At 39.6% G+C, this 60,948-nt stretch overlaps 1 protein-coding gene and 1 non-coding gene across 2 annotated transcripts; both read left to right on the forward strand.

Annotated features, from left to right (window-relative positions):
* The first annotated feature begins 651 nt into the window (after positions 1-651).
* On the forward strand, positions 652-37,287 carry SMC3 (structural maintenance of chromosomes 3). The gene is made up of 29 exons (XM_054435152.1): positions 652-1,191; positions 2,297-2,372; positions 7,034-7,072; positions 8,687-8,754; positions 10,758-10,829; positions 11,174-11,253; positions 11,973-12,051; positions 14,229-14,346; positions 15,250-15,425; positions 15,891-15,971; positions 16,700-16,864; positions 17,160-17,281; positions 17,499-17,712; positions 22,290-22,393; positions 22,577-22,676; positions 23,095-23,255; positions 23,681-23,822; positions 25,771-25,921; positions 29,060-29,212; positions 30,803-30,954; positions 32,333-32,491; positions 33,109-33,216; positions 33,692-33,800; positions 34,325-34,572; positions 34,654-34,866; positions 35,164-35,355; positions 35,514-35,691; positions 35,875-35,981; positions 36,886-37,287. The coding sequence occupies exons 1-29, from the start codon at positions 1,177-1,179 to the stop codon at positions 36,955-36,957; spliced, it is 3,654 nt and encodes a 1,217-aa protein (XP_054291127.1). The 5' UTR covers positions 652-1,176; the 3' UTR covers positions 36,958-37,287.
* On the forward strand, positions 9,698-9,799 carry LOC129007029 (small nucleolar RNA U13). The gene has a single exon (XR_008492208.1). It is a non-coding gene; the product is annotated as a small nucleolar RNA U13 (small nucleolar RNA).
* Positions 37,288-60,948: the final 23,661 nt, after the last annotated feature.

Below are 60,948 nucleotides of genomic sequence, written 5' to 3' on the forward strand. Positions count from 1 at the left end.
CCACTCAACCTGGCCTATTTATTTTTTTAAACCAAGGGCTGGATAGGATTTGATCCGGGCTCCAGATAAAGGACTCCTAGGGAGATACCCTGGTTAGCAGAGGCAGTTAGGAGGCTACTAAAAATAATTCAATGTAGAAATAATTAGGGCCAGAATTGCCTCCAGCAGCGGGCTGGGATGGGGGGCGCTGGGGATGATTTGGGTAGTTATTTTGTTCTCTTCCCAGCAAGTAATTTCAGAGCAGCCCAGAGATTCATTTTCTAAACAAATGATGTTTTTCTCCCAAGACTGACAGGGATCAGATAGACCTAGGGTTGCCACTAGCACCTAATATCTTTCAGGCTGTTTTTTGTTGTTGTTGTTTTTAAAGTGGATTAAAAGCTTTCAGCCTTAAATCTTTGTTGCAATTGTACAGATCTGCCTAGATTTATAGCAGATGGCAGAGCAGAAACAGTTCCCGAAGTAATTAATTATCACATTATTAAAACAAATTTTCGAGCATTGACAAATCCCTTCGGGGTTGTCCTGCGAGCGGGCAATTCGGAACCAGCTTGGGGCGTGCTAAGATTGTAAACGTTCCTAGGGAGAGCGATAACAAAGGGGCAGCAGGGACTCTGCACACAGAATTCCAAGAATCATCAGCATTCTATGTGTTCGAAGGCTAGCACAGTGCGCGCAAGGTCCGCTTTTTTAAACAGCGCGGAATCACGTGGCCGACGGCCCGCGGCGCTACTGGCCCTCGGAGTCTCTCACTTGGCTTTGGCGCGGAACCTTTGCCCCCCTTGTGGACGCGACCATTGGCCCCGAGCTCGGAGGTGGTACGGACCAACCTTACGGTCATAGATTCTCCGAGTGAAGCTTTTGACTAAGTCTCAGGAAAGCGTTAGCTACAGAATTCTAGATTCAAATGAAATCCACCAAACAACGCTGTGGAGGACCGGTTTTGCCTAAAAGAAAGAGCAGACCTGAACTTGACTCCTCCTACACTCTGTGAAGGCTGCAAGGTGGTTCCGTCCGAGGCGCGGACTCCGCCCCCACGAGCGCCGCCATTTTGTTTGGCTGGAAGGGAGCGAGCGGCGCTTTGGGGGAGGGGTCGCGTAGGCGCCTCACTTGACCCTGCAGCCGCGCAGTTGCTGCTCCGGGGCAGGTCTCCTTCCAGGCCAAGGGCCCGGAATCATGTACATAAAGCAGGTAAGGCCTTCGTGTCCCTCCACCCCGTCATGGGCCGGTAAGGACCGCTCCTTGAGGCGGGAGTGTTGCGGCGCCACCCGCAGCCTCTCCCCTCTCTCCACAGGCTGGACCAGGGCTGGGCGGGGACTGTGGGGGAGGAGGGAGACCCGGGCCCCGCGAGTGCCCCGGCTGCGGGGTCGCGGAGAATTGGGGCCCTCCTTTGCAGCCCGGGCCTCCCCGCTGGCGCTCGTCTCGGAAAGGCAGGATCTCCGAGAGGTGTGGAAGGGCCGGCGGGCGGGCCGCTGGGAGGGACTGGGCCTTCCTGGGCGGCCCCAGAGCTGGCGGAGGCACCGCGCCGGGGCGGCCGCGGGCGGGAAGGGCTGTGTGGTCCTGCAGGGGTGGCCTCGCACGGGCCATGTGCCTGGGATGTGTGGAAAGGTGGTCTCCCCGGCCCGGGGGCGGCCCTGGGGGCACTGGCTGGGGTGTCGTCACCTGTCACTGCGGGGGGCCGTTCCTCTCCCCGATTAACCCGCGAAGTGAGCGGGACCCTCCTGCTTGCAGGATGCGGAGCGCCCCCTCCCTCGGTTGTTTACTTCTGTCAAAATGGTCTTCCCGCGCGGGACTCCACCACAAAGATGAGCCCAGGCACACCGCCTTGGAGACGGTTTTCTATTGGGTCTGTCGGGCTCTGAGCACTCCTTCTTTGGAACGTGGGCTTTTTCAGGGTGGCCGGCGTGAGTGACTGAAAGCAGCACTCGGTGGTCTTGGAGTCAGGAGAGCTGGGGCCCGTCGGCCTGCTTTATAGACTTGCTATTGTACTGCAGCGTTTAGTGTTCAGTTAAGCTCACACAGTGTTCTTGATTTTGAAAGGTCCTTAACAGGTTGACAGCATAACTCCTAAAAAAAAATAAAACCCAGCAGCATTGCCTTGGCAAAGATTACCGATAAAAGGACTTTTTTTTTTTTTTTTAGCAGATTTTTAATCACTTACTAAAATGAATTTTTCTTATATGAAATTGCGAGTTTTCTATATTGCATTAACTGAAAAACAAGAAAGAAATGCAAGAGAAAAATGTTAATCTTTTTTTGGGGGGGTGGGTTCTCAAAAATGTTTTTTATTTACTAGGTTATTATCCAGGGTTTTCGAAGTTACAGAGATCAAACAATTGTAGATCCCTTCAGTTCAAAACATAATGTGATTGGTAAGTGTTTTTGGTTTACTCGGTCATATTTATAGTCTATACAGATAACGTAAATTCTGTCCATTTGTATATTGGCTTAAGGAGACAGGAATTGTCCTTGAATATTAAGTTATATTTTTCTGCGTGAAATAACTTTTCTGTCTTATTGCACTGATGAATTGCTTATTTTTATAAACTTAAAATGTTTGGATAAGACACTCATAAGTTATACATTTTTTATCTGGGTCGCCTTGTATGTGTGTGTAAGAGTGTTTTAAAGCATTTCCGCTCTTCTGTTCTTGTTATATATCCTAGTTAAAATGCTGACTGTTGCCTTATTTCAGAGACAGACAATTTTTATTCACAAAGTAGATCCCAGGATTCCCCCCCACCCCCGGCACTCAATGTCTCTAAGGACAGACCATGTAGCTAGATTGGAAGAGCATAAACTTTGGAGCATAACAGAATGGGGTTCAAATCCCAGTTGTAGGGGGGTGGGGGCCTGGGGGAGGGATAGCATTAGGAGAAATACCTAATGTAAATGTCGAGTTGATGGATGCAGCAAATCAACATGGCACATGTATACCTATGTAACAGACCTGCATGTTGTGCACATGTACCTTAGTATAATAATAATAAAAAAAAAAACAGTTGTGGCACACGTTCTTCTTCACTTTCTGAGAAGCTTCAGTTTTCTCACTTGTAAAGTGGAGATGATACCTGTCTCATAGGGCTGTTGAGAAGATTAAATGAGAAACCTTATGTAAGTGTGAGGATAAAGAGCTAATGGTGATTGCCATTGACAATATGTAGTCATAGATTTTGCTCAGATTGTAGTGTGCATTTTGCTGATACAGCTAACAAAAATGTTTTCTGACATTCTGCTGAGTATTTTACAGGATAGCTGAAAGGAGTGCTTCTGGACACCAGAAAAACAGACTGCTGTTGACACAGTTTTGCTGTACAGAGTCCAAACTAAGTGGTATATTAGTTTGCTAAGGCAGCCATAACAAAATACCATAGACTGGTGGCTTAAACAAGATTTTTTTTTCTCATAGTCTGGAGGTCAGACATCCATGATCAGGATACCTGCATGGTTAGGTTCTGGTGAGGCTCTCTTCCTGGCTTATAGACAGCTGCTGTCTTGCTGTGTGCTCACATGACCCCAACCTCATGTCCTCATTTAACCATAATCATCTTCCAGTGGTCCCCGTGTCCAAATACTATCACATTCGGGATTAAGGTGTCAGTTGTTTCAGGGGGACACAATTCAGTCTGTGGCGCGTGGGTGAGATTCATATTACTTATGTTTGCAGAAGACCTTTAGAGAATCATACTTCATTTTGTATAAAATGATAAAATTGAAGGCAGGTTTTTTTGCCCTCGATTTATCAATAGCAGCCTTGTAGTTGGGAATAAAGAAGGCATACTTTTTTTTCCCCACTTGTGCTCTATCTACTGAAGTCATTTAATTGAACTGACATGCCATAGGGTGGCTTAATTGTACTGGGGTTTTGCTTACATATAAGTACTTTCTGATTTTTTTCATCAATCAAAATCTTTAGAAATGTAGAAAAATAAGAATTATTAGATTTCTGTTTTCTTTTAACTTGCACCTTAAAATATCTTAATATTTCATTTGTATGATTTTATAAATGATCTGTAAAGTAACTTATTAGTTAGAATGATTACATTTTGTCTATAAGGTCCATCAAATACCATTGTTTTAGCTGTTATCAGTTAGCTGTTTTACTTCTGTGATTGCAGCATTAGATTCGTTAATAGTCATTGTTACAAAGGAAAACGGTTTTGTTTAACTAAAACAAATGAACCCAAGATAACAGTACTGATTAAACATGTTTTAAAACCAGATACGTTAATAATGTAAGAAAGATCAAAAGTAATTATGTACTGAGATTTGCCTTAAAAATATCTGGTGAAAGCATACCACTTTGATTGATGAATGATGTTGACTATTAAAAAATATCTCTTGTACTGATGTTGGGTATATGCATCAAACATATACCTTTTTGGGGATTTTTTCCCCCTAACCTTTTAACAAAAGAAATACATGTTATAGAACATTATGGAAAAGCTAAAAGGAAGAAAATTAAGATAAACTATAATCCTTTTACCTAGAGATAACCATGCTTTGTTTTTTACTGCGCACCAAGATTCTTCAGAGATAACCATTCTTAATAATAACAGTCTATACTTGTGATTAGTCCTGGTTTCCTAGAAAACAGCACAGACAGGATTAGCTGCTAAGGCTTTAATGGGAGGTGCAGTTTGAGGGCAAGAATGAAGAGAAAAGCTGGTCGCAGATTTCTAAAGAAGACACAGGTGGTTTGCAATCATGTTGAATAACTCACAGACCTTGTGGACCCACCATGCCTTAGAAAGGTCACATGATAGAAGAATGGATTTGGATTCTGACAAGGATTTGTTTGCTGGCACCTGTCTTTCATTGGTCAAAGTTTTCTACATCTGGCATTGATGCCTCCGAGCTTTTGGATTGTGGTGCTCTGGGAACTAACACCCGGAAGTAGTCAGGGAGTTATAGCCTCCTTTCCATGTTCACAGTTCAGGAGTACCTGAATGTACTCCCAGGGTAGCTTGAATCTACCAGAGGTATTAGGAGACTGAGCTTTTCCATTGATTGGCAGCCAAGGCCTGGGTTGAGAAAGGTGAATCTGGGGCCACATATAAACTATGTTTACCTCAGTACGTTTTTAGTCTTTGTATACATCTTTTTAATATGTATTTAAATAAAAATGGGTTCATTTTTAAATAAAAAGTTCATCATATAACTTACTGGTAATCTGTTATTCTCCTTCAAGATAAATCTTGAAATGTCTTTATTAAATATTCAGCATCCTTTAAAATTGCTATATAGTGTTCCACTCTATAGGTAGGAGTAATTCTTAAAAGGAAATTCTTAAAATTTCAGTTATTTATAGATGTATTGTGGTTTGAAATATTTATTCATTTAATGATAAATTGTCATCTTAAACTTTTACTTAGAAATAGTTTCAAATTTACAGAAAAATTGCCCCAATAAGAACTGTTCAGAGACTACTCATAAACCCTTTACCTAGATTCACCTGTTATTAACATTTTCCCCACTTGCTGTATCATTTCCACTCTTCACACACTTTTTTCCTTAAAGTTATTTACACCATGGTCCTCTGACTTTAATGTGTACTTTCTAAGAGGAGGGATGTTCTCTTTCGTAATCACAGTACAATTTACAACTTAAGTAAATTTAATACATAGTAATCTGTCCATTTTCCAGTTATGTTGACTGACCCAGAAATGTTCTTGATAGCATTTTTCCCCTTCCAGTACAGGATCTAATTTAGGAGCAGGTATTGCATAGTTGTCATGCTTCTTTAGTCTCCTTTAACCTAGATCATTTCCACAGCCTTCCTTTGTCTTTTATAACATTGTTATTTTTGAGAATTAAGACATAAGTGATGTTGTGTCCCTCTCAGGATATCACATCTGGAGGCACATGAGGTCTGTCTGACTCTTATTGATGATACTACTTTTAATCACCCAGTCAAGGTCTAATGTTTCCACTGTGTAGGTATTATTTTTTCCCTTGCAGCTAATAAGTAATATAGGCAGATGCTTTTGGACCATGTAAATCTTGTGCTCCTTTTCAAACTTTGTGCCTGCATTTACCATCTGTTGATGACCCTTGCCTTTATTCTGACGGTCACAAAAGGATTTTTCATTTCCAGCACTCCTTTCACATTTACAACTTGGCATTTGGTAATTCTCCTCCTTCCTTACCTACTTATTTATCTTTTTATTATTGGTATGGATGCATGGATTATTCCCGCCACCAATAATTTATAATTTATTTGGCCATTTTGATGCTCAGATTACCCCTAGTTTTAGCTACTGAAAGCCCCCTTCAAGCTGGCTCCTGTGTCTGTCATATGTGTTTTTTTTAAAAAGTACATCCTTTCTGGCATGACATGAATGATCTTTTTGAGACTTACTTTGCATTAAAGGTGGTAACTTTGTGGTTAATTTGCTCAGGATATTTCTGGCTCAAGATTGAGAAGACTGACATAGTTATTTATGAGTCTTAACACTGAAAATTTCAGTAAACAAATACACTTAAAATCAAAAGGATTTGATACCCTTTTATGTATTGAATTGCTTATATTTGAATTTTGTTAGTCAAAAAGTACCTTAAAATTATACTTTTGTGGTTCTATGAGACTACACATGATAATATAGGGTTGATTGTAAACATGAGAACACTTTAAGGATTTAAAATGATTGTTTTAGAACGTTAGCAATATATGAATCTTTAAATTGTTAAACATATTATATATAGTTAAAATAGAATTATATATCCATTGTAATATTATAAGAGTCAGGTAGTATATTTAGCTATTCCTATTCATTTTAAACTATTGGGTAAGAGCAAATGGATCAACTGTGAAATATCTTTAAAGAGAAAACTATTAGAAATCTGTACAAAAATTGAATTCATTTGGTGATTATAGTTTTTATTGGTTTCTTTTGTTCACTGTTGCTTAATTTCAGATGTTAAGATGTATTAGTAACTTGGATTTTAAAAATATTGAGTATTTTTAAAAAGATAAAGTTTTAATTTTATTGGTTTTTATGTAAAATAACTTGTACTTTTTGAAATTTTCCAGTGGGCAGAAATGGATCTGGAAAAAGTAACTTTTTTTATGGTAGGTGTTGCTTTTTGAATTGTAAATATATTAAGACCTGGGTATCTTAGGGTAGATTATTAAAATCATTAATTTTCTGAGGTTATGTATGCATGAAACCCAAGAAATACTTTATATGGGATTGCAGCTTAGTGTAGAGGGTTTAGAGTATACAGATCTGAATTCTGCTTTATACCCAGTGGCTGATTAGCTTTGTGAGACTGGGCAAAACACGTAGCCTCTCAAATTTTTCTTTTCACTTTAAAAATTTTTCTTTTCACTTTTGTAAAAGGTTTTTCACACACAAAAAAAAACCTTAGATGGTTTGTAAGAATGGAATGCAATAGTATGTATGAAAATGCTTCTTAAACTTGAATGTAATATATAAATGTTATAAATGCATATTTTAAATGTATGTAAATGCAGTAGAATAGTTGATAGTATTGTTTTGGAAAATGGTTCATCTTTCTTATTTCACCTTTTTCAAAACGTTTTCTAAACCAATCATCTTTGTAAAGGATGAAGAGGTATGAAAAACTTGAAACTGAACAGACTGTTGTCAGTTTGAAGATAGTAAATAGAGCTTCGAAAATTCTCTCTAAAGATAAATTGCATTTAAGTATAAATAGCAATGCCTCTGTTAGCAAATCCTTTGAGGAGAAAAACATTTTAACAAAATTAGACAGTTAAGGAGTAGGTTGAAAAATGTGAACTTTTTAGTTGGGTAATGCTTGAGGGAAAGGGGCATTTAGTGGATTGGCTTAATAAGAGCAAAGGTTCTATCTCTTCTGTGCACACGAATCTGAAAGGCACTCTCTAGCCTGTATATCCTATTGTGGTTGTAATTTGGCAATGATGAGAGAGTGGCCTGAAGTGGAAGTATTTCAGAATCTCCAGGGATGAGGGCAGTGTGAAGTCTTCTCACCCCGACCTGTGTCCACAGCACACACATTAATGCTTGTGCACATACTTGCCGATGCAGGCACCCCCACCACCTCCACATACACACAGTGCCAGAGGTCTCTTGGGTGGACTGGGACAAGAACAGCTGAGTAAAGAGTTCACTTCCTAGGCAGGGTGGTCCAGTTAGGTACTCTATCGAAGTAGGAATGGCCCCTTCTTACAGAGCTCAGTATAGTATAAGAAGTGTAGTAGAAGTTGGGCATCTCAAACATTTCCCTGTATTTCCTTAGTTTTATTTCTTTTGGTAAAGTATCTGCTTAAGCATATTCTCAAAATACATCCTATTTTGTTAAAAAGGATTTTAACTCATAGCATTTATGTCTAGTGGGGAAAAAAGCAAATACAGTGTTAACCTAATGCAGTCAGTGTACACTTTGAGCCAGAGGTATACCTTAGTTTTGCTTGTCTGTTTTCATGTATCTCGGTGGTTTCTCTTTATTTTCTTTAAATGTTTCAATGAAAAACTTCTGAGTATTTTTCTTATATCATTTCCTACCTGATTATTCTGATGTGCAGGCACATTTTCTGCATTTCCTTTTGTCCATATGAAACAGATAATTTATTTGCGTTGTCTATTACCGGACACACTATGTTATATTGAGGTGTGGGAAGTTATAAATAAGGTATAAACACTTTTTTAGGGTATACTAATAGTTGTTTTTGTATTTCCAGCAATTCAGTTTGTTCTCAGTGATGAGTTTAGTCATCTTCGTCCAGAACAGCGGTTGGCTTTATTGCATGTGAGTGAGACTGCTTTAAGACATTATTGATATTACATGTATTTTAAAAATAAATTTTCCATGCTGGTTAAAAAAGCATTTGTTCAAGTTTCAGATTCTTAGTGAACAAGACACAGTCTGTCTCATAAGTGTGTTACTCTGCTGTGAAATTTAGCCTAACATGTTAATGCCAGATAAAAGCCCAATTTTTATACAGTGGTTTAGGAGAAAATTACAGGATTTGCCTATAGATGGATATGTCCTCCATATAAATGTCTTAAAGGAGACATGATATATCTCATAAGTGTTTCATTCTGCCGTGAAATTTAGCCTAACATGTTAATGCCAGATAAAGGCCTAATTTTTATACGATGGTTAGGAAAAAATTATAGGATTTGCCTATAGGTGGGTATGTCCTCCATATAAATTTCTTTAAGGATGTGATCTGCAAAGGCTTAAGAAGCAGGTTTGCTGAGGAGAAAGAAGAGTTTGAGATTGCAGATTAGGAACTAGAACCAAAAATTAATTGGGAACATAGAGAAACAACCATTGCAAACTAAACAACATACAAGTTGTTTGTTGTTTTAGCCATATTTGCACTTAGATAGTAAACATCATTTTCCAGTATGAAAAACAGTAGAGATGTTCTGCAACTTACAGTGGGGTTATGTCCTGATAAACCTATCATAAACGGAAAATACCATAAGTCAAAAATGGACATTAGCCTACAGTTGAGCAAAATGATCTAACACAAAGTCTGTTTTATAATAAAGTGTTGAATCTCTCATATAATTTATTGAATACTATGCTGAAAGTAAAAAACAGTGATTTTATGGGTACTGAAATTATGGTTTCTACTGAATGTAGATTGCTATCACGTCGTTCAGCCGTTTGTTGAACCATTGTAAGTCGGGGACTGCCTGTATATTTACAGTAATGTGAGTTAGGATATTTTATTAAATGGGTCCTTTTGTAATGCATAAGCACGATGATTGGGTTTTCGTGTTCATGTGAGTCATGCCTCCCTCAAACCTTGTTAGGACATTGGCACATTACCAATGTGATGTGGAAAAAAATATGAGTAATGGACTAAAGTAATTTTAGGATAGAAAATCATGAAAGACTCCAATAAAATGGTATAATTAATCCTGCTTTGAATATTGTTTATTAAAGACTAGAAAATGAAATTCCTCAATATGTCTTAACAGTGTTTCTCACACATAGGAAATTGTTTTGTTTAGCTCTTGTCTTTCTTTTTCCCTTGTTTAGTTTGAATTTGTATCTCAGTAATCAGAATTGATTTCCTATAGAAAAATTCTTTTTAGGTTTTTCAGATTGGCATTAAAATAATTAATACCTCTTTGGTACAGTTCTTCATTGTATTTACTACATGTTTCTATAATCTGGAAGGTATCTGGACTTGGTACCATAGTTTTTGTGTCATAGATTGGTTTAAATGTGACACATGTTAAATGTGTATATTTCTATAATAGATTTAAAACTGTAGAATGTCTCAAATTTTTTTAAAAAACAGACTTTTGGTAATTATCCCATGATTTATTAGGATTTCTTTGCAGCATTAAAATGAGACGGTGAGAGAAAAGCCTCATGGTGTATTAGATATTAGCAAATAGAATTAAATGGCCCCAGTCTTGCAGCTAATAAAGTGGTCCGTAGAATCATATTTAAGGATATCTAACTTTGACATGTCTTGCATAGTTCTTATTTTTTATTTAGAATCAAAAGCTATTTGGTTGAGAAGTTTTGTTGTCCTAATCTAACGTCTCTGCTGTTTTGGCAAGAGGGATATATACTGTAACTCTGGGGATATCCCCAAAGTATGTATCCCTCTTGCCAAAAGAGCAGAGACGTTAGATTAGTGTGTGTGTGTGTGTATATATGAATCTAGTAGAAATTTTTCTCCATTGAATCAGACTTGTTATTATGTCCTAGACTTTAAGAATCCTTTAAAGGATATGAGTATACTACTTAAATGGCAAATTTCTCACTTCTTTCATTTTTAGGAAGGTACTGGTCCTCGTGTTATTTCTGCTTTCGTGGAGATTATTTTTGATAATTCAGACAACCGGTTACCAGTAAGTAACTTTTTTTTTTAAAGTAATGTTGAGAATTTAATTGGTTTAGCTGATTTTCTTCATACTTTGAAACTTTTTAAGCTTTTATAATTTGTTATAATAATTACAGTTTATATACTGATTTTATCTTAAAATGACAATGAATACTCTTAACAAATGGGAATGTACAAACTGTTGTGAAAAGTGTCTTGGTAAAGAGTATTAAGTATTTGTAGTATTATTTTTAGTGAGATAATTGAAATTTTAAAATAAATAGTTATGGGCAAGGACTTTAAAATGACCTTATTTAAAAAGTTTTCTCCTTTACTGTTGAATTAACTTTGGGCTTTTACATTTTCTCTTAGATCGATAAAGAGGAAGTTTCACTTCGAAGAGTTATTGGTGCCAAAAAGGATCAGTATTTCTTAGATAAGAAGATGGTCACGTAAGCATTTTTCTTTTTTTTTAAAAAAAAAATTGAATATGTACTTAAATAGAGATGGTGTGTTGCTGTGTTGGCCAGGTTGGTCTCGAACTCTTGGCCTCAAATGATCCACCTCGGCTTCCTAAAGTGCTGGGATTACAGACATGAGCCACCACGCCCAGCCAGCATTTTTCTTTTTCTCAATACGGCATCTTGGTCTGTCGCCCAGGCTGGAGTGCAGTGGCGCAATCTCGGCTCACTGCAGCCTCCACCTCCCGGGTTCAAGCTATTCTGCTGCCTCAGCCTTCTGAGTAGCTGGGATTGCAGGCAGGCGCCACCACACCTGGCTACTTTTTGTATTCTTAGTAGAGACGGGGTTTCACCATGTTGGCAGGCTGGTCTCAAACTCTTGACCTTTGATCTGCCTGCCTTGGCCTCCCAAAGTGCTGGGATTATAGGCGTGAGCCACTGCGCCCAGCCTGCATTTTTCTTTATGATTTCCTTACAAAAGAGTAAAAGTATTCTTTTACTTGCTTCATATATGAGGAATATTTGCTTCATCTTCAACAAGTCAACATATAGAGGATAAACATAAGAATCAGAAAGTTCTGAGGATGATACAGATGGTTTAATTACTGATCTTTCCTCCCTAATGCTATCAACCCAGGGGCTACTCTACTCATTGCTTAATGGTGCTTTAAAATTATTTATCGGAAAGTAATTTCATTGTTTGTCAACAGGAAAAATGATGTGATGAACCTCCTTGAAAGCGCTGGTTTTTCTCGAAGCAATCCTTATTATATTGTTAAACAAGGAAAGGTAAAACAATTGTATGTCCTTTTTAAATAGAATTTGTTTTCTGGGTAATTCTTGAGTGATGAATTTGGTTTACTGATTTGAGTGGTTAAGCTGAAGCAAAAATGGCCATATTCTTTTACATGGCCATAAAGTACCAGATAGGTCCATTGCATGTTGAGATGGAAGTATTTCAGCATATTAAGTGGATCTTGTTTTCCTAGTGATTGGTATTACTTACTGAGGTGAAAGTATGGGAAGACATTATTGGCTTATGAATATTGCAATAATTAAGAATATTGTAGGAATTCTATAAAAATCACATTTGAAAAACTTTCTAAAATTAATATTTTGTTACCTAATTATTTATCACAATTAAAATACTGAAAAGCTAACATTACCAGAAATCTGCCCTTTTTCTACATGTTATTTTCCCTAATAGGGATTATGTTTTTTACATTTTTTCAGCAGGCAAACTAAACTTTTTTAGCTGATTGTTCTGCTCTCTTCTCATATACTTTCACTTTTTTTTTGGACTAGCGAAAATTCTCAAAGAATATTCACTTATTTTATACTGTAGGCTTTTTTTTCTAGTTATGTATTGGAAAGTTAGCATTTAGAAGAAGTGATTAGGAAGAATATGGAGTTTCAGTTTTAGAAAATGTATTACTGGAAGAACAAGTTTTTTTTCCGATTTAACTATTTGTGGGAGATAAATTTTTTTAAATGGAGGCTGATTTGAAAGAGCACTTTTCTGAGATCCCTCTGCTCTCAATCTAGGCCCTTTTACTTCATTTCAGTTTCTGCCCATATGCCATCCTTGATTGCCTCATCTAAAAGCATTGCCTTCCCTCCAACCCTATGTGCTTTATTTCCTTAATCTGTTTTATTTTCTTCATAACACTTACACTGTTATGATAATACTTATTTTCTGTCTTTTTCCATTAGAATGTAAGCTCCATGAGGGCGGGACCTTTTCTGCTTTGTTTGCTCTTTTCCAGTGCCCAGCAGTGGCACATATGTTATAGCCATTTGATAAATAATTTTTAAGTGAGTAAATTGCGTGAACCAATATGTATAATTGGAGTGCTCAATAATGAGGATCTGAAGGATGATTCTTTGATGTAGATACTTTTGATAGACCATATTTTCTTAGAGATAATTTCAATTTTTTAATGCAGTGATATCATTTTTGACATTTAGGGATACTTGTTATATATTAAGTTGCATGGCACTTAAGTTGTACAATTCTTTCTATATTTAAAGCATACCATTTTTGTCATATTGTTAGCCTTCTGTATCTGTAGGTTCCACATCTGCAAATTCAGCCAACCATGGATCAAAAATATTTAAAATAAAATTTTAAAACAGGACAATAAGAAATAATACAAATTTAAAAATACAGTAAAACTATTTATATAGCATTTACATTGTATTATTATAATTTATCTAGATATTAAAGTATATGCATAGGTTATATGCAAATACTATGCCATTTTATATAAGGGACTTGAGCATCCTTGGATTTTGGTACCTGCAGGGGGTCCTAGAACCAATTCCCCATGGAAACTGAGGGAGAATTGTACTTTTAATATATTATTGTAGCTTTAAAAAAAGTGTAGTCAGTGATGGTTTCCCCTTATAAAAATACTTTGTTTTTTGAGGAATGGAGCTCATCCTTTATACCTTATCATATTGACTAAGAAAAAGATGGTGGTGTGAGATACTCCTTGTTAGCCCTATTCATAAAGGAGAGTTATGAACATAACAGTTGTATTTGGATTTTATTTGGTAAATTTCATTTAAGTAAAGGAGACATAGATATGTAGGCATGTGTACTATACAAATGACATTAGCCAAATCATAATCTATTTAAAACTTGGCATGTCCCAAATCCAAAAGTCTGAAATACAAAATGCTCTACAATCTGAAATCTTTTGAGTGTGGACATGACATTCAAAGGAAATGCTTGTTGGAACATTTTGGATTTCAAATTTTTGATTTGGGTTGCTCACCTGGTAAGTATAAATGCAAGTATTCCAAAACTTGAAAAAATCTAAAATGTGTAACACTTCTGGTTTCTAACCATTTTGCATAAGGGATACCCAACCTTCATGTGTATTAAAAACCTTTCAACGTGGAGTTCTTCTTCTTAAACGGAGGCTACAGCTATGTAATGATTATTTTTCTAAAATTTTTAGATCAACCAGATGGCAACAGCACCAGATTCTCAGAGATTAAAGCTATTAAGAGAAGTAGCTGGTACTAGAGTGTATGATGAACGAAAGGAAGAAAGCATCTCCTTAATGAAAGAAACAGGTAAAATAAATGTGATTCTGCCTTATTTTTTTGTTGCAAATTACTGTTTTTGTGACAGAGTAGCTCCATGATAGGAATATAGTCGGTGTTTAGTATACCACAGCAGTAGATAATGCTGTTATTAATAAAAATTAAGAATCCATAACACCAATGATGTTAGTAGCTTTTAAAAATATTGTGGAAATGCACACTGACTTTTTTTTTTTTTTTTCCTGAGATGGAGTCTTGCTCTGTCACCCAGGCTGCAGTGCAGTGGCATGATCTCCGCTTATTGCAACCTCTGCCTCCTGGGTTCAAGTGATTCTCCTGCCTCAGTCTCCCTGAGTAGCTGGGATTGCAGGTGCCCACCAGCACACTCAGTTAATTTTTGTAGTTTTAGTAGAGACGGGGTTTCACCGTGTTGTCCAGGCTGATCTTGAACTCCTGACTTCAGATGATCCGCCTGCCTTGGCCTCTCAAAGTGCTGGGATTACTCATATGAGCCACTGCTCTCGGCCGGCACACTGACTTTTTAAAAGGAAGCTTAAACTGAGGCCCTTACTACATGTTATAAAAGAACCAGTGTCACCATGTGTAAATTTGTTCTCTGGTGGTTTTCATAATAAAGGATCTTAACCCATTTATGCCTAGCATTCCATTATTGGAATCCTAAGCTTGTGGGTGTTACTTATATCCTACTGCTCAAGGTCATCGCCAAGGTCTGATTTTTCACAGAAAAAAATTTGCAACCTCTGGCATAAATGGGTTAATTGCTATTTTAGTATTTTAAATTTGGTTACCACGTTACATCAAAGAAATAATGCTACAGTTCTTAAAAATAATTTAATTCAAGGTATATTTAGGAAGTGATATTACATAAAAATTTTATTCAGTTCTTCTACCTCTCTCCCCATTTCTTTTAAGAGGGCAAACGGGAAAAAATCAATGAGTTGTTAAAATACATTGAAGAGAGATTACATACATTAGAGGAAGAAAAGGAAGAACTAGCTCAGTATCAGAAGTGGGATAAAATGAGACGAGCCCTGGAATATACCATTTACAATCAGGAACTTAACGAGACTCGTGCCAAACTTGATGAGGTAAAATATTTACCTTTGACACTTAAAATCAGATTAATTTTGTTTTTATGAATTTGTTAAACTCAGGCCGTAATTACACTTTTCAGTGATTTTAAATGGAAGTTAAAAAACCTCTCAATGAATTTATTAGTCAGCAAGTTTTTTTAGTTTAAGGAAATTAGCCATGTGGTCCTTGCTATATAGTATTATCTGAAATATAATCAGGTGGTGGTATTAGGCAGACAAGATGAGAGGAAAGCCATTTTGAAGGCTTTTTGTAGTTGTAGTATATCCTAAACTACACATTTTATACAAAAATTTAGTGCTTCAGTTTTCTAGTTTAAAATCATTTTCACAATTTTTGTAAAAATTTTGAGCGGTTACTTTTGGTTTATTTTAATAGATATAAAAATTTTTATTAGATGTTATGAAATATTTAGTAAATACAAAATGAGTTAGATATGATAACTTGTTTTTTTTTCTTAGCTTTCTGCTAAGCGAGAGACTAGTGGAGAAAAATCCAGACAATTAAGAGATGCTCAGCAGGATGCAAGAGATAAAATGGAGGTAAGATTATAAACAAGGTTCGTGTTAACTTACTTTTTTCTTTTGAGACAGGGTCTTGTTCTGTCATCCAGGCTGGAGTACAGTGGTGCCATCATGGCTCATTGTAGCCTTGACTTCCTGGGCTCAGGCAATCCTTTTGCCTCAGCTTCCTGAATAGCTGGGAGCACAGGTGTATACCACCACACCTGTCTAGTTTTTAAATTTATTGTAGAGACAAGGTCTTACCATGTTGCCCAGGCTGGTCACAAACTCCTGGGCTCAAGTGGTCCTTCTGCCTGAAGTCTTCTTTTTTTAAAGACAGGGTCTCACTCCATTGCACAGGCTGGAGTGCAGTGGTGAGATCACAGCTCACTGCAGCCTTGATCTCTCAAGCTCAAGTGATCCTCCCTCTTCAGCCTTCTATTTTTTTTATTTTTCGAAGAGATGGAATCTCAGTATGTTGCCCAGGCTGGTTTTGAACTCCTGGGTTCAAGGAATCCTCCCACCTGGGCCTCCCAAAGTGCTGAGTTTACAGGCATGAGCAACCATGTCCAGCCATTGTATGTTTTTGACCATAGTAAACCCTTTTCTACCAGAATTATGGAATGATTACACAAGGGAGAGTTAGAGGAATTGAATATTGAAAAGACAGAGTAGTACTAAACATTAAGTGAAAGAGAATTAATGGTGCCACAGTTCTGCTATTGTACTTCTAATTGCCTTATTTTCTGTTTAATACTTTTGAGTAGGATATCGAACGCCAAGTTAGAGAATTGAAAACAAAAATTTCAGCTATGAAAGAAGAAAAAGAACAGCTTAGTGCTGAAAGACAAGAGCAAATTAAGCAGAGGACTAAGTTGGAGCTTAAAGCCAAGGATTTACAAGATGAACTAGCAGGCAATAGTGAACAAAGGGTAAGTTAAAATGCTAAAAATGAAAGACATATGAATGTTCAGGTGAGTATCAACTGTAGAAGACAGTCCTTTCTGTGACTAGTATGTGTTGGAATTTTTTTTTAAGCTTTTTTTACGTTAACATAATTTGTACTCAAGTAACAGGTTAGTACTGTCCCTTTGTTTCTTACATTAAAAAAGAATTTCATGTTACAGGTGGGTTTTCTCATGAAGTTTTTTTCATGAGAAAACATTTATGCTAGACCTAAATTATGCAAAAAATGTAAAGCAGTTTGCATTTTTACTTTATTTACAGAAACGTTTATTAAAAGAGAGGCAGAAGCTGCTTGAAAAAATAGAAGAAAAGCAGAAAGAACTGGCAGAAACAGAACCTAAATTCAACAGTGTAAAAGAGAAAGAAGAACGAGGAATTGCTAGGTCTGAGAACTTTCACCAACACTTTAACTTTCTACATCATATTATATAAAACTAGGTTGTCCAAGGAGCTCAATTATATAGTAGCTGCTTTTTACACTTAATTCTTTTTGTATCATTTTGAAAAATGGCTTTATGTTTCTGTGTACAGTTGACATTATTGGTTACAATTAAACTTGGTTATTCTCCTTTTCATCCCATTCTCTTCTATTTTGTGTAGATTGGCTCAAGCTACCCAGGAAAGAACGGATCTTTATGCAAAGCAAGGTCGAGGAAGCCAGTTTACATCAAAAGAAGAAAGGGATAAGTGGATTAAAAAGGAACTCAAGTCTTTAGATCAGGCTATTAATGACAAGAAAAGACAGATTGCTGCTATACATAAGGATTTGGAAGACACTGAAGCAAATAAAGAGAAAAATCTGGAGCAGTATAATGTAAGAACTTTTATAGCTGGTTTGTAAAAGTCTTTCAGAAGAGATAAACGTGTTTAGTTTTATCTACTTCGTTTTCTTTTTAAATAAGTCTACATGTTGCTCTTAAAATATATGACAGATACTTATTTAGAAAAGGCCCCTGCACAATTTAATATACATATAGTTCTTTTTTAAAGAATATGCATGTCATTGAGCCTTTATGTAGATTAAGTATCTTAAAATGTATGTATGTATTTTTAATTTTTTTGAGATAGGGTCTTGTTCTGTCACCCAATCTGGAGTGCAGTGGTACAAACACAACTCACTGCAGCCTCCACCTTCCAGGCTCAGCGATCCTCCATCCTTAGCCTCCTAACTGGGACCACAGGCATGTATTCCCAGGCCCAGCAAAATTTTTATTTATTTTTTTGTAGAGACGAGGTCTTGCCACGTAGCCTAGGCTGGTCTCGAAATCTTGGGCTTAAGCAGTGCTCCTACCTTGGCCTCCCAAAGTGGTGGGATTAGAGGCATGAGCCACCGTGCCCAGCTTAAAATATGTTTTTATGAATTGGTAGCGTGTGTCTTACATACCCTTAATTTTAACAAGATGTCACAACATATGTCTAAAACAGCTTGTTGGTAACTTTTTTTTTGAGATGGAGTTTCGCTCTTGTTGCCCAGGCTGGAGTGCAATGGCGCGATTTCGGCTCACTGCAACCTCAGCCTCTTGAGTAGCTGGGATTACAGGCATGCATCACCAAGCCCAGCTAATTTTGTATTTTTAGTAGAGATGGGGTTTCTCCATGTTGGTCAGGCTCCTCTCAAACTCCCAGCTTCAGGTGATCTGCCAGCCTCAGCCTCCCAAAGTGCTGGGGTTACAGGCGTGAGCCACCGTGCCTGGCCGATGGTAACATTTTTTTTTTTATTTTTGAGACGAGTCTCACTGTGTCGCCCAGTCTGGAGTGCAGTGGCATGATCTCAGCTCACTGCAACCTCCACCTCCTGGGTTCAAGCAGTTCTCTGCCTCAGCCTCCCGAGTGGCTGGGATTACAGGTGCCTGCCACCACGCCTGGCTAATTTTTTTGTATTTTTAGTAGAGGCGGGGTTTCACCATCTTGGCCAGGCTGGTCTTGAACTCCTGACCTCGTGATCCACCCCGCCTCAGCCTTCCAAAGTGCTGGGATTGCAGGCGTGAGCCACCACGCCTGGTGTAATGTTTTTTTTTTTAAAAAAAAACTTCATTTTTTGGTATTCCAGCATCATATGTTACATTTAGTTGTCATGTTTCTTTTATCTGCTTTAATCTGGACCAGTTCTTCAGTTTTTTCTTGACTTTTGGGACTTGACATTTTAAATTATTTGTTATAAAGTACATATATTAATATTTATGTACTTATTAATTGTATATTATATATAATTATTTGTCCCTAATCTCTTTTTTTTTGGAGACGGAGTCTTGCTCTGTCGCCCAGGCTGCAGTGCAGTGGCGCGATCTCGGCTCACTGCAACCTCTGCTTCCCGGGTTCAAGCAATTCTCCTGCCTCAACCTCCCAAGTAGCTGGGACCACAGGCACATGCCACCACGCCTGGCTAATTTTTTGTATTTTTAGTAGAATGGGGTTTCACTGTGTTAGCCAGGATGGTCTCGGTCTCTTAACCTTGTGACCTGGCTGCCTTGGCCTCACAAAGTGCTGGGATTACAGGTGTGAGCCACCACGCCTGGCCCCTAATCTTTTATAGTGATTTGCCCACTTTGAGTTTTTGGTGACTCACCTTTAAATGTATCCAAAACCTCAGTGAAGTTTTAAAGAAAGAGCTGTTTTCTTTGTACTCATATTCTCACTTTACATAAAGAAAAAAAAATATAGTGGGGAGCACACACAGCCTCTGTAAGCATAAACAACAGGTAGGTAAAATTGGCAGGAGTGTAGCCTGCTCTTTTTGGAAGTCCAGTCGTGCTGTGGGTTTTAGTTGTGATACTTTGTGGAGGGAGTGGAAAAGTTGGGTTAATCCAGGCAGTTGTTTATATGGTTAGTATAGTCTGAACTGATAGTTACACCTCCTTTCTTGAAATAAAATGAGTTTTCTCTTGAGTTTATGAAACCAACCTCAGCAGATGCCCCTTTTGAAGGTGCCTCCAGTGAGAGAATTTATTCATTTTTTGTCATGCTTGAAGTTCATTATTTTCCAGTATTCCAGCCACACTTTTGGTTATTAGAATGACCACTTGTGAAGATGAAACCTTTCCTTTGGACAGAGATGATTTTATAGTGCTGATTTTGTTATGTAAATAGCCTTTTTTTTTTTTTTTTTTTTTTTAAGACAGTCTTGCTCTGTTGCCAGGCTGGAGTGCAGTGGCGCCATCTCGGCTCGCTGCAACCTCTGCCTCCCGGGTTCAAGCGATTCTCCTGCCTCAGCCTCCCACGTAGCTGAGATTACAGGCGCCCACCACTGCACCCGGCTAATTTTTGTATTTTAGTAGAGACAGGGTTTCACCATGTTGGTCAGGCTGGTCTCGAACTCCTGACCTCAGATGATCCGCCCACCTCAGCCTCCCAAAGTGCTGGGATTACAGGTGTGAGCCACTGCGCCCAGCGTAAATAGCCTTTTGCCTCTTGGTGTAATCCTAAATTAATTTTTCCACAGTGTATTTTTAAAACCTGCAGTATGAAAAATAAAATGTCTTTTTTGGTGGTTTTATTATGCTTTATTATGGTTCATTTATGTGATACATATCCTACATACTTATCAAACTAAGTTTTTAGACTTTTCTAACTTATGTCAGTGGTATCTTGGCCGTAGCAACTGCTGTGGAGAAGGGGAAGCTCTTAGATAGTTTCAGTGCAAACTAAATGTTTTCTTTTCTCTTTTCCAGGTTGTAACGCATGTAATAAAGTCTAAAAAACGTATTTTGAATTTAATATAGGTAGCTTACTTTATTACTGGTTCTGAGTAGCATCATGGTGTCAGAAAGGGAACCATTAGTGTTCACATACACCTGGAAAAAAACAAAAGTATGTAGGACTTTAGAAATACTGTAAGCTGCCAGGCGTAGTGGCTTACGCCTGTAATCCCAGCACTTTGGGAGGCCGAGGTGGACAGATCACGAGGTCAGGAGATCGAGACCATCCTGGCTAACACGGTGAAATCACGTCTCTACTAAAAAATACAAAAAATTAGCTGGGTGTGGTGGCGGGCGCCTGTAGTCCCAGCTACTCCAGAGGCTAAGGCAGGAGAATGGCGTGAACCTGGGAGGCAGAGTTTGCAGTGAGCCAAGATTGCGCCACTGCACTCCAGCCTGGACGACAGAGCGAGACTCCGTCTCAAAAAAAAAAAAAAAAGAAATACTGTAAGCTGTAATGCTAATTAATAACACAAAAGTCTTTGAATTGTTTAGGACTTTAAAAGTTGAAACATTAATTTAGGAAAACTGACTCTTCAAGGTTTATAATCTTTTAGCATGTGTTCGGATAGCTGGGGATGAATTAAGTAATTGCTGCAGAAAAGTTAAATTTTACATAGGGAATTTGTTAACTCTTTTATGGTTTCAGATACCACTGAGTCCCAAATTCCTTATGTATAGAATTAAAGGGTTTAATTATCCAAGATGTTAAAAGTCATTCTGATTAGCCAAGATTTTTTGAGACAGAGTCTCGCTCTGTCACCAGGTTGGAGTGCAGTGGCACAATCTCGGCTCACTGCAACCTCCCCCTCCTGGGTTTAAGTGATTCTCCTGCCTCAGCCTCCTCCAGTAGCTGGGACTACAGGCGCGTGCCACCACGCCTGGCTAATTTTTGTATTTTCAGTAGAGACAGGGTTTCACGATGTTGCCCAGGATGGTCTCGATCTCTTGACTTCATAATCTGCCCACCTTGGCCTCCCAAAGTGCTGGGATTACAGGTGTGAGCCACCGCGCCCGGCCAATCTAAGATTTTATGACTCAGTAGTAACATTGACTTTTTGTCAGTGGAATTAGTAGTAACATTGACTTTTTGTCCATTAAAATTTTGGACAAAAAGTCAGTGTTACTACTGAGGACGAATAATTGTTAGTACTCTGTGGGAATATTTGCAATTACTTTGATATCTGACAATAATTAGTTATAATACAAACAGATGAATGTAATTACCTTATGAAGCAGTTTTAAGCCCTTCCCCTGAAGGATGATCTTCAGATTTATTTTGCTTGTCTTATTGCTTCCCAATAAGGCAAGGATTTTTGTTTGCTTTGGTCTTTGATGATTCCCCAGCTCTTCTAAGAATGCCTGGTACATACTGGGCTTTTGGTAACTTCACTAAGTGGATGAAGTGTCAGCTTCCTTAAACTCTAGCCAATGAATCATTTTTCCTAGTCAGGAAAGTGGCAAAAATAAAGTATATAATTTGATGAGTTTTGACATACATATACATCGGTAAAACCATCACCACAGTTAAGACAATAAACATGTTTATTACCCAAAAGTGTTTTCCATACCCCTTTGTAATTCTTCCCTCACCTTTTCTCCCCCTCCCCCATCCATCTGCAACCACTGATCTGCTTTCTATCAGTGTAGATTAGTTTGATGAAATTGAATTTTAAATTTATTTTTATTTCCATAGAAACTGGACCAGGATCTTAATGAAGTCAAAGCTCGAGTAGAAGAACTGGACAGAAAATATTACGAAGTAAAAAATAAGAAAGATGAACTACAAAGTGAAAGAAAGTTAGTATAGACTAAAATATGCATTAATGTTTTCAGTAATGTTCGTTACTAGCTATTATGTGGTCTTTAAGTTACAAGTTAACTGGTCAGGCTTGTTTTCTGTATTTTGATTCTAAACTGTATACTGTTAATGCATCCTCATATGTGTTTAAAATTAAAGACAGTCTACTTTTTATTTATTAGCTACTTGTGGAGAGAAGAGAATGCAGAACAGCAAGCACTTGCTGCTAAAAGAGAAGATCTTGAAAAGAAGCAACAACTTCTTAGAGCAGCAACAGGAAAGGTGGGCAGGTTTTCATCACCTCTGTTTACACTGAGTCATTGAGTTAATCGTTACATAATAATTTTTTACCTTTCAAGATGTAGGTCATGGTTTCCAAGTGATAAATAGGAGTCCAAATTATCTTCTAAATATGAAATGAGAGATTAAATAGTTTTATTACTACACATACTATTAATAGTAGCACTTTTGATGTTCAGATAAAGAGCCCATTTTTAACACTACTGTTATAGAACAGAACCTGTCATATAAGGTGTTACATGTAGTTGGCATATTGTGAGGAGGCGATGTGTTTGTTGGAGAGGATGTTTAGTTTAATCACTGGTATATTTTTAAAATGTATGGTGTTGTGGTCTCATTCCTTATCAGGAGTGCCATTGATGATATTATTTTAATATTTTTCATTTCTGACAATTTACAGGCCATTTTAAATGGAATAGACAGCATAAACAAAGTGCTAGACCACTTTCGTCGAAAAGGAATAAACCAGCATGTTCAAAATGGCTATCATGGTATTGTAATGAATAACTTTGAATGTGAACCAGCTTTCTACACATGCGTGGAAGTCACTGCTGGAAACAGGTTAAAGCTTTTGCTTGATATTTAGCATTTTTAGAAGAGGGAATAAGAATAGCCTAAGAAACAACTTTTGTAGTTTTTGTACAACATATCTTCCATTATCTTTTTATATCTCGGTTCCTTATTTAACTTTCTAATTAAAGAAGTAGATGCTAAGTATTTGTTCCTAATCATAGAAGCTAGAACTTTCCCGTTTTAGGAGTTTCTCCCTCTCCGCCATTGGAATTTTTAAAGTAGTCTTATTTTCCAAAATTATTTGGATTATATAGGAAAAAACTGTTCGATGCTTAAGTGTTTATAACACTTTAAAAGTGCACACCTTTAGTCCCAGCTATGCAGGAGGCTGAGGTGGGAGGTTTGATCAGTTTGGGCAACATGGGGAGACCCTGAGTACCAATAAAGATTTGTCTTACTCTGTTTATATTTAGGTTATTTTATCACATTGTTGATTCAGATGAAGTCAGCACGAAGATTTTAATGGAGTTTAATAAAATGAATCTTCCCGGAGAGGTTACTTTTCTGCCTCTTAACAAGTTAGATGTCAGGGATACAGCCTATCCTGAAACCAATGTGAGTCATTGTGTAATAAGGTGTATTTCTCTTTTATAATTTTTTATCACATAGTCTAACACATGCTAGTGCCCAGGCACTACACACTGAGATTCAGTGGTCTATGAGATAAAAATAACTGTCTTCCCATGGACCTTAGTGCTGAGTGGGTTTTGGGGAGGGAGACAGAAGTCACAGCCATGATTGGTGTGGTGATGCACGCCTGTAATCCCAGCTACTTGGGAGGCTGAAGTGGGAGGATCATTTAAAAAGAAGAGAAAAAAGCTAAGATATGAAACAAATCATTGCAAATGTGCAGTGTTAAAATCATAAGTACAGGATACTTTGAGAGCGTATCTGGGAGTGACATAATTAAGGTTAGGGAGTTGGAGAAAAATTCCCAAGGAACTGTCATGTAAAGATTTTAAAGTGTCTTGATGCACTTTAAAAATAAATAAAAAAAAATGGCTAGTAAGGTGATAGACTTCGGAAGCATAATATTGCTTTTATTGGTAACAAAAGTGCTCTTTAGGTGGATTAAAAATATTCTTCAGACACCATTCTTAGAACAGTGTAATTGTTTTTGAGGTACTTGACTTCAGAATGTTGATGGTAGTGTCAACTGTTTTACCATCCTCTGAAGTTAAAGCTGAAACCCCATGAGAATGATAATAATTTAAGTGGAACATTAAGAATCTTGTAAGCTATCAAAGGGTCTGGCTTTTTCTGCTATCACATCTACAAATTGTCTTTGAAGTTTGGGTAAGAAAAATTGAGTCTCAAAAACATGATGTATGAATGGAACGAGACACAAAGGAATACACGGAGCGTGGTTCCATTTACGCTGCATAAACAAAACCAAACTTAGGGCCAGGCTTGTTGTCTCACGCCTGTAATTCTCTCACTTTGGGAGGGGGAGGTGGGCGGATCACCTGAGGTTAGGAGTTCAAGACCAGCCTGGCCAACATGGCAAAACCCTGTCTCTACTAAAAATACAGAAAATTAGCTGGACATGGTAGTAGGCACCTGTAATCCCGGGTACTTGGGAGGCTGAAGCGGGAAAATCGCTTGAACTGGGGAGGCAGAGGTTGCAGTGAGCCAAGAGCATGCCACTGTACTTCATCCTGGCAACAGAGCAAGACTCCATCTCAGAAAAAAAAAATATATATATATAGAATTGGGAAGTGCAAGGAAGTGATTAGCACAGTCATGGCAGTGGTCGTTTCTGGCAGGTAACCACTGTAGGTAACTGCTTTGTGATTAGGAAAGGAGCACACCCATGACTTCTGGGGTGTCAGCAGTGCTGTTTCTTGTGTGGTGGTTATGTTGGTGTTCTCTTTATTAATTTACACTGAATACTTAACTACATTTTTCTATATATGGGATATATTTTCATAATTTTAAAAATCCTGTTCTAACAGTTTAGGAGAGAGGAAATGAAATTTTATCTGACAAAATATTTTCCTGAATATCTAATTTAGATATATAAAATATGTAAAATTAAAACATTTTGAGGAAATACTATTTATATTTAGCCCTTTTATGTGAGAGATACTATTGTAAGTTTTGCATATAATTAACTCATTTAGTCTTCACAACTTTATAAGGAAGGTATGTATTGTCTACGATTTTGTAGATAAAGTAACTATTATCTGAGGAAGTTAAGCAACTTGTCCACAGTACACGTCTGATAAATGGTGAAACCAGTGTTTGAATTTGGACAGTCTAGCTTCAGAACCACTAAACTCTTCAGCATTATTAGGCTCTACTATTGAAAACCTTGATTACAAGAGCAAAATTACCAGGATATTCTAGTGGAATGAGTCTTCTAACTACTTCAGGGAAAACCCCAATAGTTTTGAAATATAATGGTGTTTATGGTTTATTTGAATTTCATAAAGATGTAATTTCGTAATTCTAAGTTTTTAGTTAACTGTGTTGTGATCTGTTGACAAAATTTCATTTTTAGGATGCTATTCCTATGATCAGCAAACTGAGGTACAATCCCAGATTTGACAAAGCTTTCAAACATGTGTTTGGAAAGACTCTTATCTGTCGTAGCATGGAAGTTTCAACCCAGCTGGCCCGTGCTTTCACTATGGACTGTATTACTTTGGAAGGTTTGTAATACTAATTCTTAGCTTTAAACAGATAAATTCTAACAAATCACTTAAAACATATAATCTGGCTGGGCACAGTGGCTCATGCCTGTAATCCCAGCACTTTGGGAGGCTGAGGCGAGTGGATCACCTGAAGTCAGGAGTTCAAGACCAGCCTGGCTAACGAGGCGAAACCCTGTCTCCACTAAAAATACGAAGATTAGCTGGGTGTGGTGGTGCGCACCTGTAGTCCCAGCTACTCAGGAGGCTGGAGCAGGAGAATTGCTTGAATCCGGGAGGCAGTGGTTGCAGTGAGCCGAGATCGTGCCACTGCACTCCAGCTTGGGTGACAGAGCGAGATTCTGTCTCAAAAAAACAGAGACATATAATCTGTATAATATATCACTTGAGCTGTATGCATGTCTGATGAATATATCTTACAGTATTTTGGAGACATTGTGGTTTTGAGAGTATTCGAAAAATTCATCCTTTGCCTTTGGCCGGGCTTGGTGGCTCACATCTATAACCCCAGCACTTTGGGAGGCCGAGGCAGGTGGATTACTTGAGGCGGGGAATTCAAGACTAGCCTAGCCAGCATGGTGAAACCCCATCTCTACTAAAAATACAAAAAATTAGCTGGGTGTGGTGGTGCACACCTGTAATCCCAACTACTCAGAAGGCTGAGGCATGAGAATGGCTTAAACCTGGGAGGCAGAGGGTGCAGTGAGCCAAGATCACACCCCTGCACTCCAGCCTAGGTGATAGAGCAAGACCTTGTCTCAAAAAAAAAAAGAAAAATTTATTTTCAATTATTTTATCGTTTTTTAAATAGTTGGTTTATTCAATTAAGAGTCCAGACAGGGTTCATACTTGATATTTAGTTGATGTCTCTGAAATGTAATCATTTGGTATATAGCAGGGGTTCTTAACCTTTTTTGCAGTGTGGACTGTTTTGGCTGTTTGAAGCCTATGGATCCTTCCTCAATTTTTTTTTTTTTTTTTTTACTTTTTTTCTTTTCCACAACAAAAGCCACATTCAACACAATTTTTAATGCATAAATTAAAATACTTTGGATCACAAAGGAGGTGAATTGTATTGGCATGGTTATTATTTTAAAAAGATTATATAATTCTTTAATGTATTCAAAAAACAAGATTTAGTAGTGGGTCTAATAACTACCGTAAGTTTGAAGTACTGATATATGTAAACAATATTTTGACATCTGACAAGTGTTATCTAATATGAAAATAGCTCTTCTTTTGGTAAAGTCACAGGTACTGATACTACTGTGGTTCTTGTCCTGTTCGTTATAGAAGGGAAATGCTAAATCTCATTTTGAGGTTAATAAAAATAAAGATGTAAATTTTTTTCCTACTCAAATCACAGATCTTCTGAATTTTATCCTTGGAATCCAGGTTAAGAACCTCCAATATATAGGTTTAGTTTACCTGCCCTCAATTTTTTTTTTTCCTCTTTATTTGTTGAAGAAAGCAGGTAAACCCGTCTCCCCCCAAGCTTTGTTTCTGTATATGTACATTTTGTTGTGGTTGTTTTTGAACCATCCAAGAATAAGTAAAACATCATGACATGTCATCTCTAAAATTTAAGCATGCATCTCCTAACAATAAGAACATTCTTTTGTATAGCCACAGTATCGTTACACCTAAGAAATTTAACATTAACCTAATATCCTCTAAAAAGTATCCATATTCAAATTTTCTCAATTATACTAAAATATTTTTCTATTTAGGATTAAATCAAGTATGCATATAGGGTCTTCTCTTTATTTTTTGAGATGGAGTTTCAGGCCCAGGCTGGAGTGCAGTGGCATGATCTCAGCTCACCACAACCTCCGCCTCCCAGGTTCAAGCGATTCTCCTGCCTCAGCCTCCCAAGTAGCTGGGATTACAGGCATGTGCCACTATGCCCGGCTAATTTTGTATTTAGTAGAGACGGGATTTCTCTGTGTTGGTCAGGCTGGTCTCACACTCCTGACCTCAGGTGATCTGCCCGCCTCGACCTCCCAAAGTGTTGGGATTACAGGCTTGAGCCACCACGCCCAGTCTAGATTCTTTAAATATAAATAAGACAGTTCCTCCTGCTCCCTTCTCCCCACCCAGAAAAATCCAGAAAAGTTCCATTTTCTGGATTTGTCTTATTGCTTCCTTATCATTGTTTAAATATTGTTGGCATGAATGCTACATGAATGATATGTACTTATGGTGTCATATAATGTGTCCCATTGTTAGTGATACTAGGTTTGATCACCTGCAGATCTCCGTTGTAAAGGTATCCCTTTGTGCCTTTGTAATTTAATAATATGTGAGATTATTCTTCAATTCAGGTCCTCCCAGCAACTTCACCAGTTGCTTTAGCACTTTTGTTGACTCTTGCCTGAATCAGTTATTACACTGGGGGGTTTCAAAATGGTGATTCTTAAATTCTGTCATTGCTGCTGCATTTATTAGCTGTCACTCTTCTGTAGAAGAGTCTCCACTTTTCATTTTTTTTAAAAAGTATCACTGATTCATGAATTCTTTTTTTAAAAATTCAACGTGTTATTACATTGGTATTGTTATTTTGATGCTCAAATTTTTCCAAATATGGCCAGTGAAAATTTCAGGCTAGGTCCTGTGTCCTACTAATATTTCCTCTTTAGTCTTCACTTCCTTGCTCTCTCGTAGATTTTCAGGTTCAACTGGAGGGTCTTTTTTTTTTTTTCAAAGACTGCAAATTTTGGCTGGGCACAGTGGCTTGACCCTGTAATCCCAGATACTTGAGAGGCTGAAGCAGGAGGATCACTTGAGGCCAGGAGTTCCAGAACTGCCTGGGCACATAGCAAGACCTGGTCTCTACAAAAAAGGTGTGGTGGTGCACACCTGTAGTCCTAGCCACTCAGGAGGCTGAAGCAAGAGTTTGAGGTTGCAGGGAGCTATGACCGCACCACTGCACTCCAGCCTGAACAACAGAGCAAGACCCTGTCTCAAAAAAAAAAAAAAAAATTCTAGCATTGAAAAGCAAAATTTTTTCAGGGTGATTTAAATTCTTTTCAATTCTCATTATGTACTTAAAGCCTGTAGGTTAGTTTTTTCATTATAAGTCAATTTATCATTGAATAAAAAAGTTGTACAGAGCTATTACATATTTTTTGTTTATAGGTGACCAAGTCAGTCATCGGGGTGCTCTAACTGGAGGTTATTATGACACAAGGAAGTCTCGACTTGAATTGCAAAAAGATGTTAGAAAAGCAGAAGAAGAACTAGGTGAGCTTGAAGCAAAGCTCAATGAAAACCTACGCAGAAATATTGAAAATATCTTTTTGTTTTGTGCATAATGATAGATATTGTGGGGGAAGAACTGTGTTTTGGTTGCCACATATAATCTTTTTTCACAAAAGAAAACAAAATAAATTAAAAATTTCTTGTGTTTTATTTAAGTTCAAGAGCTTATGTTTGTTTAGCTTTTGAAGACTAAAAGCTATTTTAATGATTCTTTGCTTAAGTGTTAAGTAGCTAATACCATCAAGTCACTTGGAAGAAAAGAACTCGTAGAACACCAAAATAAAGGTTGTATCAGGCAAAGAAAGAGGAAACTGAGAAGGATCAGTTCGTGAATTGTACAACTAAAACCTTGGTATTTTTTTTTTCCTTTCTTCCCTGTTAAATTTATGTAAGCAAGAGATAATGTTTTAAGGAAGAGAGTAGGGGAGGCATCAGTAATGTTAAATACTGCTTAGAAGTCAAATATATAAGGACTGGCAGTTCATTGTACTTGTGCAGTGGCACAGGCCTGTAGTCCCAGCTACTTGGGAGGCTGAGGCAGAAAGATCACTTGAGCCTGGGAGGTGGAGGTTGCGGTGAGCTGAGATCGCACCACTGCACTCCAGCCTGGGTGACAAAGTGAGACCCTGTCTCCAAAAAAAAAAGTGGCAGGGAAGGGTAAAAAATGTTAGATTTTACTGTCTTGAAGTTATTTGGTGCAGATTTAATGTTAGTGGAGGAAATGGCTGTCAGATAAAGTCTGAGTAACCATAGTTGTTTACATAAAAATGGTGCTACGTGAGGAGTGGTTAGTTCAGTTCACAAATGAAACAATTGTGTATGTGGATTTTCTTAAAACCACCATGGTGCTTTGGTATAAGAACTACTTTATATGTGCTTTCCATTTTGCCACACAAGTTGAAAAATATAGGTACTTGAGCATCAAGAATAGATATAAAGTTAATGATTTTTAACTGCTTCAGGTGAAACTGGCATTTTTTAAAAACTGCAGATTTATAACTTCTGTGCCATCAGTGCAAGCACAGAAAAAGAAAAGCACCTGAGCTTTGACCTTGCAGGGGTCCGCATATCACACTTTAAAGAACTGCCTGAATTTGGCAAGGTGTTAACACAAAGAGAGTATGGGGAAATACTGAGGAAAAGGAGGATGTTGACAGTGTATACCAGCTGTCTTCTGTGTTTGATAATCCAGCTAGATTGAATTATTTCTTCCACACAAGGCAAGAACTACTCTTCATACATAAACCCTTAACATAGTGCCTTAAGCATAGTAACAGTAAACATTTGTTGAATGGAAAGATATTTAAAAGTATGTAATACTGTTAGATTTCACCTAACCTCCTTTATGGTTTTCCAAGAATTTGTTTTGTATAACTTTTAGTAAAACAGTATACATGTTATTCTGAGAGTGAAATGGTGGGGTGAAATGTTTCAAGCTTCTTTATGAGTGAACGCATTTTGGGTAATATAGTTCAGCATTGTTTTGGTCCATAAATTTGAGGACATAAATGTTATTTGGGGGTAAAGAAAAGGAAGGGATACATGGTGTTGTGTCTAAAAAGAATTAAGAACATACGATATATTTACAACCTGGAGATAATTTTCCTTAGCCTTGTATATGGATTAATAATGAAATTGATCAGTTGATGAACCAAATGCAACAGATCGAGACCCAGCAAAGGAAATTTAAAGCATCTAGAGATAGCATATTATCAGAAATGAAGATGCTAAAAGAGAAGAGGCAGCAGTCAGAGAAAACCTTCATGCCTAAGGTTCGTAAGTATATCTTTGGTTATAGATCAGTTGTTACAGATTAATAATATGGATCATACATTATATGGGTTATCCTTGAATTTTATATTCGTTTTTGTTTGGACCCATACTTTTTTTTTTTTTTTTTTTTTTTTGAAGACAGAGTCTCTTTCTGTCTCACCCAGGCTGGAGTGCAGTGGTGCGTTCTCAGCTCACTGCAGCCTCCACCTCCTGGGTTCAAGCGATTTTCCTGTCTCAGCCTCCTGAGTAGCTGGGACTACAGATGTGCGCCACCACATCTGGCTAATTTTGTGTTTTTAGTAGACATGGGGTTTCACCATGTTGGCCAGGCTGGTCTCAAACTCCTGACCTCAGATGATCCACCTGTCTTGCCCTCCCGAAGTGCTGGGATTACAGGTGTGAGCCACTGTGCCCAGGCTAGACCCATACTTTTGGATATCTACATCTATTTTACCATTCTTAAACCCATGGATACCCAAAGTCTCCTATTGTTGGCACGTTGAAACTTTCCACCTTCATTGAACAAATAGGCATTTGAAGCTATGACATAAGAGTACTGTCTGATGGTTAGTTTTTGTCAGTAACCATTTTTATCTGAAGCGCAATGGAATTAGTTGAATATTTGATTCTGTTTTGTCCAGATTGTATTAAAATTAGAAAGCAAACTTACAAGTGATAGTGTGTTATTGGTCTCATAAACTTGACAGTTGACAAATCTTTTATGTAGTATAATACTAAAACTACAAAGAGCTTAAAAAAAAAAAAAAAAAAAAGAGATGTGCCTGCAGTTGTACCGTCCCAACATATTCTGACAACTTTTTTTTTTTTTTTTTTTTTTTTGAGGGGGATGGAGTCTTGCCCTGTTGCCCAGGCTGGAGTGCAATGGCGTGATCTCGGCTCACTGCAACCTCCACTTCCTGGGTTCAAGCGATTCTCCTGCCTCGGCCTCCTGAGTAGCTGGATTATAGGCATGTGCCTCCACACCCAGCTAATTTTTGTATTTTCAGTAGAGACGGGTTTCACCATGTTGGCCAGGCTCGTCTCGAACTCCTGACCTCGTGATCCACCCACCTTGGCCTCCCAAAGTGCTGGGATTACAGGCGTGAGCCACCGCGCCTGGCAACTTTTTGTTCTTATAATATGCCTGAAGATTTTTGTATAGTTTGATCATGGAATATGATTGTCCCACGCTGCCCCACCTATACTATTACATATTTTTCTTGTTGCTAGAGTCCTAATTACCAAATTAATAGGCCCCTAATATTTGAGTTGATATGTCTATGTATTTAGCTTAATCAAATATAGATTGTTTTAAAATTTTCACTATAAGTAATACAGTGGCTAATACCTTACTAATAAATGGATAATGTCATATAGCAACGTAGCTTACAGAGTTTGGAGGCAAGCTTGCACGCTATGGAGTCTACCAGAGAGTCATTGAAAGCAGAACTGGGAACTGATTTGCTTTCTCAACTGAGTTTGGAAGATCAGAAGAGAGTAGATGCGCTGAATGATGAGATTCGTCAACTTCAGCAGGTAAGTACACAGCTGACTGGAAAAAAAAATTCGTTAGTAATTGGCTATTGTGAAAAGGGCCTTTCTTGCTAACTAGGGGAATAGGAAAGAAAAGAACTGAGAAAATATTAAAATGAGGCTTGGACTTTTAATATACATAGGAGTAAATAAAATTTTGTTTTTCTAAACCATTCTAGCTAGGTTAGGATTATACAAGAAATTTTCATTTCCTTAAAATTTAGTTAATTAGCATTACTTATTAGTTGTAAGTATTGCTATGAGTTTGAGCTTGTTAGCCTTACCATATTTATCTTACTACCTTTACATATTTAGTATTTTGATTAAGATTTTAATTGATTTTTAAAACTGCATAGATGTGAACTACCAACACTGATTCTAAAAAATGAAAAGCAGTTAAACTGTTTGACAGCATGCGTTATAGAAAGAGCCAGCCACAAAAATCTAACATTATGAACTAATAGAAAAATGAAGAAAGTATAGGGCTTTTTTGAAGAATATAACATATTAAACTTCATTTCAGCACACGTGAGCACAAGTACTAGAGAGGACAGCAAATGAGCACCATTCTTGTGTGTGAAATGTACATGCTTATGTAGACATCTTTTTCTTAATTCTAGGAAAACAGACAGTTGCTAAATGAAAGAATTAAATTAGAAGGTATTATTACTCGAGTAGAGACTTATCTCAATGAGAATCTGAGAAAACGCTTGGACCAAGTAGAACAGGTGTGTATGTGTTTTTTTTGTTTAAGGGCTCCTTGGTGGCCATGACCGATTGCAAGTGGTTATATCAGAGGCTCTGATTGAAAGCATGGGCTTTGTGGACAGAAAGCTTAGTGTCTGTGGGCTTTGGGTTGGAATTCTGCCACCTAGTGTGTGATTTTGGACAAGTCACTATTTCTAAGCCTCAGTTTCTTGTGTAAATTAAGCATTATCATACTTGTTTTATATAATTGCTATCCTGGCACATTCTAAGTACTTAGTAAATGTTAATATTTTTTCAGTGGTGGTTAGATGCTTAGAAATTTTCTAGTAATTATGTCTTTTTTTTCTTCCCTTTAATGGATACTTCTAAGTATTTGTAATTATATGAAGTATTTATATTTTTTTGTTTTCTTGAATGTTTATTCAGACAATAGCTATAGAAAATGTTGGCAGTCATAACATTTGAAACTAATGGAATTTGTATTTTTTGTTACAGGAACTTAATGAGCTGAGAGAGACAGAAGGGGGTACTGTTCTCACCGCCACAACATCAGAACTTGAAGCCATCAATAAAAGAGTAAAAGACACTATGGCACGATCAGAAGGTGAATTTTTATGTAGTAAAAGTTTGTTTATATGCATGTTTTATAAAATTGTTTACTACGGAATGAAATGTCCAAATAGGGAGAAGCATATACTAGTGATTTTTTGTTTTCTATTATAAACAATGTATAGCGAACGGAATTTAGTAAGTTGACTATAAATAGTAACTTTTGTTTTACTGAAATGTTTATGACAATTTTGAGACCACAAATGATTCATTTTGTTCATAAAATATGAAATACCTGACTAAAGTTTCTCTTATCACTTAGTTGCTAGAAAATAACTGTAGTTTATAAGCATTAACATTGAATAATGAAAATTATATATTTGAGTGACTCATATATACTTCTAATTTTGTGCTGACTTAACGTGGTTCATAAATTGTCACAGAAAATTTTAAACACTAACAAAACCTAAAACCTATTTTGGTAGGTTTGATCATAAAAATCTTTACTCAACATATAACACTGGCTTTAAAATAGGTATTATAGCCTAATTTTGTTTCCCCCCTCCCCCCCCGTCTTAGATTTGGACAATTCCATTGATAAAACAGAAGCTGGAATTAAGGAGCTTCAGAAGAGTATGGAGCGCTGGAAAAATATGGAAAAAGAACATATGGATGCTATAAATCATGATACTAAAGAACTGGAAAAGATGACAAATCGGCAAGGCATGCTATTGAAGAAGAAAGAAGAGTGTATGAAGAAAATTCGAGAACTTGGATCACTTCCCCAGGAAGCATTTGAAAAGTACCAGACACTGAGCCTCAAACAGGTTGGTTTTAAATTTGAAGTCTCGTTACAAATTGCTTAGTATATAAATTTATTTATACGAATACATATTTTCTCTTTATAGTTGTTTCGAAAACTTGAGCAGTGCAACACAGAATTAAAGAAGTACAGCCATGTTAACAAAAAGGCTTTGGATCAGTTTGTAAATTTCTCCGAGCAGAAAGAAAAGTTAATAAAGCGACAAGAAGAGTTAGATAGGGGTTACAAATCTATCATGGAGCTGATGAATGTACTTGAACTTCGGAAATATGAAGCTATTCAGTTAACTTTCAAACAGGTATGTTTCGCTTTGTAGTTAAAGCATACACACAGAGGACAAAAGCTTCAGCTCTTTTCAGTTTGTAAAGATTTTAAAGCTTTTTTCCTCATTAACAGGTGAATCTAATACCTGTGAACAAACCTAGCATATAGGTTTACAGTAACTTGAATGTTTTACACAGCCCTTAGAAGGATCTAGTCTGTTATCCTTGTTCTTAAGATTAAAAAATTGGTTGCTTTTAAATATTTTACTTAAGTGTTATATATAATTCTAAGCAAAATTTATATTTCAGTCTGCTTTTTTTTTTGTTTTAAGGTATCCAAGAACTTCAGTGAAGTATTCCAGAAGTTAGTACCTGGTGGCAAAGCTACTTTGGTAATGAAGAAAGGAGATGTGGAGGGCAGTCAGTCTCAAGATGAAGGAGAAGGGAGTGGTGAGAGTGAGAGGGGTTCTGGCTCACAAAGCAGTGTCCCATCAGTTGACCAGTTTACTGGAGTTGGAATTAGGGTAAAATACCTTTATATTCCATTTTCCTCAGAGCTTTATCATAATAGAATTAAAATATCTTTTGCAGATCTGATTGGTGGATTATATGCAAGTTACTTTTGAAAGATGGTGGTGATTCTGCCCTTTAGGATATTAACTCATAATATGTTTATTCTTAGGTGTCATTTACAGGAAAACAAGGTGAAATGAGAGAAATGCAACAGCTTTCAGGTGGACAGAAATCCTTGGTAGCCCTTGCTCTGATTTTTGCCATTCAGAAATGTGACCCGGCTCCATTTTACTTGTTTGATGAGATTGACCAGGCTCTGGATGCTCAGCACAGAAAGGCTGTGTCAGGTACAGTTTCAGTACAGTTTTGGTTTTGTATTTAACAATAAGCTGGTAATATTTGCTGATGTATGTATGAAAAAATCAAACTCAGGCAGTTTTGAATTTTAGTAAGAGTAAAGATAGTTGCTTTTTAAATTTTCAGATCTGCTGAAAAGAGAAATTTGTTAAAGCACTATTTTCTTTTTACAGATATGATTATGGAACTTGCTGTACATGCTCAGTTTATTACAACTACTTTTAGGCCTGAACTGCTTGAGTCAGCTGACAAATTCTATGGTGTAAAGTTCAGAAATAAGGTAATTTTATTTTACATTGAGTTTAAGTTTGTATTTAATCAATTATATATGTTGAATTCTGGTTTTATATTACTTAAATAGTGAAAGAAAACTTAGTCTTTGCTTATCTGATGTCTTTGTAAAGAAATAACTTTTCCTTCAAATAACTATGAAGTTTAGCAGTATTTTATGGCATTACATTGGTTTTATTTTCATTGGCATTAACAACAATATCTTTCTTTCCAGTCTATTCAATGCTTCTGTAATGCACAGTCTTTAACAATTACATATGTTCATTTGTACGGACTGCATAGCTCTTCCTGGATGTCTTCCCAACCTTGAAATTCTTCATGAAATAGCAAAGTAATAGAAAGTGAACAAAAAGGTAGTTTAGATGTTTAGGCATGATGTTTATTTCTTCAGAGCATTAAATACATATTTTTTAAATCCATGCATTGAAAAAACACCACTGTAAATAAAGGTTTTATAAGTCAGTGCTTCAGAATTATTTTCCTTCATATGTAAAATATAGGTGATAGGCTGGGCACAGTGGCTCATGCCTGTAATCCCAGCACTTTGGGAGGCCAAGGCAGGTGGATCACCAGGTTAGGAGTTTGAGACCAGCTTGGCCAGTATGGTGAAACTCCCGTCTCTACTAAAAATACAAAAATTAGCTGGGCGTGGTGGCATGCACCTGTAGTCCCAGCTACTTGGGAGGCTGAGGCAGGAGAATTGCTTGAACCTGGGAGGCAGAGGTTGCAGTGAGCCAAGATGGTGCCACTGCACTCCAGCCTGGGCAACAGAGCAAGACTCCATCTCAAAAAATAAAAATTAAAAAATGTAGTTGATAGGCTGTATATTTACCCTATACAATGCAAACACTGATGTATGTAACAGATTTTTGTTTTTAACATTTATTTTTCAGGTTAGTCATATTGATGTGATCACAGCGGAGATGGCCAAAGACTTTGTAGAAGATGATACCACACATGGTTAATTGGAAAATACTACCTACTGGTTTGGGAGATGTGTATAGTAATATGATTCTCATACCCAGGAATTGTAAATTTAAACCTAAATATTTGGCCCATAGTTTTCAGACTTAAAGCATCATAGTCCTTTTATATTTGTCTTTGTATTTTATAAAGATACTCTGTAATGTCATGTTTGTACTTATAGTTTAAGAATTTAATTTCCTGTACAACTTTTTGTAAAATGTTCTGCTATTTTAAATGTTTTGAAACATGCTAAATATTCTTTCCTAATTATTTTATCACTTATACTGCCTTTTTTATAGCTTCAATTAAATAATCGGTTTTATGACTAATTTAGTGTTTTATGTGGCTTTTCATTTGTCATAGTCTCTTCCAGTGAGAACACTAATCAGATTGGATGTAAGGCCTCATTTTAACTTAATCACGTATTTAAAAGGCCTGTCTCCAAATACAGTTAAATTTGAGGTATTGAGAGTTAGGACTTCAACACGTGAATTGGGGAAGGGAAGCACAAAATCAGCCCCTACCATGGTATATTTATCATTGATATATTACTATCAACTAAACTCAAGATTTTATTCAGATTTGACTAGTTTTTCCATTAAGGCCCTTCTTTTCTAGGATCCCACAGAGGATACATTACATTTACTTATATCTCCTCTAGTCTGTGACAATTTCTCTGTCATTGTTTATCATATCTTGACAATTTTGAGGAATATTTAGATGTTTTGTAGAATGTCCCTCAAATTAGGTTTGTCTAATATTTTTCTCATGGTTAGATTGGAGCTAATACCACAGAAGCGAAGTATTCTCATTACCTCATATAATAGTACATATTATTAACATGTTTTATCACTGATGTTTACCTTGATCACCTACCCAACATTGTACTTGCCGGATTTCTTTGTTGTGAAGTTACATTTTTTTCCCTTTCCATACCATTTTCTTTGAAAGTAGGTCTTTAAGTGCAGCCCTCACTGGGGGTCTCCTGTGACCCTGGAAAACTACCTCAGTAGTCCTCGTAGCTTTTTGTAGATTGAGATTTTCTACATAGACAGTCATGTCATTTCCAAGAAAGAGGCAGTTTTATTTCTTCCTTTTCAAATATTTACCTTTAATTTCTTTTTCTTGATTTCCCCTGGCCTGAGTTTATACTGGTTATCTGCAGGAGAATTTGTTAGGAACTACTCTTCCATTATTGGAAACCAGAAGTACCTAAAGAGATACTTTTAAAATAAAGAAATAGTAATGGGACTTTAAATTGAATTTAAAAATGTGAGTTTACTTTGGGTTTTCATTTTGACTGGCTGAATCTTTAAATGTTCGGTGTATTATTTATAGCTTTGCTATAACATAACTGATCTATAATAGAGAATTTGGTATATGTTCTATCTACAACTCCATTCAAAGGGTTATGTAACTATATCTTTCTAATATTTCTACCATTTTTCTTACACATTTACCCAAGAATTTTTCTTAAACATCTACCTAAGAATATTCATCGTAAATGCTTGGTGTATAGTTTACGATTTGTAGATTTGTTCTTATATGACCAACCCCTTATAATACAGAATTTGGTGTAAGGTTTAAGTTCCAGGATTCAATTCAAGGGATGTTACAGACATAGCATCGTTCTAGAACTTCTTAATATTGTTCTTAAGCATTTCCCCAAGGATATTAGTATAATGAAATGCCAGTAAATTTATAATAAAGCACCTAAATAATGAAACAAGAAAATTTTTGTAAAAGCCTATATTCTTTGCGATATCTTAGTCATGAATTAATTCTAATGAAACTGAATAGAAAAATGTGACAATCCTGAGCATGCTTAACCCAGAAACTTAGAGGAAGGACAGACATTTACCCAAGGAATTAGCCAGTGATTCATAAGAAAATCTATGCTTCTCTTTGGGTGGATAGTCCTTTCCTCAGAGTAGTACTGATTCTTCCACTTGGAGATTTTGTTAATACTGTTACAAATGCATTACATTCACCATAGTGGAATTGAAGAACATATATTTTAAGAGATGGGGGGGTGGTTCTCATCCCATCACCCAGGCTGGAGTGCAATGGCAGGATCGCAGCTCACTGCAACTTTGAACTCCTGGGCTCAGGTTTCTGCTTTGGCCTGCCAATATTAATGTTTTGGGGCATTTCCTTCAAATCTTCATAAAAAGGTTTGTGGTTTATTTTTGTTTATTCTAGGTGTATAATTTTATATCTTAGATTTTTAATTTAGTAATATAATTAAAATATTCCTGTTTTAATGCTTTGGAAACAAGATTTTAATAGTCATATACTATTCTGTCAAGTAGAAGTAGCATAATTTATTTAAATATCCCACTGGAGGCTTAGATTGTTTTCTTTTGCCTAAAGTACCAAAAATGAATTAAAAAGCAGATCAACATTTTTATACATAAAACTCCCCAAATTTAGGATTATTTTCCCAGCGTGGATTCCTAGAAGTCAGAGTGTGAATATTTGTAAGGATTTTTGTATACTTTTTATGCTCTTTTTTGAAAAAAATGTAAAATATGAAATGGTTATAGTATGTAGGGTAAGGATTTGTCTACTCAAAATTAGTGAAATAGTAATTTTAGAAAATGATGCAATTTATAGAAATAATTTTACTGTGAATAATATAGTCAGTAGAAAAGGGAGAAATAGAAAGGGAGGATTTCTTTTTTAAAAGTAAGCAATAGGCCGGGCGTGGTGGTTCACGCCTGTAATCCCAGCACTTTGGGAGGCCGAGGTGGGTGCATCACGAGGTCAGGAGATGGAGACCATCCTGGCTAACACGGTGAAATCCCGTCTCCCCTAAAAATACAAAAGATTCTCCGGGCGTGCTGGTGGGTATCTGTAGTCCCAGCTACTGTGGAGGCTGAGGCAGGAGAATGGCGGTAGCCTGGGAGGCAGAGCTTGCAGTGAGCCTAGATCGTGCCACTGCCCTCCAGCCTGGGCGACAGAGCAAGACTCCACCTCAAAAAAAAAAAAAAAAAAAAAGCAATAGCAAACTGGTCTTTGGATATATTTAGTTAATTCTTAAAAGGTGTTTCTCTTTTAACAACTATCTAGGCCAGGTGCGGTGGCTCGGCGCCTGTAAATCACAGCACTTTGGGAGGCCGAGGCAGGCGGATCACTTAAGGTCAAGAATTCAAGACCAGCCTGGCCAACATGGTGAAACCCAGTTTCTACTAAAAATTAGCCGGGCAAGGTGACGCGGGCCGATAGTGCCAGCTAGTTGGGAGGCTGAGGCAGGAGAATCACTTGAACCCGGGCGGTGGAGGTTGCAGTGAGCTGAGATCGCACCACTGCACTCCAGCCTGGGAGACAGAGCGAGACTCCGTCAAAAAAAACAAAAAAAAAACTACTCTCTAAATAAAAGGACTAGTACTTTGATTCAGCTTCCCACAAAGGGAGAATACCAATGTTTAAGTAAAGTGAACAGTATTCAGATTTCATTATCACCCAGCAAATGGTCTTACACAGGATACAGCTTCCAGTTGTTGGGTGCTTGCCACAGAGGTGCAGAGATTATGTTCTGTCTTAAAGATTTAAGAAATCATTTTCTTAAAAATTCTGCTAGGTATAGTGGCTCATACCTGTAATACCAACATTTTTAGAAGCTGGAGCAGGAGGATCCATTTGAGCCAGGAGTTTGAGACCAGCCTGTGCAACGTAGTGAGACCCCATTTCTACAAAAAATTTAAAAATTAGCTGGGTGTGGTGGCTACACCTGTAGTCCCAGCTACTTGGGAGGCTGAGGTGGAAGGGGTCACTTGAGCCTGGGAGGTTGAGGCTACAATGCGCCATGATCATGCCACTGCACTCCAGCCTGGCAACAGAGCAAGACCCTGTCTCAAAAAAAAAGTGTTGTATTTACGAAATAGTATTCTTCTGTATCTTTTTACTTAGGCGTATCTCCTTATCCTGGAACATTGATAATCCAGGTTTGTGTATTTATGCTTAGTCTGCTATCTTAAATGGAGGGAAGTGTAAATGGAACCAGTTGCACATTAATGCAGTTTAAATGGTAACAGCAATGTGTTAGCCTGCTACTTAGAAGTTGGGAGGATCTTTCCTTCCCTACTTGATATTTTTTTCTTTCTTTTTTTAAGAGAAGATAGGGCCTCACTCTGTCATTCAGGCTGGAGTGCAGTGGTTCAATCATAGCTCACTGCAATCTCCAACTCCTGGGCTCAAGGGTTCCTCCCACCGCACCTTCCCAAGTAGGTAGCTAGAATTACAGGTGTGTGCTAACACACCAGCTGATTTCTGATTTTTTTTTTTTTTTTTTTTAAGTAGATGGCCGGGGCGGGGGTGGGAGGGGGGTGGGTGGGTCTCACTTTGCCCAGGCTGGTCTCGATCTCCTGGCCTCAAGTGATCCTTGACTTCCCAAAGTGTTAGAATTACAGGTGTGAGCCACTGCACCTGGCCCTTTGTTTTAAAATTATATGTAATTAGGTGGAAATTATCTCCTTTTGTGTGAAGATTGAACAGTGATATCCTTGTTTCCTTAGTTTTATCTTTTTGAAGAAACAATTCTTCTTTTCATCCAGGAAAAGTAAGAACAGAATCTGTTTCAATTGCCTATTACCTAGAAGTGTTACAGCTTTTATTTTGGTCACATTAAGTAATTCTTGATAAAGTGGGTTAACATTTCTAGAAGGAATATTATTTTGGCAAGAGCTCAGATTTCACAAAACATGTCTTCTTAAAAATGGCTTTTGGCCAGGCGTGGTGGCTCACGCCTGTAATCCCAACACTTCGGGAGGCCAAGGTGGGTGGATCACGAGGTTAGGAGATCCAGAGCATCCTGGCTAACACGGTGAAACCCTGTCTCTACTAAAAATACAAAAAATTAGCAGGGCCTGGTGGCCCAGGTGGCGGGCGCTTGTAGTCCCAGGTACTTGGGAGGCTGAGGCAGGAGAACGGCGTCAACCCGGGAGAAGGAGCTTGCAGTGAGCTGAGATTGTGCCACTGCACTCCAGCCTGGGAGACTGAGCGAGACTCTGTCTCAGAAAAATAAAAAAGTGGCTTTCATATCTATACTTTTTCTAAGTTAGGACTTCGAAGGATATATTTAGATCCAGAGATACAAAATTTTTTAGTTTAATACTTTAATTTTATAGATGAGGAAATCTGAAGCCCAGATTAGGTAAGTGACCCAAATGAATAAATGAACACACACAGCTTAATAACCCACAGCACCAGAACCAAGTCCTAGCTTTCCTTCGGAAGCAGGGCAGACTAATACATTAGCTCTTTCTTTCTCCCAAGTTAACTATGAAAATGGGAGAGAGATAGTACAGTATTCATTGATCCTCCACATGACACAGAGAAACAGATTTTAAGGGCACAATTCATCTCTGGTTTTCTTTGCCTTTTGCCTCCCCACTCCTCCTATTTTCTTTAGACTGCACTTATTTAGGTACACTCTGATCACTTGTCTCAGTGTCCTAGGGGGACTGGATTACTCCTGGCTGCCAGTCTTCTGCATGAAAGATGCCAGCGTTGCTCCATAAATCTGCCACCATGTGGGCACTCACTCTCCCCTTCCTAGAGACAGAGTCTCCTGGGTGTAAGAGCCCTTGTGGCAGCCAGTAATTGCTCAGGGACATGAGGCAGCCTAGCGATTAGGTTTGCAAGAAGCACATGGATTTATTTCCTCTCTCAAGTCCTCACATTGGTTGGTATAAGTCTATTATTGGAAAGAGACATTAAGGTTTGAATGTTATCTCATAGATACTTGTGTGTTCAGATCAGTGCCTGGAAAGTCGATTATCAAACATTAAAGTGTGCAGTGATCACAAGTCCTGCTTTGGCTTTATAAATATACACCTAAAATTATTCAGCAATTAACAATGATGGCGATAAAGGCTGGAAACATGGAAGTACATATGGGTGAAAAAAACCCACCACCATAGAAAATTGAAGGACATGGGTTTAAGGCCAAATCATTTGGGACTAAGTTAACAGAGGCAGTTAAGGTATAATGTACTAAAGGTCCCTGACACTTCTGAGGCAGAGGCCTTTGCTAGGAGAGGTCTTCAAACACAGGAATCTATCGTACCACTTCAGAATTAGAAATGATGGCTGCAAAGGTAGATAAGGCTGAGGCTTTCTTCATCATTGGGCTGCTGCTTTTTCTCCCAGTATCCTAAATCCCAAATTACTTCACTTTTTTCCCAGAGCCACTAGAGGGGGCCCTTGACACATGCCAACCCCTCCATTTTTTCAGTCTAGTTTTTCAAACTCTAGTTTCTTACAGTAGAGTTCCAGGAGCAATGAGATGGTCAAGGTGTAGTATTCTTGAGATTTCTCTGTTGCAAGGGTTTTTGAGCTACGTGTTAACTGCAGCTCAGTAATTGGATACTTTTAGCCAAGGTACCTAGTGCTTGCAACAGGTTGGATTGCTGCTTAGAAAGGTATGCAGCAGCTATTTAATGAGATCTTGTTAACAAAATTGCAGTCTGTGTTAGGGTTCTCTAGAGGGACGGAATAGGATAGGTGTATATATGAAGCGTAGTTTATTAAGGAGTATTGACTCACATGATCACAAGGTGAAGTCCCACAATAGACTGTCTGCAAGCTGAAGAGCAAGGAAACCAGTCAGAGTCTCAAAACCTCAAAAGTAGGGAAGCCAACAGTGCAGCCTTCCGTCTGTGGCTGAAGACCTGAGAGCCCCTGGCAAACCACTAGTATAAGTCCAAGAGTTCAACAGCTGAAGAGCTTGGAGTCCGATGTTAGAGGACAGGAGGCATCCAGCACGGGAGAAAGATGAAGACAGGAAGTCTCAGGAAGTCTGCTCTTTCCATCTGCCTGTTTTATTCTAGCTGCACTGGCAGCTGATTAGATGGTGCCCACCCAGATTAAAGGTGGGTCTGCCTCTCCTAGTCCACTGACTCAAATGTTAATCTCCTTTGGCAACACCCTCACAAACACACCCAGCAACAATTCTTTGCATTCTTCAATTCAATCAAGTTGACAATATCAACCATCACACAGTCCTTTCTTGCAGTAGCTCTACTTGTTTCTCCTCAGAGCAGTTTTTTCCTCTATACTTTCTGAATCCTCATCTAAACCCAGAAGAGGTTGTTCTATCATAATTTTCCTCATTTGCTCTGTCTCTAACCTGGCATCCCTTAATTGAAACAGCTTCACCTATTATGTTGCTTTTCAGTTTATCATTTTTAAGTCATCTCCCCAACAAGACACTCCGAATCAGCGTCTCTTATGTTCTTTCACAGAGTGAAGGGAATACTTGCTGACTTCTTTCCTTGTTAGAAATCTTATTAGAATCCCTGTAGCCTTGCGATTATGTGGCTGTTATGTGAGATTATTATGTGCTTTAGGATTGTTCCAGAAGTCCCGTTTCCCTACTGCTTAAGAATAAAGGGTTCATCCCCATGGTAAGCAGGCATGTGGGAGCCCACACACAGCCCTGCCCCTGTACCTCAGCACAGGGGTCACACAGCAGGCTAAATCTCATCCTCTGAGATGCAACATCTGCCTTGACACTGATGGGAATGCTGGCATGACCGTGGAGCATGGCCTTGTGATGGACAGAGCTCATCTCATTTGTGAGATTCTGAGAAACCTCAAAAAAAAAAAAAAAAAAAAAAAAAAAAAAAAAAAAAAAACACTGAAGCTGGTGCCAAACAGGTCTTCTCAGTGATCCTTGCCTTTTGGTTTTTCTTTTTCTTATGGACATGCTTCTAGGCAGGGGGGTCTGTTCATCTAACTTCTGCCCTTGGCTAAGTAGATGAAAAAGAGGGATTCATCGATTTCAAGTAATTTCTTGATTCCTTGGGGCAGAAGGATTACAGTCTTTCAGAGATAGTTTCTTTTTGTATATCAATGTATGCACCTTGTGCATAATAATTACCTACTAGCTACCAGATGGGCCCTTTTATCGTCTCTCTTAAGGGCAGCGACTTTGAAGTGGGTGGTGTTAACTCCAGTTTGCAGAAGAGGAACTAAGTTTCATGAGGGCAAAGTAACTTGTCTAACAATTTCTGTTGGAAAGCAGTGGAACTGAGAGTAGAGTCCTGGCTTATCCTAGTCCACCAACCTCTCTAGCTGCCATTTTAAAATTCGAAATGAAATCAGTGCCAACACTTGTAGACAGACCAGCCACAAGGAAGAGCAAAAAGCACCTTTGAACCAGTTGGTTTCAGAGCTGTCTACAAATCTGGGGTGTATTGTTTCCTGCTGTCTCCGTCCTCACAACCTTGGGACGCCATGCCACAAAAGCAGGAGATCTTGTTTTAACAAGATCCTGGGTGATGGAGGCTCTTTTAGATGGTACCTGAGGAGGAGCCGCAAATTCAAAACCAGGAGCCCCTTTTCTCGCGCTGTATGCCCCACGTGCATCTTGGCAGAGTAGTTGCCAGCTGAGCGCCTTTGATTCTGCTATTCCCTAGCAGTTAACTTTCAACTCCTCTCACCTGGCCCAACCCTAGTCTCTACTCCCAGTTTTGAAAAGGAAAAGGCTAGTGGAGGATTGGTAGTGGGAGGACTGGGAAAGGTTGCACACCGAGCACTACCACTACCCTGTGCCTATTCCTGACCCTGCTGCTTAGCACTCTGCTTTCTCGCAGGAGCCTGGCCCAGCCCTGCTTCATCTGCCCACTCTGAAGAGCAGGGTTGTGGTTCTGCCCCCAAGCATTTCATTTCTCTTTTGGTTCTCACATCCAGTTAAATGTGTTTCACTTTGTAGTTTGTAGGTATAAGAGGGTTTTTTGTTTGAGAGGGAGTCTTGCTCTGTAGCCCAGGTTGGAGTGCAGTGGCATGATCTCAGCTCACTGCAACCTCTACCTCCTGGGTTCAAGCAATTCTCCTGCCTCAGCCTCCCAAGTAGCTGGGATTACAGGCTCCTGCCACCACGCCCGGCTAATTTTTGTATTTTAGTAGAGATGGGGTTTCACTATGTAGGTCAAGCTGCTCTCGAACTCCTGGCCTCAAATGATCTGCCCCCCTCGGCCTCCCAAAATTCTGGGATTACAGGCGTGAGCCACTGAGCCCAGCCATAAGATGGTTTTTAAGGAGAAATTTGGGACTTTTGACGTAGGGAGGTGTATTAGTCTATTCTCACACTGCCATGAAGGGAATACCTGAGACTGGGAAATTTATAAAGAAAAGAGGTTTAATTGACTCACAGTTCCACATGGCTGGGGAGGCCTCAGGACACTCACAATCACGGTGGAAAAACACCTCTTCACAGGCTAGCAAAAGAGAGCCTAAGCACCCAGTGAAGCGGGGGAAGCCCCTTATAAAACCATCAGGTCTCGTGAGAACTAACTCACTATCACGACAGCAGGATGGGGCAAAACCACCCCCATGAATCAATTGTCTCCACCTGGTCCCTCCCACGAGCTATGGCGATTATGGGAACTACAAGATGGGATTTTGGTGGGAACACAGAGCCAACCATATCAGAAGGGATATGGATGTTGACAACTCAAAACAGTTCCAGGTAGCCAAGCTGTCAGACACACTAGGGCAGGTGCAGGGGTAACAATTTGTCACAAGGCTAAAGGCTCTGCAATGTGTAAGACACACCCCTTTTCTATGCCCCTATACTCTATTTTAGCTCCAACAGACTTAGGTCTAAAGAACGTGCAAGGTCAGAACTCTCTTCCTCTTTTATTTTTTTCCCCCTTCTTCTAGGGGTCAGAAAAAAAACTCATTTCTGAATCAACCCTGTGCTTTTCCCCACAGTTATTTTCCTGTCACTTTAAAAACAAATACCCATTGTCTTCTATTATTTTAGAGTGAAATGTCCCTTTAAGACCCTGTACTCTGGAAGTTCTGTGCTGGGGCCATGCCTATCTGGTTTTGTTTTTCTTATTTTTACCCAGTGTTTGTTGAATATATAGTAGCTGGTACTTACTGAGCACTGACTATGTGTCAGGCTCTATGCTGAGTAATTTCTGTTCTTCGTGGCAGACAAACCTCACAACAACCCTGAAAGAATTACTGTTCTCTGCATGTTCCAAAGGAGTGGACTACACCTTCAAGAGGTTATCACCCATCACGGCCACGCAGCTGTAAGTGGTGGAAGCCAGCTTCACCGCAGGCCTCATCCACCTCGGAGGTCCACAGTGACGCGGAGCCTCTCTGGCAATGAGTGAGTGTTCCACCTGTGGTAGGCTAGCTCCCACAATACCCTGGCTGCATCACCCCTCGGAGACTGCCCCACAGACTGCTGCCATCTTCACCATGGTTCTCTTTAACTAGATTCTACCCATAGAGAAATGAGGAATGGGTGCTGGAGAGAAGCTGCACTCTGTGGAGCGCAGTTCATCTGCCCCCCATTCCCCCACCCCGGGGTGAACCTAGTGGTGAGGTAAGATTCTGGAATAGCTTTGCCAGAACTTTGTCTAGAAATGTGTGCAGAATCCAGTGTACTATCTTGTTAGCAAACTGGAGAGGTTCTAATCTAAACCTACCCAGTCCTTGCCTCATTATCAAATTCACTTGAAAGGTGATTTTTCTAGTCTCTCCCCTTGGAGATTCTACACTGGATCTCGGGCAGGGCCCAGGAGGGCCACAGGTGAGACCTGCTAACCAGGGAAATGTATTGACCTCAAAAAGTGGAGTTAGGTGGGCTAAAATTTTGACCTTTGGAGAGGATGGTTTGTGAACCTGGGAGACATCCTTTTTGAGGCATCTATACAAAAGAAAGCAGCAGAGATTTTTTGTTTTGTTTGTTTTAATCCAATAAGGAAAGTGAAATTTATCTTCACTATGGTAAATAAACAGTGGCGCAGCAACTGGGTATAGAGGGGAGTCCCTGAAGCTGGCAGAACTTTAGAGAGAAAGGCCCCCGAGCTGGAGGGCTGGGGTTACAGAGATGAGTGAGCCAACGTCTCCATCCTGACCAGCCACAGTAATGTGCTACTGCCCCATTTTACTTGGGGCTATTAAGCTCATTCCTTTCTTGAGTGGAGAGTAATTTTAAACTAGCCAGTTTGATTCATCAGCTTCCTCATTAGAAGAAACCTGAAGCTCACAGCTGATGAGACTGTGCCAGCAGCAGCTCTGAGGGTGGGACTTGGGGGTAATCACAGCTCTGGTGGTACAGATATGCTGCTGGGGGGCCTTATGGCTGCTCCTTGCCACCTGATACTGTACTTGTACCAGTGGTTTCTAGGGAGCTTCTGTTAAAAACTGCTGTGGTCACACATGTGGTCACACATGAAGTGTGACCAACTCCATAGTTGTCTCCTCTAGCCCAGCCCACCAAGAAAAACCCCAATGGTCCCTGCCCAGCATTCAGAACTCAGACCTGAAGCATCCCTGATCTCTGAGTCCACACCAGGCCCTGTTCCAGTAGGAAGCCCCAGGTCTGGTCAGTCTGTCACAGGCCTCATTATGATTCAGCTTGCCTTACAGAAGGCTTCCCACCCTGCTGCCTTCATTCCTGGACCTGAGGAGCTGCTCCTTACAGTCTGCCATCTTCCGTATTCACCCCCACCTCCTTCAAAAAACTCGTATCACCAAGACTTCTGGAACGTTCCTTTTACTCCATGAGAATTTTTTTGAGGTTTCTTTTCTTTGAAACACTCTCTCATAGAGACCAGACTTCCTCATCCACCTTCTCTCTCAGGTTTAGGAAGAGGGACCAATGAGCTCCTGGCTTGGTGGCCACTTTGCTTGACCACTGTTGTTGAGCCATCACCTCTTCCAGTTCTGTCTGCTCCTCTCCCCCTGCCTCCCCCACACACCCACACCCCACATATTCCCACCAGCATCCTCAGCACCATTTACTCAGGACACAGGGGCACTTCCTGTCTTAAGCTCAGTCTTCTTCTCCACCCTACAGCGTGTCATCCTTCACAGTGACTTCAACCTTCTTCCTCCCAATTTCCACCCTCAGAGGTCCTCTCACCTCAATTCTGACATGCCCTGGAAACTTGAGATCAGTGTTGAAGCATAATTTTTGCAAAGTTGAAATCATGATTCTCATACAGGCTATAGTGAGAATTTGTCAGGGACTTATCTTATTAATGAGGGAACCAGCAGGATGACAAAAGTTCTCTAGGACATTAACCTTTGGGCTTATCTTTTCTTTTTTCTTTTATTTATTTATTTATTTATTTTTTTTTGAGATGGAGTCTCACTCTGTCGCCCAGGCTGGAGTCAGTGGTGCAATCTTGGCTCACTGCAACCTCCGCCTTCCAGGTTCAAGGGTTTCTCCTGCCTCAGCCTCCAGAGTAGCTGGGACTACAGGTGCCCACCACCATGCCCGGCTAATTTTTGTATTTTCAGTAGAGAGGGGGTTTTACCATATTGGCCAGGCTGATCTTGAACTCCTGACCTCGTGATCCACCCACCTCGGCCTCCCAAAATGCTGGGATTATAGGTGTGAGCCACCGCGCCCGGCCCTGGGCTTATCTTTTCTAGCAGACAAGAGTCACTTCCAATTTACCAGCCCTCTATTTCCCTGTAAGTTGACATCTGATTTACAGAGTCTGGGTCTGATCAGTAGAAAATAGTGGGTCAATTAAAGCTACTTTCCCCTGGAGAGTCAGATGACCCTCTAAGGGTCTGTTGGACTAGTGCTCTAGTGTGGCTTTGAAAGAACATCCAGTGAACTTGTCATGTCTTTCCAAGTATTAAATACATTTCCAAAACATAGGAAGCTCCTCTGACCACCCACTTCAGGCCTCAGAGCGTGGCCATGAGGAAGGCAGCTCGTGGACTCTAAGGGTAGAAGGCAGGCCTGATAAGGAGCAGCTCAGGTCAAGGTCCATGTATATGTGGGATGGTGGGAAGGAAGGGAAAGTGTACAGGGAGTGGGGTTAGGGACCTGCACCATAAGGATGAATGATAGATTTGGGGAGTGACTCTTTGGTTTTATTCAACAATCATTTGGTAAGGACCTGAAATATAAAAACCTGTAAGTTTGATGCTTTGATTAACCAATTTTTCTGATGGGAAAACTGATTAGGAACAAGGTTGAGCATGGTGGCTTATGCTTGTAATCTCAGCTACTCAGGAGGCTGAGGCAGAGGGGTCACCTGAGTCCAGGAGTTCAAGACCAGCCTGGGCAAAGTGAAAAAAGTCTCGACAAAAAGTTAAAAAAAAATTATCCAGCTGATCTGGTACACACCTGTAGTCCCAGTTACTTGGGAGGCTAAGGCAGGAGGATCCCTTGACCTCAGGAGTTGGAGGCTGCAGTGAGCCCTGATTGCAACACTGCACTCCAGTCTGGGCAACAGAGCGAGGCCCTGAGACTCTGAGACCCCATCTTTGAAAATAAAAATAGATTAGGAAAGAGTCAGCAACTAAGCGGGGAAGACCAGAATTATCAGGCCTATGTGGGAGCTTCCACATCACTTCCACACACTGAGCCAACTGTGTGGGAGGCCGCTGAATGGGTGGTAGAGGTGACACTGGATGTGTGTGTGTGTCAGCACACACTGAACACTGAAGTGGGAGGTAGAAGGGACACTGTGTATGTGTATATTGTGTATAAACATACCTTGAGTGGGAGGTTGAGGTGACACTATGTCAGCATACGTATGTGTATGTGTGTGAGCACACACTGAAGTGGAAGGTAGAGGAGACACTCTGTGTGTGTGTGTGAGAGAGAGAGAGCGAGCGTGCCCTGAGCGGGAGGTAGAGGTGGCACTGTGTGTGTGTACATGCTCATGCACTGGATGGGAGGTAGGAGGTGACTTCCTCCAGCAGCAGGTGCAGAGCCCAGGCCTGGTGTGGTCTGACACATCTAAACAAAGGCAACTGTAGGATTCCACACATCCTCACTGCAGGGCCCTCATTCCTGTCCCTCTTCAGCACCAGCTGCCTTGGACCCCAGGGAATGAGCTCAGCAAGCGGGGGCCACAGCGATGACAGCAGCTGGCACGGCCTTTGACAGATTTGTGCTCCAGCTTTAGTACTGTTCCCAGGAAGGATGGGTCTCTGCCCTCCTGCAGACTGGAAGGAGGAGGAGGAGGAGGTAAGGAGGTGGGTAGTCTGGGGCTTGTAATTGGATAGGAGGCTGTGATGGTGGCAGCTGTGGCAGGGGCCTGAGGAGGGGGCTTGGGTGGATGGAATGAGGTTGGGCCTGGGGTTTGGACTCTTCATCAACCTGGAGGCAGCTCTCCTGGGCACTGGAACCCTCACTCTCACATCTACTCCAGAGTCCCTCATGTCACCAACACAGCCTGTGCAGGCATGATGTCTCCTAAGTGGGGAGAGCCCCAGGAAGCACCCACTCGTCGAGGGAGACAATACATGTAAACTCTGGAAAAAGGCGTGGGTTTTGAGTCTCAGCTGTGCAACTTGTTAGTTGCATGGTCTTGGGCAAGTCTGTTAACCTTTGTCTCCGTTTCCTCTCTGGTAAAAGGGAGACATCACACGAAACTATCTAAAAAGGTAGCTTGAGAATTATGTGTGAACAGAGTGCCTTGCATGCAGTGCTTGCTACATGAGACTTAGGTTTAGCTTTTTGTGCCAGTTGGCAGCCAGGTTACATTTGTAATATTTGGGGCTGGGTAAGTTTGTGTGTACTCACTCTGGAATGGGCTCAACAGCAGCTCCTGAAGAGGAAAGTTTTCCTACAGTTATTTATTATTGTGTAACAAACGGCACCAAAACTCAGGTAGATTAAAACAAGCACCATTTGATTGCATCTTATGAATTTGAAGATTGGAAATCCAGGCAGGACTCACTGGGTCATTCTTTGCCTCACATGGCATTAGTGGTGGTTGCCTAAGTGGGATGGAGAGGGCAGATGGACTGGAGGGCCCAAGACGGCATCACTCCCGTGTCTGGTGTGTGTTTAGGGGAAGTGAGAAGGGTGGATTCAGAGATGCTGTCAGCCAGAGGCCTGCAAGTGAGTTCTCTGGCCTGGAGGTCTCAGCGTGGCTGGACTTCTTACACGGAAGCTCAGGTTTACAAGAGGGAGTGCTAACTAATGGCTAAAGTGGAAGCTGCTAAACTGCTTATGACCTAGCCTCGGAAGTCCTATAACATCACTTCCACATCATTCAATCTGTCAGGCGAGGTACTAAGCCCAGCCCTAGTTTCAAGCAGAGGGGAATTGGGCCCCACCTCTCCATGGAAGAATAGCCATGATTTTGCAGCCATCTTTAATCTACCACAGTTACCCTCAACAAGGATCTTACAAAGTATTTCTTTGCATAGAATATTTCCAGTGCCATCTTGGGAGAACACTGGATCAGTACTGGATCAGCCATCAGAAAACCTGGTGTTTGAATCCAGCCAACCATCACTTTGAGCTCCCATTACACTAAAGACCCTGTGTCTGATGCTGGGAACACAAAGGGAGGAAAGAGTGTGCTCCTGGTTTCTAGATCTCTGCCTGGACTTGCTTCTAATGTAGTGACCTCAGGCAAATCATATCCCTTCTTGGTGCCCACTTCCCTAGTGAGTAGAACAAGAAGGAGCATGGATTTGCTTCCCGCGAGCCCTTTCCTAGCATCAGAGCCCTGTGAGGCTGACTGGCACTACTGGGGAAACAGAGAGACCTCCCTGGATTCATGCCAACTTTCCAGCTCGTTCCAGAGGTGTCTATGCACCTCTCATCTTTAGCAAAGTCAGAGAAAAACAGCTTCACAAAGCTCCACAGGGAAGAGGTAACCTGGTCTGACTAGAAGATTCTCAGCAGGACTCCTTTAAACTGCCAGCTCTCCCAGAGCTCTGGAAGAATGGATATACAAAAAGGGAATTCCTGGCCCTTTCTCAGAAACACTGAGACATAAAGCCCCACTTGCTCTGTGAACTCCAGTGTGTTGAGGAATGAGATTTGCAAGTCTGGCTGAGCCGAGGTGTTAAGGGGGAGAGCCCCAGGCCATGTGGAGCCCCTCTACTCACTGGCTCTGCACAGATCTCCTTGCCTGGAGAGGTCCCCAGAGCTGGCAATCAGTCCAGATGGGGATCTCCAGAAGGCTTAGCAGACCACCAAGGCCCCAGCCTCTCCCCTTCAAGACCACCCTGGAGTCTCAGATCCTCTGGGTATCTATGGGCCAGGCCATCCCAGTGAGGGAGTAGGGGAGCCAGGTTCTGACCACCAGTGGAGGAGGTGGGGGAGGGGAGGGTAGGCAGAGTGCTCTGGCCTGGAGCCAGGCTGTGGGATTTGCAATGATCCGGGGGCCTGTAAATACTTGGAGCCGCTTTTTAATCTTGAGGCCATGAGTAATTGAGCCAACTGTGTGTTGTATCTTACAGCTGGGCCCTGCTTCCTCCCACTCACAGACACACACACATTTATTTACACCTGTTACACACACACACACATACATACACACACACACCCCATTTAGAGAGAGAGAAGTACCTTGTATGGAGTGTTTATACTCTGTGCTAGCTGTGCGTTAGGTGCTTTTTGTACAATATCTCATTTAATTGTTACATCAACTCTGTAAGGTGGGCCCCAATATCCCCATTTTGCAGAAAAAGAAACTGCCCCAAGGGGAGGTAAAGTAACTTGCCTAAAGATCCACAGCTCATAAGTAGCAGAAAGAGGACTTGAGCCCCTGTTCCCCTCCCCACTAGCTCAGGCCCTTCCATAGGCTCAGTCCAAGGCGGCTAGATATTGCCTGACATCACCTCTTTTTGGTATCTAATAGGGACATTGGACTTAAAAATGACTACACATCTAAAAGAAAAGGTTGATAAATTATTAAAAAAACAAAAAAAGTAAAAACCCTGTGTGGCCAAGAAGTACACCATAAGCGAAGCCAAAAGACAAGTGTCAAGCTAAGGAAAAAAATGCCATTGATATTAAGGCAAAAGGCTAATCTTCCTAATATATAATATAAAGAGTTCCTATCATTTATACGAAATAATGCCAAAACAATTTTAAAAATGGACAAAGGATAAACCCTTCAGAAAAAGAAATACAAATCATTCTTAATAAAAAGATGTTCATCCTCACTTATAAAAAGAATAATACAAAGTTAAGCTATACTGACATTTACATTTGGCAAACAACTCAATTCCACATTGTACAAAGAAATTCTACAATATAATCAGAAAAATACAGATAACTCAATTTAAATTTTCCAAATGGGCAAAAAGTCTCCAAAGCATTTCCCAAAGCCAACACACATTGGAAAGTCTTCAGAGAATGTGAATTAAAATCACAAATTACTACTACATATCCACCAATGTGGCTAAAATTAAAAAGACTCACAGTATCAAGTGTTGAGGATATAGAGCAACTGAGACTCTTGTATACTGCTGGTGGGAGTATAAACCACCACCATTGGTATAACCACTTTGGGAAAAGGTCTGATGGTCCGTAAACCAGAACATACAACCACCCTATGATTAGTAATTCTACTCATAGTTACATACCTCAGATAAATTAGCACATTTCTACCACCCCCAAAAAGGTTTCTCATGCCCCTTTGTAGTCAGTCCCCTTGGTCCCAGGAAACCATTTATCTGCTTTTTGTCAACATAGATTTTTCATTTCTAGAAATTCAAATATATGGAATAATACGTTATACACTCTTCTGTATCTTGCTTCTTTTGCTCCACACATTTTTGAAATTCATATGTTGCTATTGTACTCCTTTTTATTGCTATGTAATATTCTATCATATAAACATACCACAATTTTTTAAATCCATATACTACTGATGAATATTTAGATTGTTTCTAGTTTTTGGCTATTATGAATAAAGCTGCTAAGAGCATTTGTATAGTGGTCTTTGTGTAGATGTATCATATTTTAAATTCTTCTGGAGGAATTTAATTTCAGTAGGTGAGCAATTTCTGGGTTGTATAGGTTGTATAGTAAGTATATTTGAACTTTATTAGAAACTGCTAAACTGCTCTCCAAGTGGTTGCATCATATTATTTTCCCACCAGCAGTATATGAGAGTTACAGTTCCTCTGTACCCTCACCAACATTTCATATCACCAGTCTTTTAAATTTCAGCCATTTTACTGGGTGTATGATGCTCTTATTATGGTTTTACTTTGCATTTCCCTGGTAACTAATAATGTTGAGCTTTTTAAAATTACTTCTTGGCCATTTGCTTATCTTCTTTTATGTTTTAAATTTTTGTTCATCATAAAAAAATCTCCTGATTTGCATTCTTAATATAGAGTTGTAAAGTTCCTCCTATATTCTGGATGCAAGCTATTTGTTAGATATATGTGCTGTGAACATTTTCTTCCAGTTTGTGCCTTACCTTTTCATTTTTTAAATGGTGGCTTTTGAAGAGCAGAAGTTTTAATTTTAATGAACTCTAATTTATTAATCTTTAAAGTTTGTGCAAAGATTTTTTTTCTATTTTTTATTTGAAATTTTATAATCAGCATTTACATTTAGGTCTATGATTCGTTTTGAGTTAATTTTTGTGTATGGTGTGAAGTGAGAGTCAAAATTTATTTTATTTTATTTTATTGAGATGGAGTCTCACTCTGTTTGGAGTGTAGTGTTGCAATCTCCTCCTCCCAGGTTCAAGTGATTCTCCTGCCTCAGACTCCCAAGTAGCTGGAATTACAGGCGCCTGCCACCACACCTGGCTAAGTTTTGTATTTTTAGTGGACTCAGGGTTTCACCATGATGGCCAGGCTGGTCTTGACCTCCTGACTTCAAGAGATCTGCCCATCTTGGCCTCCCAAATTGCTGGAATTACAGGCATGAGCCGCTGCGCCCAGCCCAAGGTTTAATTATTTTTCATGAAGCTATCCATTGGATTCAATACCATTTGTTAAAAAGATTGTATTTCTCCCATTGAATTATCCTGGCACCTCTGAAAATCAATTAACTCTATATGTATAGGCCTATTTCTCACTCTATTCTCATTTATTGATCTCTATATCTGTCATTCCATTGATACTAAGCTGTCTTGATGACTGTAACTTGATGGTAATTCTCAAATTTAGTAGTGTTAGGTCCTCTGGATTTCTTCCTTTGTCAAAATTGTTTTTAGCTATTTTAAGTTTTTTTTTAACTTTCCATTTATATTTTACAATCAGAATATCAATTTTTATTTTTTTTAACTTTTATTTTAGGTTCAGGGATACATGTGCAGGTTTGTTATATAGGTAAACTTGTGTAGTGGGGATTTCTTGTTCAGATTATTTTATCACCCAGGTACTAAGCTTAGTACCCAACAGTTATTTTTTTTCTGATCCTCTCCCTTCTCCTACACTCTATCCTTAAATAGACCTCACCGTCTGCTGTTTTCCTCTTTGTGTCCACATGTTCTCATCATTTAGCTCCCACTTATAAGTGAGAACATGTGGTATTTGGTTTTCTGTCCTGCATTAGTTTGCAGAGGATGATGGCCTCCAGCTCTATCCATGTTTCTGCGAAGGACATGATCTCATTCTTTTTTATGGCTGCATAGTATTCTAGGTGTATATATACCACATTTTCTTTATCCAGTCTATCACTGATGGGCATTTAGGTCTATTTCATGTCTTTGCTATTGTGAATAGTGCTGCAGTGAAGATACATGTGAATGTGTCTTTACAGTGGAATGATTTATATTTCTTTGGGTATACCCAATAATGGGATTGCTGGATCGAATAGTAGTTCTGTTTTCAGCTTTTTGAGGAATCACCACACCACTTTCCACAATGGTTGGCTAATTTACACACCTACCAAGCGCACTTGCACACCCAGTTGCCCAGGTGGGAACTCTGTTAGCACCACTGTTAGTTTCTCCCTTTCTCTCATTCCTCATATCTAAATAGCTACCAAGGCCTGTGGGTTTTATTTCCTGAATATTATGAAACATGCCCCTGCTTCTCCACTACTTTGCCATTATCTCAGTGAAAGCCACCACTGACTCTAGTTTGCACAAATGCAGCAGCATCCTAATGGCTTTTCACAGAATTCTTATTGATTACAAAGGAGTGGAGAAGACTAGCAGACACCATCTTAGTCAACAGATCAAAATGAACATCATTATTAACAGGACAAATTGAAACCATGAACCACTTGATAAGATGCAATGAGAAAAATCACTTCTGTGATACTCCTGCCAAGGATGCATAACCTGAATCCAAGTATGGAGGAAACTTAGGGGATGTTCTACAAAATAACTGACCTATTATCTTTTTTTTTTTTTTTTTTTTTTTGAGATGGAGTCTCACTCTGTGGCCCAGGCTGGAGTGCAGTGGCGTGATCTCGGCTCACTGCAACCTCCGCCTCCCGGGTTCAAGTGATTCTCCTGCCTCAGCCTCCCAGGTAGCTGAGATTACACCCGGGTAGCTGGGGTGCACGCCACCACACCTGGCTAATTTTTCTTTTTTTTTGTATTTTTAGTAGAGATGGGGTTTTACCATGTTGGCCAGGCTGGTCTTGAACTCCTGACCTCAGGTGATCCACCCACCTCAGCCTCCCAAAGTGCTGGGATTACAGGCATGAGCCACCATGCCCGGCTGACCTGTTATGTTGAAAAGTGTCAAGATCATGAAAGTCAAGGAAAGATCAAGGAACTATTCCGTCTTTCGGCATTTAAGGAAGCTGAAGAAACATGACAACTAAATGCACCATGTGATTTGGAGCTGGATCCTTTTGCTATAAAGAAAATGATTGGGACAACTGGCAAAACTTCGTCTGAGGATTAAAAGAGAGTAATGCAACTATGTCAAATCCCTGCTTTTGAAGGTTGCATTGAGGTTATGCAGGATAAATCACATACTAGAGACCAACCTGGGCAACACAGGTAGACCCTTGTTCCTATAAAAAAAAAAGTTAGCTGGGCGTGGTTGGGCACATCTGTGGTGCCAGCTACTAAGGAGACTGAAGTGGGAGGATTGCTTGAGCCCAGGGCTTGGGGCTGCAGTGAGCTGTGATTGTGCCCCTGTATTCCAGCTTGGGTGACAGAAAGGCTTTGTCTTAATACTCCTCCACTGTCCTCATACCCCACCAACCTCCAAAAAAAAAAAAAAAAGTCAGTAAAGTGTTCAGGAATAATGAGGCATCAGGTCAGCTTCTTACTCTCAAATGGAAGAAAAGAAGTTACTTGTACTTCCAAATTTTCTGTAAGTTTGTGCTTATTTCAAAAATCTTCAAAAAGGTACACATAAATGATATACATTTACTTCTAGATTTATTTATATTCTCTATATAAGAAATAAATATAGATAAAATACATACAGAAATAAATTCACACTGAAACTTCCAATTCCAGTTTCACACCATAGAATTTATTCCCATTTTCTTACATCTTTGCAGCCCATTTCTCCAGTGGCAAGAATTGTGGTTTCATTATCCTGAATGTGTTGCCTTCTTTGATTAATCCCCCTGTATGTGACCAGTGTCCATGTCCTCCACTAATCCTTCCCTCATCAGACACTCTCCTCTCTGCTTGGGCCCCAAATCCCCCATTCCAGGCCACCTGTCACCTACGCATAGATGCTCTCATCAGCTCGGGAACTCAGCCTCCCCACATGTGGACGCCCTCTTCACTCCGCTTGGACTCTGACACTCATGCTAGGCTAGGCCTCTGCCCTTCCCAATGAATGTTCTCCTTGCCCCACCTGTTCTATGACTCTCCATATTGGGCCACCACTTCCCCACACCAGCAGATTCCCTTCTCACCCCACTTGGTCTCTTACCTTTCGTGCTGGGCTGCCCCTCCATGGGACAACTGCTTTGCCCTCTTCCCATTCTGATTCTCATGACTTGCCACCTCCCAAATGGATGCCTCCTCACCCTCCACAGACTCCAACACCCTCACTCTGGGTCACTGCAGTGTTCTCCTCCCCAATCCCCCACCCCATGAATTGTTCAGCAAGGAAAGGAGAGGGAAGGAGAAGAAGCAGTTTCCCATTTTCTTTTTTTTAGTAAATGAAGAAACCGAGGCTTAGAAAGGCCACGTTACCAGCCTGAAGTCAGAGAGTTAATAAGTGGTGATGGAATTTGAACCCAAGAAGTCAGTCTCCAGAGTTCCTGCTCAGACCTGCTATGCTGTGGCCTGTTCATAGGGTGCCCTTGACACCACTGCTGCCTGAGTTGACTCAGTTCCAGCCCTATGAGTCTAAACTGTACAATAGGTGTTATTTCATTTCACAAATGAGAAAACTGAGAGTTGGAGAACTTAAGTACCTTGCCCAAGGCCATGCAGCCTGGAAGCAGCCTGGATTTGACCCCGTGCCTTTTAGACTCCAGACTTATGAGGGTAATCACTGTGCCAGAGGGTCCAGAGGGAAGGCAGTTGACTCTGACTTTCAATTCCTATCTCATCCCAGGAATATCTGACTCAAGACAGGGTCCTTGTCTGACTTTTGGGGGTCTCCTGGCTCACTCTCAGCTGACTAAGGCAGTGTGGCTCAGAAGCAAGTACATGCAATTTGAGTCTTTGCCACTTACTTGCTGTGTGACTTTGGGAAAGCCACCCAATCTCTGAGTAGACACAATAATGGCACTCTTCTGGGTGGCCATGAGGAATCAGTGAGAGAGCAGGTCATTTGCTTGGTATGGGGCCTGGCCCAGAGTAGGCTTTCAGTAAATGGAAACTCTTACTGTTGTAAAAACAAACCTCAGAAGGCAGTGAGGGAGGTCTTGTCCAGCACCTAATAGAGAGAAGGTGTCATGGAGAGTTCAGAGGCATGGAGACTAGGAGTGGGCGGACAGCCAAGAGCTTTAACCCTGAGTTTGATCATCAGGCCATGGAGGGTCATTCCTTTACTGCTTCTAAGCAGGAGTTCTTAATTAACGCAAAGCAAATTATTATTTTGTTCGTTTTCTTTTTTTTTTCCCCAATAAGCCTTTTGCACTCCTAAGACAAAATAAATTATTACTGGTACATTTTATTAGGGTCATCAAAGGAAGCCAACAATCTGTCAGTGGGATGTGGAATGCAGGAAGCACTACCTCCAGGGACACCAAGGTGTTGTTGGAGTTGGCTTCTCTTTTTTGGGGGTGTTAGAGAGGTAGAGCTGAGACCAGTGGGATGAGCTGCTCTTGTGGGATGGGAGTAAGTTTTACGAGCTCCTTCATGGTTCCAGCTTGTGGGGCCTGGGCTCACCTGCATGCCCTAGACCTGTTGGATAGTGGTTTCAACTTTTCACTTGCTCCTTCACTGACTCCCTCAGCCTGAGGAGTCAGGTTGACCATCTAAGGATCTGGGCTCTTAGCTGCCCAGACAGAGATCTCCAGCTGCCAGGACCCTCCCAGAGAGAGGCTGGACCCTCTGGTCCACTTATTGCTGGCACCCCCAAGAGATTGGCATACCAGGAAAAGATCACACCCTCCAAATTCAGACAAGCCTGCACTTGAACCTTGGCATGTGTGTGCCCTAGGCTAAGTTTCTTCACCTTCCCAGGCCTCAGTTTCTTCATCTATAAAGTGAGGCCAAGTCATGCATACCTTATATGGGTGTTGGGAAGGTTAAGTGAGTGTCCTTCATTATTCCATAAGCCAATGTTTGTTGAATGTTTGCTGTGGTTAATTTTATTGTTTTCAAATCCTGGCTGTGCTCCTAATTGGTTGAGTGACCTTAGAAGATCTTGTTTTAACATCTCCTATAGTATGGGTCTGGTGGTGATAAATTATTTCAACTTTTGTGTCTGAAAATGACTTTATTTTAGCTTTGTTTGGAAGTTATTTTTGCTAGACGTAGGATTATAGGTCAACAAATTTTTTTCAATACTTTAAAGATGTTACTCCAAGTCTTCTCACTTGCATTGCTTCTGAAGAGAAATCAAGAAACCTGCTGTCATATTTTTCTTTGTTCCTCTGTATATAATATGTTATATATAGAATATGTTTTTTTAAAGATGTTGTTTTTAGAAAAGTTTTAGATTCAAAGAAAAATTGAGAGGAAAGTACAGAGATTTCCCGCATACTCCCTGTCCCAACAAATGAATAGCCTCCCCCATTATCTGGTGAACGTTCTTCACTAGAGTGGTACATTTGTTAGAGTTGATGAAACTACATTCATGTCTATTATTTTCCTCAATCATTGTAATTTTTATCACTACAAGTTCTATTTGGATCTTTTTATATATCTTTCATGTTTCTACTTAACTTTTTAAACATA

The sequence above is a fragment of the Pongo pygmaeus genome, chromosome 8, assembly GCF_028885625.2.
Source record: "Pongo pygmaeus isolate AG05252 chromosome 8, NHGRI_mPonPyg2-v2.0_pri, whole genome shotgun sequence".
Taxonomy (NCBI): domain Eukaryota; kingdom Metazoa; phylum Chordata; class Mammalia; order Primates; family Hominidae; genus Pongo; species Pongo pygmaeus.

Coding starts and splice junctions, on each gene's coding strand:
- SMC3 (XM_054435152.1), top strand. Junction 15,972..16,699: donor ATGCAAGAGATAAAATGGAG/GTAAGATTATAA, acceptor ACTTTTGAGTAG/GATATCGAACGCCAAGTTAG. Junction 23,256..23,680: donor GAAGTCACTGCTGGAAACAG/GTTAAAGCTTTT, acceptor GTTTATATTTAG/GTTATTTTATCACATTGTTG.